This window comes from Hyperolius riggenbachi, chromosome 7, assembly GCF_040937935.1.
Source record: "Hyperolius riggenbachi isolate aHypRig1 chromosome 7, aHypRig1.pri, whole genome shotgun sequence".
NCBI classification, from domain to species: Eukaryota; Metazoa; Chordata; class Amphibia; order Anura; family Hyperoliidae; genus Hyperolius; species Hyperolius riggenbachi.
The window spans coordinates 304,023,135-304,095,223 of record NC_090652.1 but is presented as its reverse complement, the minus strand read 5'-3'; the positions used below and the strand labels follow the sequence as shown (position 1 = coordinate 304,095,223).

At 46.8% G+C, this 72,089-nt stretch overlaps 1 protein-coding gene across 3 annotated transcripts; it reads right to left on the bottom strand.

Annotated features, from left to right (window-relative positions):
• Positions 1-18,336: 18,336 nt before the first annotated feature.
• Positions 18,337-68,631, bottom strand: LOC137525898 (C-X-C chemokine receptor type 2-like). Of its 3 annotated transcripts, none has more exons than XM_068247115.1 (2): positions 68,535-68,631; positions 18,337-19,872 (listed from the first exon to the last, which is right to left on the bottom strand). In XM_068247115.1, the coding sequence occupies exon 2, from the start codon at positions 19,855-19,857 to the stop codon at positions 18,784-18,786; it is 1,074 nt and encodes a 357-aa protein (XP_068103216.1). In that variant the 5' UTR covers positions 19,858-19,872; positions 68,535-68,631; the 3' UTR covers positions 18,337-18,783. The 3 variants fall into 3 exon arrangements, 2 of the variants coding, with proteins under 2 accessions (XP_068103216.1, XP_068103217.1); XM_068247116.1 differs by lacking the exon at positions 68,535-68,631 and adding an exon at positions 54,898-54,917; XR_011023056.1 differs by lacking the exon at positions 18,337-19,872 and adding an exon at positions 45,212-45,308.
• Positions 68,632-72,089: the final 3,458 nt, after the last annotated feature.

Below are 72,089 nucleotides of genomic sequence, written 5' to 3'. Positions count from 1 at the left end.
GCAGTTTCTAGGCTAAAATGCACCCAGGGCGAGTGTGTAAAATTACGCCCCCCCCCCAAGCAAGGTATGGGTGCCCGCAGTATAGGTTAGCCAGGTCTACTTGCACTTAGTATAGGTCCCCACAGTATAGGTAGCCAAGAATAGGTACCCCAGTATAGGTAGCCAGGCATAGGTGAGCCAGTATAGTTGCCCCCGCTATAGGTTAGCCAGGTAGGTGCCTCCAGTATAGGTAGCCAGTATAGTTGCCCCCAGTATAGGTTAGATAGGCAGGCGCCCCCGGTATAAGTTAGATAGGTAGGTGCCCCAGTACAGGTTAGCTAGGTGGGTGCCTCTAATATAGGTAGCCAGAATAGTTGCCCCAGCATAGGTTAGATAGGTAGGTGCCCCCAGTATAGGTTATTTAGGTAGGTGCCTGCAATATAGGTAGCCAGTATAGTTGCCACCTGTATAGGCTAGCTAGGTAGGTGCCCCCAATACAGGTTAGATAAGTGCCCCTAGCGTAGGTTAGATAGGTAGCTGTCCCCCATAATTGAGGGGGGAGCCAGAGCCGCGGGGAGAGCAGCCCGACCTCTCCCTCCCTCTCCTGGTCCGCCCTCCGTGCTCCCCCCTCAGATGCAGAGCGCAGCAGCAGCCAGGGAGGAAGCGCTGTATACAACATACCTTCCTGCGTTCCAAGCGCTGCTCTCTCGCCGCCGGTCTCTTCCTCTCTGCCTATACGATGATACACACGCTGGTTCCAGCTAAACAGGAAGCAGCGTGTGTATCATCGTATAGGCAGAGAGGAAGAGACCGGCGGCGAGAGAGCAGCGCTTGGAACGCAGGAAGGTATGTTGTATACAGCGCTTCCTCCCTGGCTGCTGCTGCGCTCTGCATCTGAGGGGGGAGCACGGAGGGCGGACCAGGAGAGGGAGGGAGAGGTCGGGCTGCCCTCCCCGCGGCTCTGGCTCCCCCCTCCATTTCAGCGCCCACCTCCGCACAGCGCCCCGGGCGGCGGCACGGGCCGCACGGCCCTAAAAACGGGCCTGCTGCCGGCGCGACTCCCCTGGTCCCCGCTGCCTTCTTCTCTGCTCCGGGCTCCGGACCGTTCCTGCAGCTACTGAACTTCCTGTCCAGGGTAAGTTTAAACAGTAGAGGACGCTCTACTGTTTAAACTTCCTGCCGGGACAGGAAGTTCTGTGTAGCTGCAGCGGTCCGGAACCCAGCGCGGGACCGTTCCTGCAGCTACTGAACTTCCTGTCCAGGGTAAGTTTAAACAGTAGAGGGCGCTCTACTGTTTAAACTTCCTGCCGGGACAGGAAGTTCTGTGTAGCTGCAGCGATCCGGAACCCAGCCCGGAAAGAAGACAGCGGGGACCAGGGGAGTCGCGCCGGCGGAACAGGTAATGTATACCCGCTGTATTGCGTCGGTCGTCGGGCATTTGAACGCTGCTATCGACGCACTCCCGACTCGCCAGCGATCGAGAAAAATCTTCCGCACGGACGGATCGACGGGAATCGATCGTTCTGTCAGCGGTGAGCGCGGCGATTTCACAGCCGATTCGATCACTGTGATCGAATCGGCTGTATATCAGCGGGAAAATCATTAGGTGTATGGGCCCCTTTAACTGTTGCTCCCCAGGGACTCTGCAGAGTCTGTTAAGTTGGGAGGTGATTGGGGAGGGTCAGCAGCCAGCTCAGGGGCCCAAGAGGGAAATTTGGCTGCAACAAAGGGCCTCTAATTACGCTTTTTGGTCGGGATGTCTGTTGGGGGGCCCCCAGGTTAATTTTGCCCTAGGGCCCAATTGTTACTTGAACCGGCCCTGCCCTCACTCAATTCCCCTTTTCTCCAAGTTTTCGCCTAAGTGATATTTTCACATCAATAAAATGCCTTTAATGCGTACCAGCAGCGCCCTGAGCGAAACCTGATTTTTGTGCCCCCTCCCATTCATCCTCTTCGCGCACCCATATGAAATTCACCTTTTCTCCTGAGTTACCTCCTGGGACAGGGGTTCCCAACCTTTTTGAAGTCGTACATCACACCAAACGCTCATATCTCCGTGACACATCATATATGTACAATAGAAAAATGAAGGCTAGAACCTTTCAGGAATATTAATAAAAACAATCAGTGGGACAGTTCTCCCCCCCCCCCCCCCCAATTTGGAATCTTAGCACAGCACCGACAATTTTCACCACGTGTTATAGCCACTGTGTGCCCCCCCCCCCAAAAAAGCCCTCAGACTCAGTATAGGTAGGTAGCCAGGAATAGGTTCCCCCAGTACAGGAAGTGAGGTGTAGGTGCCCTCAGTGTAATTAGCCAGCTATAGGTGCCCCCTTGGAAGCCGGTGCCGGCTATGTGTACCAGAGACGGCATTTAAAAAATATTTTTTTTAATGGGGCTTCCTCCAGGCCCATAAGCACGTGTGAGTCCCTCGCCGTCCTCCTGCAGTCTGACGTTTAGCTGCGATCAGCCCAGGTAACGGACCTCCCGTGCATGCGCCTGCTGCCACAACTGACTACTCCCAGCATGCCTCATAGAAGAACCACAGCTCCCTGCATGCCTCCATAAAGGCACCACAGCACCCAGCATGGCACCACAGCACCCAGTATGCCTACATAGAGGCACCAAAGCTCTCAGCATACCCCCAATTGATGCACCACAGCTCCCAGCATGCGCGCCATTGAAGCACCACAGCTGACTCTGCCTGGGGTACAATAGGGGCACCCCAGAATAGATCTGGGGCACGTGCCACTGATCTTTGGCGCTAGCAATGCCCCTGACCCTGGGACGAAAAGACCAGGAGACGAAATGCCTTCAATGCGAAAATTGGTATCAGCGACCAGTGTAAGGCTCACGTCTTGTGCTGTTGCTTGGCTGGCGGAGTTCCTGCTGCAAAGGGTTAATGTTGGCAGAACCGCTACAAGCCAGAGACACAAACTGGCCCTGCAACTGTCCCAGTGCTTATTATCCATCACTAAACACTTCTCTTCCCAGGCAGGGTCTATTCCTTTATAAGGCATTGAGTCCCCCGTCAGGTCGGAGACCTCCATCGTTCCGCTGATAAGCTGGAGGACGGGGATGAGGGGGGAGGATGCTATTTTTACTGATAACAAATGTAGCTTTCATCTCAATGTAAATCACGTCCATATGACATATCACAGGGGACTCGCAGCACCAGGACCAGCATACCAATACCGTCCCTCTCCCACCAGCCTGGGCCGGAACAACAAGTCCCCCCCTGTCCGTTCACAGCTTTATTCTGTCTGCCAAACCGAGAGATCAAAAGGAACCTGATGATTTATATCCATATCTTCCCAAATTATCTGTGCAAAAACTGCCGGGTGGTCAAACTGCAGCCAGAGAGGAAGCAGATCTCTTTACTGGAATCTGTGTACTAAATGTCCCAAGACAAGGGCGCTTGTTAAGCTGAATTTGTATACTCTCCCCGTGTCTTTGCGGGTTTTCTCTGGGCACTGCGGTTTCCTCCCACATCCCCAAAACATACATATAAGCTAATTGGCTTCCCCCTAAAATTGGCCCTAGACTATGATACATGCACTACACGATACATACATAGACTATGGTAGGGATTAGATTGTAAGCTCCTCTAAGGGACAGTTAACCATTTCAGCCTGTGGGGATTTTTCACCTTATGCATCAGAGCAGTTTTCACCTCCCATTCATTCGCGAATAACTTTATCACTACTTATCACAATTTATTGATCTATATCTTGTTTTTTCCGCCACTAATTAGGCTTTCTTTGGGTGGTACATTTTGCTAAGAATTATTTTTTTATAAATGCATATTAACAGGATTAATAAGAAAAAAATGGAAAAAAAATCATTATTTCTCAGTTTTCGGCCTTTATAGCTTTAAAATAATTCACGCTACCATAATTAAAACCTATGTAATTTATTTGCCCGTTTGTCTCGGTTATTATACCATTTAAATTGTGTCCCTATCACAATGTATGGCGCCAATATTTTATTTGGAAATAAAGGTGCATTGTTTCCGTTTTGCGTCCATCACTATTTACAAGCTTATAATTTAAAAAATGTTCGTAGTATACCCCCTTCAAATGCACATTTAAAAAGTTCAGACCCTTAGGTAACTATTTATGTCTTCTTTTTTTTTTTAATTGTAATTTTTTTTTTCCATTAAAATTTTTATTTGGGTAATATTTTGGTGTGGGAAATAAACAGTTAATTTTTAACGTTGTTACCGTATATGTGTAAATTGTAATGTAAAAAATATGTAGAGGTAGTTTTACTATTTGGCCACCTTCAGTTTTTTTCCCCTCCTTGTGCTTCTCGCTAAGCGGAAGCACAAGGGGGATGCGGAAATTTTGACGCGCAGAGAGACTGAAGCCTCTTGTAAGAGCGCTTCGGTTTTTCTGCAGGAGTCACGGATCGGTGATCGGGAACCATGCCCGTTCACAGATCCCAGGGCTACCGGAGGACACCATGGGGGCACGGGGGCGCGCCCGCGATCGCACACCGGAGCGCGCTGAAGCGCGGCACTGAAGCAGAGCAGCCACCCGGACGTGAGCTTCACGTCCGGGCGGCAGAAATGGTTGAAAAAAATCTGTAATGAAAAACGTTCCCCTGGGGGGTACTCACTTCGGGTGGGGGTAGCCTCCGGATCCTATTGAGGCTTCCCCCGTCCTCCTCGGTCCCACGGCGGCGGAGAAAATCCTCCCGGAGTGGCGGCGATGTAAATATTTACCTTTTGGCTCCAGCGCAGGCGCAGTATCCGCTCTTCCCACGGATATAGGAGAAAATAGCCGATCTCCGTCGGGACGCTCTACTGCGCAGGCGCAAGTCTCCTGCACCTGCGCAGTAGAGCGGACCCGATGGAAATCGGCTATTTCCACCTATCACCGCAACAGCGCCCCCGCTGGAGCCCGAAAACGTAAATATTGCACAGGCTGTCGGATTTGTCACCTGTGCGTTCCGTGGGCTGCAGTGAGACCGCTGTGGGACACAGGAGGACGGGGGAAGCCTAGATGGGGTCCGGAGGCTTCCCCCTACTGAGGTGAGTACCACCCAGGGGAACTTTTTTTCAGTACAGGTTTTCTTTAAGTGACATGACTATGTGCTCTGTACAGCGCTGTGGAAGATGTCGTCGCTATATAAATACTAAATAATAGTAATAATTCACCTCCTGACCCAGGAAGATGGATCCCAGTGAAGTCCTGCGCCGATGAGCGATCCTCAATCCACGTACCTGGCGGCGGGTATGCGCGATTTCACACGACGGGCACATACAAGAGTTCAAGCAATCAGGATACTTTGTATGGGAGTCATCAGGGATCTAATGCTGGGAATACACCATACAATTTTGTGTTAGATAGATGGTTTGATAGATAATTTCCGACATGTCCGATGTTATTTTCAATCGTTTTTCTGATCGATTTCTCATAGAAATGAATGGAGATAGATAAGAAGATCACAGAATCGAATTGAAAATTGATCGGAAAATCGAATCTAAAATCCATCAGACGGAAAACCGACCGAAAAAACGCACCGTGTACCCAGCATTATGATAGGTACACACCATACAATTTTCTGTTAGATTTATCTGCCACATAGATGATTTCCAACATGTTGGAAATTATCTATCTAATTATCTATCTGCCGAGCAATTAGGCATTGTTCTACTTAGCTGGAGATAATCAGAAGACAATGCACCATTCTCTACAGAAAATAATCTAACTGAAAATTGTATGGTGTGTACTAGGCAGATCCAATCAGCCGGATCAATTCTCGCTTGTCCCCGCGGGCATTTCCTAATCTTCCGTCCCTTTCTTCTTTTGTTCTCCCCGCCGGTATCGAGCGCCAAATCGATCCGGCGGGGTATCGGACAGGTCGGAAATGATCAATTGAGCCATCAGCGGCTCGATTGATAATTTCAAACGAACCGTGTATTCCCAACATGAAGGTGGCCATACACTGGTCGATTTGCCATCAGATCGACCAACAGATAGATCCCTCTCTGATCGAATCTGACCAGAGAGGGATCGTATGGCTGCCTTTACTGCAAACAGATTGTGAATCGATTTCAGCATAAAACTGATCATGTGGCAGCTCCACAGATTGTGATCGGTTTCATGCTGAATTGGATTCACAATCTGTTTGCAGTAAAGGCAACCATACGATCCCTCTCTGATCAGATTCGATCAGAGAGGGATCTATCTGTTGGTCGATCTGATGGCAAATCGACCAGTGTATGGCCACCCTTAGGTGACCATACATTAGAAGACTATGAGCAGATTCGACCAAGAGACAAATTTATCTCTAATCGAATCTGATTAGAGATACATTTGTCTCTTGGTCGAATACATTTGTCTCTTGGTCGAATCTGCCCATACACTACAATCTGATTCCCGTCCGATTTCAGCATGAAATCATCAGGGAATCGTCTGAGCCCGCCGCGTCCTCCCGGCCGCTGCCCCCAAAATGTATAAATGTATGCAGTGTAAGTGCATTTATGCACTACCTGTCCTGTAGCAGCTTCCGCACGGCGTCCGTCCATCTCGCCGAGAAACAGCCGCATATACGCTAGCAACGCATAGCGGAACCCGGAGAGATGGATGGACACCACGCGGAGGCTGACACCGGACAGGTAATGTATAAATGCACACACACTACATACATTTATACATTGCGGCGGGGGGTTTGTTGTCTCGCCGCTTGTTCGCAAATCGGCCACCGTACCGCCGCGCACCTGACCAACCAACTTCTGCCCAACATCTTGCAGCATGCGAAATCGACCGTGCGGCCAATTTCTGTCCCGAAATTGGTTGCTTTGACGGTCGGGCATGAACTTGGCAGCACCAATTTTCATCCAATTCGATTACAATAATCGAATTGGATGGTCGATTGGTTGGTTGGTCAGCTGATGTATGGCCACCTTTATCAATGCGCATCAAAAAGTGTCGTTTGCGTAATCGCACGCCTGTACCCACATCACAAGATTGCAGGAATGATCTCTCATTGCACAAAAAGAGCGGTCATTGGAAAAATCACGTAGTGGGTACGAGCATTTAGAGGAAGCGGGGAGAGAGCGAAGTAGGGGTCTGGTGTCGCGGAGCAGATATGTAGGCGATATACAGGTGGAAAATCGCGCTGAGATCCGATCGCGCTACTATTTATTTCCACTACTCATGATTGCGCCATTGGGAACAAGCGTAAGCGCAACAAAAATCATGCAGGCCGGTGATTGCGATTCAGGGATGAACGAAACGCACTTCTGGAAAAAGAGCACTGCGATTTACTTGTTACTGTGGTGCTCTTGCGATTGGCAAAATGCAAGTGATCGGATTGCAGCTAGTGGAAAAGGACACTTAAAGAGAAACTCCGACCAAGATTTGAACTTAATCTCAATCAGTAGCTGATACCCCCTTTTACATGAGAAATCTATTCCTTTTCACAAACAGACCATCAGGGGGCACTGTATAGCTGATATTGTGGTGAAACCCCTCCCACAAGAAACAAGAATAGTACGTACTCTTGGCAGTTTCCTGTCTGTGAATCTTGCTGCATTGTGGGATCTGCTACACAAAAATGCTCCAGAAAACGCTAGGCATGTGTAGAAAACCTCTCTTAGGCCCCATTCACACTCACAAAATGCAAAACGCCGGCGATTTTTGCCGGCGTTTTGCAGGAGTGATTTTTCCGCAATTTCACTCAGAAAAATCACTGAACACTGCGTCGATTTTGCCGCGATCCCGTTTAGTGCTTCTATAGCACTGAAATTGCTGGGAAATCGCCTGAAAATGGTGTAGTCGACGCGTTTGCGTTTCGCATTTTTGCCCATTTTTGCGGTGATTTGCGGTGATTAATGCAAATCGCCCAAGTAAGAATGGGCCCATAGGGTTTCATTACGCTAGCGCTTTTAAAAAGCGTTTGAGCGTTTTGCCAAAATCGTGGCAAAACTCTCTAGTGTGAATGGGGCCTAAACAAGCCTAGAATCCAGGGCCGGCCCGCCCATGAGGCGGGGTGAAACTTTTGCCTCAGGCGGCACTTCTGGAGGGGCGACACCCGCCCGTCTGTGTGTGTGGGGGGCCGCCCGAGCTGGAGGGGATAGCGGGCAGGAAGGGGGTATTGGGCCTAGCGGCGGGGAGGGGGGTCGGACCCCCCCCCTCCCTCGCCTGGGTCCCCCGTCCTCCGCTCCCCTCCAGCTTTAAAAGTGAGGTCGCTGGCTGCAGCTATATTGTAAGAGGCAACGGGCGGGGATCACTCACCTCTTCCTCGTTCCAGCCCGAGCCTGCGCTCCACTGACGTCACTTCCTGCGGCGTAGCGGAGGACGGGGGACCCAGGCGAGGGAGGGGGGGTCCGACCCCCCTCCCCGCCGCTAGGCCCAATACCCCCTTCCTGCCCGCTATCCCCTCCAGCTCGGGCGGCGACCAACACACGGCTTGGGGGGGGGGGAGGGGCGGCGATTTTTTTGAATTTTGCCTCAGGCGGCAAAAAGTCTAGGGCCGGGCCTGCTAGAATCGCTTTGAAATCTGCATCAAAAACCTCTAGCGTTTTGCGGATCTGCTGGAGGTTTTTGGTGTGCACTGGGCCCAAGGCTAGGAACACACTAGGCAGAAATGCTAGCAATGTGGAAAGCGCATTGTTTTTGCAGCTCATGCAAGTCTATGGACCGCATGTAAAAATGTATATATGTGCATTTTACAGTATGTGTTTTTCAATATGTACAACTTGATGTATAATTTTGAAAAATGTACGTGAAACGCATATAATGTATCTCAAGGGAGACGCAGAGTAGTGCATTTTTACATGCGTTTTTGATGCAGTTTTTGTTTTAAAATCATACTGTATTTTACACCAATAATATAGGGAAAATAATGAAAAACGTGAAATGCAAACGCATATAAAAAAATTAAAATGGCATAGAGCAGAAAACACATGGTTAGTGTGCTGGCGGATCAACTGTATACACATCACTATGGCAACAGGGACGTGAGCCCTACTGTCCCAGTTTGAAACATATTGTATGGCTCTCACGGAATTACATTTTAAAATATGTGGTGTTTATGGCTCTCTCAGCCAAAAAGGTTCCTGACCCCTGTTCTAGCCTAATGGAAACGCAAACAAATGCAAAAAATAATTGCATCTTTGCATTTAACATAAAATGGAAAAAATGGATGGGATTTCAGCAAGTGTGCGTCCTGCATGCTCACTTTTATTTTGTTTAGAGTTGCCGTTCATTTCCATTCTGGACTTTCTGGTATCTTTTCCTACAACAGCCACAAGGGGGAGCTGAAGGACACTAAATAAACCTTCAAGCGTTTGCAGGTCCCTGAAGCAGATGTTATATCTGAAATGAGTAGTTTGCATTGTGTGCTCCATACGTTTATGGGGCTCCTTGTCAAGGCAAAAGAAAACTGCGTGTAAGGGCCCTTTTCCACTGGGAAGCGTGATCTCAACCACAATCGCACTGCGCTCCGTTCGTGCAACCCACAATTTCCACTACCCACGATTGTGTGATAAGCCGCCGGGAACAGACAGTGATCCTGGCGAGAATTGCGCAGCCCAACAATTGCGATTCAGGAAAAAACGACATGCACAAGTGGGAAATGAGGCCCGCGATTTACATGTTATTGCGGTGCTCATTGCGATCGGCAAAATGGCTGCGTTCTGTTTCCCGAAGCGTATCGCAGCTAGTGGAAAAGGGCCCTTAGGCTCAGTTCACAGAAACAGGCAAAACAGTCTGTTGGGTCGGATCGGAGCAAAACGCGAAAATAAACAGTGAACAGATCCTATGTTATTCATAGACACTGTGATGACATAGTGTTATTCTGACACTATGAATGTCCCCCTCCTGCTTAAACTCCTCTGACACTGCTGCTGTCTGCTCCCCTGCTTACACCTCTCTGACACGGCAGCTTTCCCCTCCCCTGCTTACACTTCTCTGACACTGCGGCTGTCCCCTCCCTGCTTACACCTCTCTGACACTGCAGCTGTCCCCTCCCTGCTTTCACCTCTCTGACACTGCAGCTGTCTCCTCCCTGCTTACACCTCTGTGACACTACAGCTGTCCCCTCCCCTGCTTACACCTCTCTGACACTGTAACTGTCCCCTCCCCTGCTTACACCTCTCTGACACTGCAGCTGTCCCCTCCCCTGCTTACACCTCTCTGACACTGTAACTGTCCCCTCCCCTGCTTACACCTCTCTGACACTGCAGCTGTCCCCTCCCTGCTTACACTTCTCTGACACTGCAGCTGTCCCCTCCCTGCTTACACCTCTCTGACACTGCAGCTGTCCCCTCCCCTGCTTACACCTCTCTGACACTGCTGCTGTCTGCTCCCCTGCTTACACCTCTCTGACACTGCAGCTGTCTGCTCCCCTGCTTACACCTCTCTGACACTGCAGCTGTCTGCTCCCCTGCTTACACCTCTCTGACACTGCAGCTGTCCCCTCCCTGCTTACACCTCTCTGACACTGCAGCTGTCCCCTCCCTGCTTACACCTCTCTGACACTGCAGCTGTCCCCTCCCCTGCTTACACCTCTCTGACACTGCAGCTGTCCCCTCCCCTGCTTACAACTCTCTGACACTGGGGCTGTCCCCTCCCCTGCTTACACCTCCCTAACACTGGGGCTGTCCCCTCCCCTGCTTACAGCTCCCTGACACTGGGGTTGTTCCCTCCCCTGCTTACACCTCTCTGACACTGCAGCTGTCCCCTTCCCTGCTTACATCTCTTTGTCATGGTTTGCATTGTGTACACCATACACTTATGGGGCTCCTAGTCAAGACATGAAAAGCTATGTAAGGCTCGGTTCACACTGACAGGTAAAACAGCCAGTTGTGTTGGATCACAGAAGTACGTGAAAATAAACAGTGAACAGATCCTATGTTATTCATAGGATCCATTCACACTGTTAATCAAACACAATCGGCCCGTAAAGTAAATTCTGAGTCTCGACCTGCACGATTTTTCCAGATTTTGGATCCTTTTCTTATAGATAACTGTGGTGGAGACGCATCTGCTCCAGGCGCTAACCGGATGCGAAAATCAACCCAAACATGCTTCATAACGGTGCAAGGTACTAACTGAAACGTACTAGAGTTCTACCTCACTATCAGTGCCGTTGCCATAGAGGAGGAAGGGGCTATGACCACACCAGGGCCCCTCCTAGATCAGATGGGCCACTGGGGCGCATTGCGTCTGACGTCAGACACTATGTGCCAGTAGCGTGTACGGAGAGCCGCCTGGAGGTTACGGACATGGTGCAGAGGCTGCTACAGGACAGGTAACGTATACATGCACACACCGGGCACATTATACAGTGCAGCAGTAGCGGTGGGGGTTTTGTCGTCTCATTGCTTGTTCCGGAAATCACCGCCGTACTGACACCCCCCCAGCCAACCAACCTCGGCCGACATCTTGCGGCATGCGCGATCGACCATGCGACCAATTTCTGTCCCGAAATTGGTCGCTTTGTCAGTCGGGCATGCACTTGGCGGCACCGATTTTTAGATTTTTATCCAATTCAATTATAATAATCGAATTGGATGGTCAATCGTCCGCCAAGTCGCCTGATGTATGGCCACGTTAGCTTTAGTTTTTGGTTAATACAAAGTTTTGCATCTGAGGAATACAAAGTTTTGCATCTGAGGAATCTCTCCCGCTCTGTGTCTGATCGAGGCGAGGATCAGCATCAAACTGTGTGAAGCATCAGGATACACTTGACAGACCATTTTAAAGAAACAACAAACGCTGCATGTCACAATTCATCCTTCCTGATTTCACGCGGTGACACAAGTCCTGGGACATTTCTGACATGTTTGTGCAAGATCCCCGGAAAGGTTTGAAAAACACGAATGTGAAGGAAACAGCATCACTCACTGGAACCAATGCCATTTTAGTAGTTTCCAAACATACACACTGAGGAATATTATAAATATGTTTCATTTGTTTTCTTAAAGAGACACTGAAGCGAAAAAAAAAACTATGATATTATGATTTGTATGTGTAGTACAGCTAAGAAATAAAACATTAAGATCAGATACATCAGTGTAATTGTTTCCTGTACAGGAAGAGTTAAGAAACTCCAGTTGTTATCTCTATGCAAAAAAGCCATTATCTCTGCGACTTTCAAAGTCGTGGAGAGGGCTGTCTTCTGACTTTTATTATCTCAACTGTAAGGGAACAGTTTTCTTTTTATCTGCCAGAGGAGAGGTCATTAGTTCACAGACTGCTCTGAAAGAATAATTTTGAATGCTGAGTGTTGTGTAATCTGCACATATTAGAGAATGATGCAATGTTAGAAAACACACTATATACCTGAAAATAAAAGTATGAGAATATTTTCTTTGCTGCTAATCTTCTAGTAATTATTCATAGTACACAACCAATTCACTATATCATATTTTTTTTTTCGCTTCAGTGTCTCTTTAAAGGAATACTATCGATTCACATATTTTTTTCAATTGACACAGGAATTGTTTGGGAAGTGCTGCTAAGTACTGGTGCATACATTTTAGTAGCAACTTCTTTGTTTACTGTTAGCAAAATACATTCAAAGTTTACTGACGCCAAAACTGACTGACTGAGCCATGAGGAGAGGGGAAATTCCCCTCACACTTGATCAGTTAACTCTATGTGTAGCTCTGTGTGTGACAGCGAGAGAGACAGGACACAGGAGCTGCAGCTGTTGGGAGCTCTGTTTCTGACTGACGTGTCTGAAGAGAGCAGAGGAAATGTAACTAATTGTCACAGCTTTTCATACTGTTTTTGCTTTCAGAGTTTGATATGTTTGATATTTGCTTTCTGCAGTCTGATATGCAACTCTGGCTGTGCATTGAAGCAGACACCCCTTCTGCAATTGATTTGTCCCAATATAGCTAAATCCTACCCTCAATAAATTACAGCTTTTGCCTCTGATATTCAACATGAAAAGTAGGAAAATGTTTACACAGCTACTTAGACATTATTTGCACATTGTCATTTTAGAACACTTAGGTATCGATAGAATTCCTTTAACCACTTGATGACCCACCCTTTACCCCCCCTTAAGGACCAGCGTGGTTTTTAGTGATCTGTGCTGGGTGGGCTCTGCAGCCCCCAGCACAGATCAGGGTGCAGGCAGAGAGATCAGATTGCCCCCCTTTTTTCCCCCCTATGGGGATGATGTGCAGGGGGGGTCTGATCTCTGCTGCCTGCGTGTGGCTGGCGGGGGGGGCACCTCAAAGCCCCCCTCTGCGGCGAAATTCCCCCTCCCTCTCCTACCTGTTCCCCCCCCCCCTCCCCCGGTGATCGAGGCTGCACAGGACGCTATCCGTCCTGTGCAGCCAGTGACAGGACGTCCCCTGTCACATGGCGGCGATCCCCGGCCGCTGATTGGCCGGGGATCGCCGATCTGCCTTACGGCGCTGCTGCGCAGCAGCGCCGTACAATGTAAACAAAGCGGATTATTTCCGCTTGTGTTTACATTTAGCCTGCGAGCCGCCATCGGCGGCCCGCAGGCTATTCACGGAGCCCCCCGCCGTGATTTGACAGGAAGCAGCCGCTCGCGCAAGCGGCTGCTTCCTGATTAATCAGCCTGCAGCTGGCGACGCAGTACTGCGTCGCTGGTCTTGCAGCTGCCACTTTGCCGACGCACGGTATAAGCGTGCGGTCGGCAAGTGGTTAAAGAGGATCCGAGATGAAAAACTAATTTTAACAAGTAACTTTCTCTATATATCTTATCTAAAGTTTAGATAGTTTACACAGCAAATCTAGCTGCAAACAGCGTCAACAGTTTATGATTATTTATTCATGTGATACAATGAGAGTAGCCATGTTCTGTTTGTCACATTACACACAGGCAAGCTGATCTGTATCTCCACCCCTCAGCCTGTGCAAACTTCACTCTCCTCTCCTCCTCCCTCCTCCCCTCGGCCTCTGAAATCTCTGGCTAGTAACCTCCTCCTCCTCCTGCCCAGACTGAGCTCCCGTAAGCCCTTACTACATGGATCTGAGAGTGCCAAGGCACTCTGAAAAGCTGTAGGCAAGGTTTTTTTAGTATAGGGAATTAGAGTATTAAAACAAAAAAAAAAAGTATTTGGCTCTCCCTGGATCGCTCCAGCTCCTCCCTAGGCCGTTCCAGCTCCAGTAGTGGCTGACTACGGCACAAAGGCGTAACTAGAAACCACTGGGGCTCCCCTGCGAAACTTTTGATGGGCACCCCCAGCTGTTGTTGCTAGAGGGCGGAGCGCTGATGGTAGTCCGAGGTGAGGGAGGAGGGGAGTCGGGCCCCCCTCCTGACTGCTGTTTGTGCCTGCTGCTCCCGCTTTCTGCATTGCATTCCCTCCTGCCCCTAAAAAAATTGCCCTTGAAGGTGCGAGAGCCAGGGGCCCTCCCTCAGGCTTCTCCCCCTAAGGGCCCCCCTGCAGCTGCATCCCTTGCAGGGGCTATTGTTACGCTACTGCGCATGTACGGCCCTGACCGCACACGCTTGGTTGCTCTCCCACAAATCAGAAGCATTCTGCATCTGTGCAGTTACTCTTAGCGAACTGCGCATGCGCAGAATGCTCCTGGCCATAGGAGCGCAATCAGAGAGACGCAAGCAGCCGAGACCATGCATGCGAACTGGAGGTCGACTGAGCCCAAATGGGGAATTTCCCAGAGCTGCTCGGGAGGACGCCAGAGGAGCCCACGGCCTACAGGGGACTGGAGGAAGCCCCAGGTAAATATAAATGCTTGTCTTTCTTTTTTTCTTTTCCTTCGAACCTGACTCGGGGTTACCGCCAAGGAGGTTAAAAAACTGCTTTGGGGGATACTTACTCGTAAGGGGGAAGCCTCAGGGTCCCAATGAGACTTCCCCCACGGATCCTGTAATATATTTACCTCTCCACGATCCTGCTCAGGCGCACTAGCGGCTATTCGTAAGGTAAGATTGAAATAGCCGAACCCGATCGTAACTGCTGTGCTGCGCAGGCGCAAAAGACTCACGCCTGCGCAGTAGAGCGAATCCAATCAGGTTCGACTATTTCCGCCTTAACTCGAACGGAGAGCCGCCAGTGCGTCTGCGTAGGATCGCAGTAGGTAAATATTTACCTCGCCGCGGTTCGGGGGGTTGCAGAGTATAGTGCAGCAGAAGCTGCGCTCTCACCTCTCTGCTAGAGTCCAGTGCTGTGCTTCCGCCTGTCTGCTCACCTCTCGCCCTAGTGCCCAGCATCTCCTACCACATGTAGCGTGATTACAAACTACTTGAGCAGAATGAGGTGCCAGCACTAGAGGGAGCAGGAGACAGACAGGATGGTCGCACAGGCACAGCACTGGACTCCAGAGGGGAGGTTAGAGCACAACTTCTGCTGCTCTATAGGCAACTTAGGCAGGTGCCTAGGGCATGGAGAGAGTCTAGGGGCCCGGTGTATGCTGACCCCCAATAAATCTTTCCAAAAAAGCTAGGTGGACATCAAGTGTGGGCCAAAAGTCTTTGCTTGCTTAGAGCACCATTTCACTTGAATCCATTTCTGGACGCACAGGAGGGCAGAGGTGGCACAGGGGGACTGAAGGTAGCACAAGGAGACAGAAGGAGGCACAAAGGGAGACAGAAGGATGCACAAGGACACAGAAGGAGGTACAAACACCGGTGCAGGCATGGCTTATTTCAGGAGGCATGGCTAAGTTCGGGGCATGGCTTAGTTTAGGGGGCAGGGCTTAATCAGGGGCATTGCGCCCCCAGGCTCATTTGCACTCCAGGCAGTGGCCTGTAATGCCTATGCCTAAAAACGCCCCCGGTATTACAGGCAGAGGCCGGGCTGGTTGTAGACTTTTTGCTGCCTGAAGAACTTGTGAGGATGTGCCCCTCTTTGGGAACCCAATGTCTCTCTTTCTTCCTCATTTGTCCCTCTTTCAAGCGTGATATACAGGTCTGTGTAGATCTATGCATTTTCCTACTAAAACATGGATTTAATTGACTCAAAACTTTATTCCCGTCTTTTAAATTGATATATTTCTTATTTTTAAGTGTTAATATGAAGGAAAATGCACCAGGATGGAAAGGACAAGTGTGGTTTGAATTATAAAACCACATATTTTTCTTATAAAATCTTTATGGCATATATGACTAGGGATGTGCCAGGTGGGGGGAGTGATTAGGGGTGTGGCTTAAGTGTCCCTCTTTCTTATCTCCAAAAGTTGGGAGGTGTGGTTTTGCACTATGCCTGGTTTGGTGTGTTTATCTTTGAGGTCACAAGGAAATAAAAGCGTAGCGGAGACCGTCAAGCACGTCGCGCAGCGGAGACCGTCACTCGATCCCTCAGGCTACATTGCAAGGAAGTTTTAGAATACTGATAAAAGATGTAATAGAAAGATTTTTAAGAAAGACTCCCGACTGATGGAAGACATCTGAAATGAGTGCCTGGTACACACCTTCAACTTTCATTGGCCAATCGCTGACCTGACCAGTTTTACCACCTCCAATCTGCTCATAGTATTCAAAATCTGTTGACCCTCATCGTACATGGAGGTGGCAAAACTGGCCAATCATCAAAATTGAAAATGTGTACAAGCCAGGCTTAAAGGGACTCCGAACAGTGCAGAAACTATGGAAAGATGCATATCATTTTAAAGCTCTCTTTCTCCTCTTTCGAATGATATGTAAACCGCCACCCTACGCCCTTTAGTTTTCGATATTTTCGCGATTGAAATTGCGAAAATAGAGAAAACTAAAAGGCGTAGGGCGACGATTTTGGTGTCGCCAGAAAGAGGAGAAAGAGAGCTTTAAAATGATATCCATCTTTCCATAGTTACTTGTATTACACAGGATGACACTTTCCCCAGTGTCAGCAGCTCCATTCAGCAGAATGGAGCTGCTGACTTTAGGAAAAAGTCGCCCTGTGTAATACAAGTAACTATGGAAAGATGGATATCATTTTAAAGCTCTCTTTCTCCTCTTTCTGGCGACACCAAAATCGTCGCCCTACGCCTTTTAGTTTTCTCTATTTTCGCGATTGAAATCGCGGCCGCGGCAATTTCAATCGCGAAAATATCGAAAACTAAAAGGCGTAGGGTGGCGGTTTATATATCATTCGAAAGAGGAGAAAGAGAGCTTTAAAATGATATGCATCTTTCCATAGTTTCTGCACTGCTCGGAGTCCCTGGGACTCAGAGCTGAAAACAGTAAAAACATTTATACATACCTGGGGCTTGCTCCAGCCCCATGCACACGGATCGCTCCCACGACGCTAGTCCTCTGCTGCCTGCGGTCCCGTTACTTACATCAGTCGGCTCTAGTCTACGGAGGAGAAGTGCGCCCTCTACGTATCTCTACAGCAGCCGCTGGAGAGTTATGCAAACAGCGCACTTCTCCTGCATAGACCGGAGCCGACTGACGTCAGTGACGGGATCCGGTTCGGTTCCCGGAGCTGCAGACAGCGGAGGACGGCCGCATGAGAGCGATCCAGGCGTATGGGGCTGGAGGAAGCCCCAGGTATGTATAAATCTTTTTACTGTTTTCAGCTCTGGTACACTTGAATGTTCCAAAAACATTTGTTATAACTGTCTGATTGTAAGGTATATAGTACCCCTGGCAGGGCAGGGCCTGAGGCAGGGCCCTGAGGCAAAAGTAACTTGGGGGGTGGGGGGCCCTGACACCGCCCATGCAACCAAAGGCCCCTGAGCCACTGCTAGACCTGATCCAAATCCCCCGCCCATCCCACAATATCATTAAGTATCCGTTCATATGTCCCCTAAAAAGCATTTTTGGGGTTCTCATTATTCATCTCCTCCTTTTTCTATACGGAGTGTACACACAGCATTCCCGCTCTCATGGGTCACCATAGCTGGAGGGGGGGTGGGCAACCTGGGGGCCCCCAACGGCTCTGGGGCACTTGGGCAATTACCCCCTTTCCATCAATGGAAGCGCTGGTCCTGAGCCCTGGAAGAGCAAACCAGCTGATAGGGAGTCTCCTATCTTCTTTATGGGTGTTCATTTAAAAATGGGGGGTTGTACGATTAGAGAGGAACTCTAACTCAGGATTGAACTCCATCCCAATCAGTAGCTGATATTCCCTTTGCCATGAGAATTGATAAATCTTTACTTTTTCTCAAATAGATCATCAGAGGGGTCTGTATGGCTGATACTGTGGTGAAACCCCTCCCAAAGTGTGATGTCATGACCGTAGTCCTGACAGTTTCCTGTCTGTGAACCTCGTTGCATTGTGGGAAATAATGGCTTTTTCCAGCTGCCAAGCAAGCAGTATCTCCCTCTGTGCATGGAACTCCCAGTAATGAACATTTCGTACAGCTCACCTGGCAGAACTAAAGATGTCACCACCAGTCATAAATTTCAGAATGTAAATCAGGGAGAGGAAAGATTTTACAATGGGCAAACACTGACTTAATAATTAATGAATATTGTGAAAAATAAGCAATTTTATTATTATTTTCGCTACAGTTCCTCTTTAAGCTTTTCATTATATTTACAATATATAGTTGCCGGGAGACGTGCTGAGAATAAAATGCGGGAAAGCACACTACACTATTAATTGTCCCATTACTGATACCGAAAACAACCACTGGCCTTGTTTATCATGTCCTCAATTTTTTTACTTTACAAAATATTTTTGGTTTGTGCGTCACAGTCCAGGGCTAGACTTCACAGAGCTCATCCACATAGATGTATTAATATGTAATGGGGCCCTGGGCAAGGCAGTAGATATGGGGCCCCTTGTGGTACTTTTGGTGAGCTGAAGTGGAGAGAAGTCAGAGGAGGTGTCAGATGGACCCCTTGACACTCACTAGGCCCCAAGCACCTGCCTAGGTTGCCTGGTGGACGATCCTGCTCTGCTCATCCATCACGTTAAATTGTGGTGGACGTATTTCCAGATGTAGACACAATCGAGGAGCTCCTGGCATAGCGGCTCACCAGATCCTTGTTGATGATGCCCCGGCTGGCCAGGATCCTTAAGAAGCTTTGCCTGAATTTCTGACCAATAAAAGCGTAGAGAATGGGGTTGACGCAGCTGTGGGAGTAGCCCAATATTTCGGTCACAGACAGAGCGATGTCCAGTCTATTCCGAAAGTCACAAGTCTCATTGATGTAGTGCGTTCTCATCAGTGAATCTACGACGACCGTGACGTTGTATGGAAGCCAACAGACCAGGAAGACCAGGACCACCACCAGGATGACTTTCATGGCTCGTTGTTTCTGGCTGTTCCTTGTCTGGAAAAGAGTTTTGATGGTGAAGCCATAGCAGAAGAGCATGATGAGAAACGGAAAGAGGAAACCCACCAAGTGACGTCCGATCCGTATGATGATCTTCCACTGTTCTGTGTTCTCTCCAATGTTCTCATGGCAAACTAAATTATTTTTAGGGCTCCGAAAAACTGTCTTGAACCAGATGGTAGGTAAGGCTATGACAAAAGAGAATGCCCAGATGGAGAGGGCCACGTACTTCACCCAGTGCCTCTTCTGGGTTACAGAGTCTGTGGCATGGACGATGGCTAGGTATCGATCCACGCTGATACAAGCCAGCAGCAGTATTCCGCTGTAGAAGTTGACCTCCTGTAGTATGGACAATAGTTTGCACATGAAGTTTCCAAACAACCATTCGTCAGACTTGTACACGGCCCAGAAAGGCAAAGTCACGGCAAACAGCAAATCGGCAATGGCCAGGTTCAGTAGGTAGACGTCGGTGGAAGACCTCTTTTGTCTGTCGTAGCTGAGAACCAAAATGACCAGGCTGTTCCCGACAACATTGAGAAGGAAAACCAGAGAGTACACCACAATAAACAGATATTTGCTCAGAGGCTCTGCATTTTTGCAAGGAGAAAAGTCTTCTGATGGGTAATACGGGGTGGGTGGATCGGTGTAATTGAAAAAGTCTTCATCATCATCAAAATCGTCAAAACTAAATTTAAAATTGGTGGACATGTCTGAGTTCAGAGCCTGTTAGGAGAGAAATAAATAATGTTAACGATAACATTACTGCTCAAGAAGCAAAAAAAGAAAGAAGGCTATTGAATATGGATAGATAAAAGCTACCCAAAAGTCAACCACATAAAGCTGCTCAACTTAGTCTTATGGGGATCTCACAATAATAATTTTTAATGTGATGCCTTTTAAAGGGGCACTGAAGAGAGGTATATGGAGGCTGCCATATTTATTTCCTTTTACTCAATACCAGTTGCCTGGCAGCCCTGCTGGTCTATTTCTCTGCAGTAGTATCTGAATAACACCAGAAACAAGCATGCAGCTAGTCTTGTCAGATCTGACTTTAAAGGGAACCTTAACTGAACGGGGGGGGGTAAAGAGTTTCACTTACCTGGGGCTATTACCAGCCCCCTGCAGCAGTCCTGTGCCTTCGGCGCCGCTCTGGAATCCTCTGGTCCCCCGCTGTCACTTAGTTTCGTTTTTGACGACTCACCAGTCGCCGGCCGACCATGCGTATTATTGGACGCATTCACCAATGCAATTAGCGCTATTGCGGACCGCAACACGTACAAAAATATGCGTTGTCGCATTCCGCACGCGTAGATATGCAGCAACGCGTATTTTTATAGCGCTAATTGCATTGGTGAATGCGTACAATAATACGCATGGCGGCCGGCGACTGGTGAGTCGTCAAAAACGAAACTAAGTGACAGCGGGGGACCAGAGGATTCCAGAGCGGCGCCGAGGGCACAGGACTGCTGCAGGGGGCTGGTAATAGCCCCAGGTAAGTGAAACTCTTTACCCCCCGTTCAGTTAAGGTTCCCTTTAAAGTCTGAAACACCTGATCTTCTGCATGCTTGTTCGGGGGCTATGGCTAATAGTACTAGAGGCAGAGGATCAGCAGGGCTGCCAAGCAACTGGTATTGATTAAAAGGAAATAAACATGGCAGCCTCCATATACCTCTCTCTTCAGTTCCCCTTTAAAGCAGCAGAGACAGCTAAACTATACCCAAGGAAAAAAAAACACATATAAGTAGATAAATACTCATTCTACTGTCCACGTTTTGATTTCAGTGAATTTTATATAGTAAATAAAGAGAAAACTTGTTTCAGGCATTTTCCATTTTTACTGCCTCTGACTGAAGCCAATCCTGATTTAATTTCCTCCCTGACTCTTTTTCTCTCCTAGGGCTTGATTCACAAAGCGGTGCAAACTGTTTAGCACGAGTGTGCTAAACAGTTAGCACGTGAAGTGCTTTTCGCGGACTTTTGCGTGCGCAAAGTGCCACGATTGCGGACTTTTGCACGGGCTATTCGCCGCAAATTGCGCGCGCAAACGTCCGCGAAAAGCACTTCACGTGCTGTTTAGCACACCCGTGCTAAACAGTTTGCACCGCTTTGTGAATCAAGCCCCTAGACACTGCACTGTCATATCTAGCTTGCTTTGTAAACACATGTGAGCACAGCATATATCGTATTTCAGCAGCTTCTGCTGAGGGGTCAGGTGTATTTTCCTTCTCAGCCTCGTGTCACAATGAACTGCCCTCAGCCAATCAGTGAGGAGCAGGAATGTGGGAGGAGAGATAACAAGCTTCCCTCTCCCCGGAAATGTAACAAATAGAGCCAGGCTGACTGAGATAGGATTTATTACAGCAGAAACATTTATGATTAGACTGAAATGCTTGCAATGCAGTGTCAGGTTGCAGGCTGCATAATTAACACAGACCAGTGGGTAAATTACATTTGATTTTATGGCTGACAATCCTGCTTTAAAGAGGAACTAAAACGACGAATGCAGTAAATTATTCAGTATATACCCACTTTAACGTTAAATATCCTGGGTTCGGCATCAAAAACACTTCCTATCTATATATATAAAAGGCTAAGTGCCTCAACCTTCCAGCAAGAAGAAGAAGTATCGCCCTGCCCCCAGGGCCGGTCCAAGCAAGAAGAAGGGGCTGGTCCAAGCAAGAAGAAGAAGTAGTGTCATATCAAACCAAGGGCAAAGAGGGATCATTTGCATATTTAGTAGCAGTGCATTGTGGGTAACCACAAATGTTCACTTATAGCTGAATTATTGCAGATTTGCTTCTGTTTTAAGAAGGAAAATTTACACCAAGCTTTGCTTTTTTTTTTTTAGTAGGAGGGCTTTTTGGTCTCTTTTATCCTCCTATACATTCTTAGTAGTTTGGGTCACCCTAAGCTGCTTGGTTACTCTGTTGTACTGGTCCAAGCCCTTTCTCATACAGCCTTATCAATTCCTGCTATATACTGATGAGGATCAAATGTCTGAAATAGGCTGGCACATGTGGGTCTGATGTGACTGTGTAAAACTTAAAGCTATAGGCTTGCTTGACTCTGTGCTGGTCATAATGGAAAAATCTACGCTTACGGTACATTACATGTAAATTTACACTATTATGCATTATGCAATTACGGTTACGGCGTTAGAAATTATCTACGGTTTATCACTGTAATTACGCGTTAACTTACGCGGTTACGCGTAAGGATACCGTAATGTAGGTGCTTACGCTACGATGTTACGCGTAGTGCTGTAATACCCATTAATGCGCTCCCCTTTCCCCAAGCATTCTGGGAGAACGGAGATCTTTTCTACTGGCTTGAGGGCTTGTTTCCACTGTTGCGACGCGATTTCGCCGGCATTCCGACGCTTGTAAAAACGCATGCGGATGCGTTTCCACATGCGTTTTTACCCGTGATTTCGCGTGCGATTTCGCATGGCAGGGTGCCATGCGAAATTAACCATGACACTGCCAGGGCAAAATAAAATTGAAAAAGGTGCGAAATCGCACGCTAAATCGCGGGTAAAAACGCATGTAACAAACGCATGCGTTTTTACTATTAAATACATTAGCGGCGATTCGCATGCATTCCACTCGCAGGCGAATTCGTTGGCTCTTTTGTGCGTTTTTTTACCGCTGAAAAAAACGCACCTCAACAACGCTACAGTGGAAACAGGCCCATCCACTTGCATTACATGTGCGAATCCGCATGCATTGGACGCATGCAGATTCGCGATAGTGGGAACGAGCCCTTAGAACTCTCAGTAAACAAACATTCCACAGAGACCACCAAGCAAGCACTAAAGATGTCACCACCAGTGGTAAATGTCAGAATGTAAATCAGGTAGAGAAAAGATTTTACAACGGGCAAACACTGACTAAGTCATTTATAAATGAATTTTGTAAAAATTGTTATTATGTTTTATTCATTACTAGTAGACCTAAGCCTGTTTAAAAACGTGCACTAGGACTGTTTCTCACCGCCGCCACCTGTCCGCCCGCTCACACGCCCGCCCAGCTAACTGGCCCCGACCTGCTGTCCCAAAGGCTTTCCGTGCTGCGCACATGCGCAATAGCAAAAAGCACAGCCCCAAGGACACAGGGACAGGAGTACGCAGGGATAGTTAGGTTTTATTAGGTAGGATGTTATTTTGACTACAGTTACTCTTTAAAGAGACTCTAACAAAAAAGTTCCCCTGGGGGGTACTTACCTCTGTAGGGGGAAAACGCTACCTTTCCCGTTATGTTATGTGTGCACCTAGCCTCAGAGAAACAAAAATTACCATGGCATGGGCAAACACAGACTAAATAATTTATAAATTAATATTGTTAAAAAATAAGCAATTTTATTCATTGTTATTTTCACTACAGGTCCTCTTTAATAGCAAGTGCAGCAATGCCCACGTGTCATTTATTCCATTTGCTGGATTTTCAGTCACTGTCTATATCCAGTTATCAGGGGCGTAACAATAGACCCTGCAAGGGATGCATCCTAAGGGGGGCCCAGAAGCCACAGGGGGCCGCATCCTAAGAGACAGACAACTAAGGGCACATAGAAAAAACGTTCTGCTCTCTGCACAATTGTTCTAATTACTGCATCTGCTCAGCCACTGATAAGGAATTATACAAAGTTTTGTAGACAAATATTTGTAGACAGTCCCTATTCAGTGTGAAGCAGGCTTTTGTGTACAGGGCCCCGCCCCCAGCCTCTCCACCCCTCCCCAAGTGCTGTGTACTGAAGTGATGCTGTAGAAGTCTGCAGACTGCAGAGCCAGTTCTGCTTCATCAGAGGTAGGCCCAGTGCACACCAAAAACCTCTAGCAGATCCGCAAAACACTAGAGGTTTTTGAAGCAGATTTCAGAGCGATTGTAGGCATGTTTAGGCCCCATTCACACTTACAAGCACAAAACCCCGGCGATTACCGCCGGCGTTTTGCAGGAGTGATTTTTCAGCGGAAAAATTACTAAACACTGCAGCAATTTTTCCGCGATCGCGTTTTAGGGGTCGTCAGAAAGAGAGCTTTAAAATGATATCCATCTTTCCATAGTTACTTGTATTACACAGGACGACACTTTCCCCAGTGTCAGCAGCTCCATTCAGCAGAAAAAAGTCGCCCTGTGTAATACAAAGTAACTATGGAAAGATGGATATCATTTTAAAGCTCTCTTTCTCCTCTTTCTGACGACTCCTAAATCGTCGCCCTACGCCTTTTAGTTTTTTCTATTTTCGCGATCGAATTCGCAGCCGCTGCAATTTCAATCGCGAAAATAGTGAAAACTAAAAGGTGTAGGGCGGCGATTTATATATCATTGGAAAGAGGAGAAAGAGAGCTTTAAAATGATATGCATCTTTCCATAGTTTCTGCACTGCTCGGAGTCCCTTTAAGGCTCATACACACATCAGATAAAAGTCTTTGGAAAATGAAAGATCACAGACCAATGTTTCCCCCTTCCATGTAGTATGAGGGCCATACCTACACAGTCTTTTCTATGGAGCTGATCTCCTCATCAGATAGAGATCTTTGCAAGATGCTGCACACACAGATGCTGTACACATGCAACAGATCAGTTTCCCCAAGCTTCCATGGCAGCACTACGGGTATTGGCCCCGCCCACATACCCCATTGGACAGAATAACTATAAAGGTTTAACCAGCCCCCCGACAGGTGTCTTTTTTCTTGTCCCTCACCTCATTGGACTGGCAGGTGTTTTTCTCCTGCATAAACTTTTTATTTTTTCCTCCCTTACCAGCCGCATCATGTGGCTATCGCACAGGTCCTCCCCTGTAGCAAGACTGTCATGTTCGCTCTAATAGAGTATATTGACAGTGACCCCGTTCTGCTGCGTCTTGGGGGTCCCACTTTATCCACTCTGACAGACAAGTGGCACTAAATGTGTTACATACAGAGTTGGACATTCCTTTTTTTTTTGCTTACCAGGCTAATAGCGTGGTTTTGGGCAGGCATCCTTCCTTCCTGTGGCTTCTAAGTGTGAATGGGCGCTTAGTAAGCTTTCCTTTCGGGTTCCGTTTGTATGGCAGAATGTTACAGGTTGTAATGGCGCTGCTATGGCTGCTGGCGTGCGTTTCACTCTGGCCCCAGTATCCTCCGCCTCCCCTGGCTGACAGGAAGTTCGGCTTTTGCGGGCGCTGATTGGACGGCAGAAGCCGTACCCGGAAGGAGGGGTGGAGCACATGGAGGAGGCGTTGTCCGACTGTGGAGTGCACTGTATCCGGAAGTTCGGCTAGAGGCTGCTCTGATTGGGGGAGCGGCATGCTGGGAGCAGGCGCAGTAAATCACACAGAGGGTCAAGATCAAGGTCAAGATCCCCGAGTCGTAGACCGCAAGACAAACTCTGCTGGGCTTGTAATAAGCCAGTAATGCCGGGCAAATTAGTCTGTGCCACTTGCTTTCAGCAATTAGGAAGTGAGCAACCCACGGAGCCAGTGGACGTCTCTGATATAATCCAGAAAGCAGTTCAGGACTCGATGCAGAATTATCTGGCGTCTCTTCCATCTCACCCGGCTTCAGGTCAAACGGCTCAGGACTTACCATCTACATCAGCCGCTGCGAGCATGCAAGAAGACTATCAAGTGGGGTTTGACTTTACGTTGGTTGAACCTTTCGTAGCAGCTGTTAGAGAAGCGATTGAGTGGGAAGATTCAGATAATGAATCAGAGGAAAGTAAGAAGAAGACAAAGAAGCAGTATTACAAGCACTTAAGTAAGGCCAGACTCACCTTCCCGGTTATGGATGAGATTCAGGCAGTGATAGAGAGTGAATGGAAGAAGATGGAAAAGAGGCCTCCTTTAACTAACAAGTTTTCTAAACTATATCCCATTCCAGATAAGAATGCGAAACCTCTGGAGAATTCACCGATCGTGGATGCATCAGTGATCCGCTTAGCGAAGCACGTCACACTCCCGCTGGAAGACACAATTTCATTCAAAGATTCCCTTGAAAGGAAACTAGACTTCGATCTAAAGAAAATATACACTACATCAGGAGGCGCCTGTAAACCGGCAATAGCCCTGACTTCGGTGGCAAAAGCAATTAAAGTATGGACGGAAAATATAGAGCGAGGAATCAAAGAGGACGCAAGCAAGGAGGATTTATTGACCTGCCTGGAAGATCTAAAGATTTCAGGAGAGTTTGTGGGCGAAGCCGCTATCGATATCTTACGGGCTTCAGCAAGATCTATGCTCTTTTCGGTGACAGGGAAAAGGGCCTTATGGCTTAAGTCATGGTCTGCTGACCCAGCTTCAAGACTAACATGGTGCAAGATCCCATTTGATGGGGCCTCCTTATTCGGAGAAAAAATGGATGCGGCAATAAGTAGGGTAACTGGAGGCAAATCAGGCCTTATACCGCAGGACAGACGTCCGGCCAGACAGTTCTCATCCAATCAAACGCAATCTGCAAGATATAGAAATGCTAGGTCCTACAAACCCGGAAAAAATTTCAAAAGACCTTGGCAGCAACAGCAACAGGCCACGACTTCCAGAGTACCTAAACAAAGAGGCAATACTTCCTTTCAGCCCAATAAGAAGTCCTTTTGACAGTTACATTGTCCAACAGTGCCCGGTGGGCGCAAGGCTAAAAGAGTACTCTCACATTTGGAGACAGAACATCAAATCGCCTTGGGTCACAAGAACGGTGTCAACCGGTCACTTTTGGACTTTTGCAGACCCTCCTCCTTCGAACCACTTCATAAGAACCAGAGTCCCATCATGTCCACAGAAGAAGCATATACTAGAGACCTATGTGCAGGAATTGCTAACAAAGCAGGCAATAGTTCCAGTTCCTGCACGAGAGAAGAAAAGAGGTTTCTATTCGACTCTCTTCTTTGTTCAGAAGAAGTCAGGAGACTGGAGACCAGTTTTAGATCTAAAGCACCTGAACTCATTCATTCATCTCGACAGATTCAAGATGGAGTCTCTCAGCACAATCATCTCCATAGTGGGAAGGGAAGATTACTTACTCTCTATCGATCTGGAGGACGCATATTTACACGTCCCCATTCAAGCATCCTTCCAAAGATTCCTCCGCTTTTGTATTCAGGATCGACACTTCCAGTTTGTATGTCTGCCATTCGGCATATGCACGGCCCCAAGGACATTTTCGAAAATACTATTAGCAGTAATAGCAATTCTGAGGCTTCAGGGGTTGCGAGTCCATCATTATCTGGACGACATCCTATTGTTGGGAAGAACAGAAGAGGAAATACTCATGCACAGAGACATACTATTAAGCATATTAACCAGATTCGGTTGGTTGATAAACTACCGAAAGAGTCAGTTGGGCCCGACCAAAGATATAATATATCTAGGAGCCAGATTTCTGACAAGTCAAAACGCAGTGTGCCTGCTGAAGGAGAAGATTCCAGTAATAAAGGAAAGAGTGCTGAGGATTCTTCTCGCCACGCAGATTCAGGCAAAGCACTGTCTTCAGGTTCTGGGGACAATGTCCGCAGTAATACCCATGGTGCCGTGGTCACAATGGAAAATGAGATGCCTTCAACAAGGATTTTTGAGGCAGTGGGATGGTCAGAATCTCCAGCAGATCATCCTTGTGACCAACAGAATGAAGCTGGACTTGAAATGGTGGCTCACAGACTACAATCTCCAACAACGTATTCAACTGATTCCAGAGGATCCAGTGGTCATCGCCACAGATGCGAGTACGACAGGCTGGGGAGCGACCTGTGGAACTCTCTCAGCCCAGGGTCAATGGACACGGATTATGAGGAACTGGTCGGCAAACAGACTGGAGCTGAGGGCGGCCTTCTGCGCCCTGAAACATTTCTCTCAGCAGATAGAGGGCAGACGAGTACTGCTACGCATGGACAATGTCACGGCGGTGGCATACGTAAGGAATCAAGGAGGGACTCGCAGCCAGACACTTTTGCAGGAAACGGCGCAGATCTTCAACTTTGCGATGTTTCATCTGATCTCTCTATCAGCAGTCCACATTCCGGGAGTGTCGAATATTGTTCCGGATTTTCTAAGCCGAGTTCAAGTGTCGAACAACGAGTGGACGTTGGACGACAGAGTGTTCGAATTGATTTGCAATCACTGGGAGACACCAGAAGTCGACTTGATGGCGACGGCCTGCAACAGAAAATGCCACAGATATTACAGCAGATACAGAGAACAGCAAGCAGAGCAAGTGGATGCATTAACGGCCCCTTGGTCGTTTCGAGTGGCATATGTGTTCCCTCCAGTACCGCTAATCCTCAAGCTACTGTTGAGACTCAGGAGAGAGCCAGTAACACTGCTTGCAGTGATTCCGTTTTGGCCAAGCAGGCCTTGGTTCCCTATTCTTCAACTGATGACGACGGATCCACCTTTGAGTATTCCCTGCACCAAGGATCTTCTCTCTCAGGGACCAGTATTACATCCCGACCCGTCGAGACTGCAATTGATGGCTTGGAGGTTGAGAGGAGGAAATTAAAGGAAGTAGGTTGTTCCGACCCAGTAATAGAAACACTTATGAAAGCTAGAAAGAACTCAACGAATAGCACTTACCAGAGAATATGGAAGTTATTTATACAGCATGCGGCACAAAGGAACTTCAATCCGGTACAGCCGCCGGTTCACGAAGTCTTATCTTTCTTACAATCAGGCCTGGAAAAGGGTCTTAGTTTCCACTCTCTAAAGGTTCAAGTTTCGGCAATCTCGGCATTGTCGAGCTATAGGTGGGCGTTACACCCCCTGATAAAACAATTTATTACTGGGGTAATGAAGATCCGGCCGCCGATAAAACCAATTTTTGCAAAGTGGGAGTTACCAATGGTCCTGGAATATCTCACCAAACGACCGTTTGAACCGATTGAAGAGTGCTCTCTACCTAACTTAACTTTGAAAACTCTATTCTTAGTAGCGATATCTTCAGCCCGAAGGGTTTCGGAGCTTCAGGCAATGAGCCATACAGAACCCTATTTAGTCTTCCTGCCAGATAGAGTTCAAGTTCGGCCAGTGCAAGGGTTTCTGCCGAAGGTCTCTACCTCCTATCATCTTAACCAGGAGTGGTCATTGCCTAACCTCTCACAGGAGGAATCTGAGGGTCTCCGTGCATTGGATGTGTCTAGAATCCTCAAAGCCTATGTTCAAGCTACTAAAGATATACGCAAGTCAGACAGACTATTTGTAATCTTCTCAGGTTACAGGAAAGGACAAGCTGTGTCTACAAGGACAATTTCTACTTGGCTGGTGCGAGTTATTCAGGACGCTTATAAATCAGTGGGACTCACACCACCAAAAGAGATTAGCGCCCACTCCACCCGGGGCGTAGCTGCCTCGTGGGCGGCACATGCCAGAGTGGCACCAGACAAAATATGCCAAGCGGCGAACTGGACTAACATTAACACGTTTATTTCTCATTATAGAGTAGATACTAACAGTAGTACTTCTTTAGAATTTGGAAAGGCAGTTTTGATTTCTGGATCTGCTTCAGTTTTGTGTTAAAATAAAGAGTTTGATTATTCTTTTTGCACCTGCATCAGTCTCCCGCCCGTCTATTCTAATGCTAGTTAGTTCCCGTAGTGCTGCCATGGAAGCTTGGGGAAAGCGGAAAATTGTATACTTACCTGCCGGTAATTTTCCTTTCCCCGAGCATACATGGCAGCACCGGGTACCCACCCATTCGGTGAGGTGCTAGTTACAAGACACCTGTCGGGGGGCTGGTTAAACCTTTATAGTTATTCTGTCCAATGGGGTATGTGGGCGGGGCCAATACCCGTAGTGCTGCCATGTATGCTCGGGGAAAGGAAAATTACCGGCAGGTAAGTATACAATTTTCCGCTATCTGCAAAAGATCTGTTCCTGCAAAAGATCCGTTCCTGCAAAATTCATTCATAGTCTATGATATCTGTAGATCCTCATACACACCTTGTTTAACAGACATTCATTTGCAGATCAGATCCACCAGGATGGATTTTCAGATCTGCAGATGAATGTCTGATCTATTGCACGTGTACAGCATGTTTGTGTGCAGCATCTTGCAAAGATTTCTGTCTGATGGGGAGTGCAGCTCCATAGAATAGACTGTGTAGGTGTGGCTCTCATACTACATGGAAGGGGGTAAGATTTCTGTCTGATGGGGAGTGCAGCTCCATAGAATAGACTGTGTAGGTGTGGCTCTCATACTACATGGAAGGGGGTAAGATTTCTGTCTGATGGGGAGTTCAGCTCCATAGAATAGACTGTGTAGGTATGCAGGGGAGAAAACACAAACTAGAGGCCCGTTTTCACGGCAGCCCAGCCCAAATGACATCACACACGTGTCCCACGAGCTATATGCCGGTAGTCACGTGGGAAATACAGCAAGGACACTCGAGGGACAGTGTGACAGCTAAAGTATAAATGCACTGGCATCGGGGGGCACATAATACATTTTGAGTTACAATGGTTGAGGTTTCTATCTCTTACACAAGTCCTGCAAGCAGCCCTTCTGGAGTCTAGGGACTGTCTGCAAGCAGCCCTTCTGGAGTCTAGGGACTGTCAAACTTTTCAACCTAGACAATATCTTATGTAGCTGTGCACATGCAGTTATCAATGGTGAGAGACCAGACAGATTTTTTCCCACGGACCCTGCAGGCAAGCCTCTGCTCTGTATTATGCTGTGTATATTTACTAGCTTGCCCGCCCTGCAATTGCTCTGTAATTGGGCGTTTATTTCCCTCATTCAGCCTAGTGTTTCACATTGCCTTGTACAAAAACCTGAATTCACCAGGCACAGTGCCAGCCCTAAATCATTAAATGAGAGGCAGCCTGGGGGGAAATCTCCCTCCTTCCCCCCTGGCCAGTCCTCCCCTGTAGGTATGGCTCTCATACTACATGGAAGGGGGTAACATTGGTCTGTGATCTTGCCTTTTCCAAAGACTATGGTCTGATGTGTGTATGTGGCCTTACTGTCAGCGGTTCAAATCTCAAGCATGAGTTGTAAAGTTGAGTTTCCAGACTTGCTGTTCTCATTCTATTGCAAAGGGCCGATTCCTGTTTTTGTTTTCTCGGTTCCTCTTGTTTCCTTTTCCTTTTCTTTCTCTCCTCTTGTCTTCTATTTCTTCTCCTTTTCGATACGACAGCTAAAAATCTCGAATTACTGGTACCTATTTACAGTTTTTTTTAAAACATACCGAATGGCATTGACCAATCGCTCTCTCTTTAATAAGGACATTACTGAAGCTGAACTTACCTGTTCTAATTCACCTTGTTCCTCGTAACACTGCTCTGTACAATGTTATTTCGTGTATCTATATTTGGCTGCTGTATCACTGTGTGTTACCTTGTATTTGTTAGTTTTGCATCTTAATAAAAAGTTTTAATACAAAAAAAAAAAGAACGTGCTAATAGTGTATTATAGCACCAGCGCTTTAAAAAGCGCTAGCGTTTGAGCGTTTTGCCGAAATCGCTGGTAGAATGCTCTAGTGTGAATGGGCCTAAGGGCTGGTGCACATCAGAGCGGTTCTGAAGCGGTTTTTAAAACGCTTGCAGGGGGAAAACCGTTTGGCTAATGAAAGTGAATGGGCTGGTGCTCACCAGAGAGGTTCTTTTTTCCCTCAAACGCAAACTCGGGAGCTGCAGCATTTTTTAGATTTCTGAGGCGTTTCTGCCTCAATGTAAAGTATAAAAAAGTGGAAAACTTCTCTGAAAAACGCCAGATCAGAGCGGTTTTCCAAGCGTTTTTGTTACAGAAGCTGTTCAGTAACGGCTTTACTGTAACAATATATGAAATCTGCTACACCAAAACCCTCCAGAAACGCTAGGCATGTTTAGAAAACCTCTCTAAACATGCCTAGAATCGCTCTGAGGGCCCCATTCACACTTGAGTGTTTTGCCGGTAATTCCGGTAAAGCGCTCAAATGCTAGCGCTTTTCAAAGCGCTAGGGTAATAAAAGTCTATGGGCCCGTTCTCATTTGGGCGATTTGCGCAAATCGCCACAAATCGCCCAAAAACGCTAAACGCAAACGCCTAGCCTACACCATTTTCAGGCTTTCCCAGCGATCACGTTTTAGTGCTATAGAAGTGAAAAACGTGATCGATAAAAAAAAATTGCCAGGTGTGAATGGTGCTTCTTTGGCGTTCATTGCCACAAAACGCCAGAGCAAAACGCTAGCAAAGTCTCTAGCGTTTTGCGATCAGCAAGTGTTAATGGGCCCTGAAATCTGCTTCAAAAACCTCTAGCATTTTGCAGATCTGCTAGACGTTTTTGGTGTGCACTGGGCCTACGAGAGGTCTTCTAAACATGCCTAGCTTTTTTTGGAGGGTCGTTGTGTAGCAGATTACAAATATTGTTACAGTAAAGCTGTTAGGGCTCTTTCACATCAGAGCTTGCGTTGGAGAACGCTCAAAGCATACGTTTTGTTGTATGCGTATGCGTTTTAATGCGTTTTGCACTGCAGTGAGTGTGCGTTTTTAATCCGTTTTCAATGCGTTACAGGACATAGGAAAACGCAGGTAATTTTTTTTTCTTTTAGTTTTCAACTTTCTACATTGTTCCTCTGTTGCATTCTGGGACTGATTGCCTGCGTTAACGGATTAAAAACGCGCATAGTGTGCGTTTTACATTGACTAGCATTGTAACGCATAAAGCTAGCGTTGGCCGAAAAACTGCGCCTGGGTGCAGTGTAACGCAACGCACAAAAAGACTGCGTTATATGTGAAAGCTAAAATGAAAGTCTATGGACTTTCATTTCACCTTGGGTAACGCAAACTTTATCCTTTGCGTTGAAACGCAGAAAATCTGCCCTAATGTGAAAGAGCCCTTACTGAACAACTTCTGTAACAAAAACGCCTGGAAAACCGCTCTGATCTAGAGTTTTTCAGAGTTGTTTTCCACTTTCCTATACTTTCACATTGAGGCAGAAACGCCTCAGAAATCTAATATATGTAGGTAGAAAAAAACAAAGTCTTGTAAAAGTAATACCTTTTAATGGCTAACTGATAAAGTTAAATAATGCAATCTTTCTGGGATCTAGTCCCCTTCTTCAGGCATATTTCTAGATGTTAGCTGTAGTAAAACACTGATGCAGGGAAATGGCAAACATGAAGATGACAGTTGTACTGGTTGCTGTTTAGCAGTTAGATGTCAGGTGATCAGCAGGCTTAAAAGGTATTACTTTTACAAGACTTTGGTTTTTTTTACCTACATATATTGTTTGGCTAACACGGTACAGAAACATTTTTACTACTATCATCTCAGAAATCTAAAAAATGCTGCAGCCCCCGAGTTTGCGTTTGTGGAAACAATGACCCGCTCTGTGGGAAAAACTAACCTCCCATGTGCACCAGCGCATTCACGTTCATTAGCCAAGCGGGTTTCCCCCTGCAAGCGTTTTAAAAAACGCTCCAGAATCGCTCTGGTGTGCGCCAGCCCTAGACAGAGTGAGTGTAATAAGCTGAGGCTGGGAGACACTCGTCTGTCGGTTTTCTGTATGCGGTTTCTGCACACCATGTGTGTCTGTATGTGTGAAGACATGCACGTTTTATCACAGAAGCTAATGTAATTGATAGAGAAAATGCGTGCAGTGCTTCACTGCTGTCTGTTTGTATCTGCATGGGTGGGGGGTGTTTGGCGGAAGGGGGCCACATCCAAAGTTTTGCAGGGGGGGCCCAGTGATTGGTCTGTTTTTGCTTTGCTTAGTGTCTCACTTTCAAGTTACTTTTAGACTAGGTTTACACTGGGGAACAGAGGGGAAAAGTTGAATTGCATGTTATGCAAAAATTGCGTCACATACAGTCAATGAAAAGTATGCTTCACTTACACAGGACAAAAGGAAAACAGAGCAAGGCACCCTGTATGCATTTAGAGAGTTTATCCTGTCTAATTCCCCCTCATCTGTGACTAATCACAAGTGTGATTTGATCTTTCAGCTGCGTCAGCTCAGGAATCTCAGCAGTCCTTTGCAGAGCAGCTCATTTGTAAACACAGAATGTTAACCCTATGTCTGCTCCCATGAAAGCAGGAAGTAAACACTTCAGATTTATTGCAGAATTTGTATCAGCTATAAAAACATTTTTTTTTTATTTTATGAGCCCACCTCAGGCTCTCTTTAAATAGCTGCCGTTCTTAACTAGTTGGCGGACATAAAAAAAGTGCGGCGGTAGGTTCCAAGATTACAAACCACCATCCGCCACCACCCGTGCGCGCACGCTCCCGCACGTGCACGTCCTCGTGCACACATGCGCTTGCACCCTAGCGCATGTGTACGCCCCTCTGTGAAACTGAATGATTGCTGCCATACTAAAATGCCTAGCCTATTAACCCCTTGTCAACCTCTGTAATACCTATACCTGTTTAATCACCTTTAACCTTCCTGGCGGTAAGCCCGAGCTGAGCTCGGGCTATGCCGCGCAGGAGGATTTCTCAGGCCCTGCTGGGCCGATTTGCATAATTATTTTTTTTTTGCAACACGCAGCTAGCACTGTGCTAGCTGCGTGTGCACTCCGATCGCCGCCTCTCCGCGCTGATTCGCCGCCGATCGCCGCGCCGACCCCCCGCAGACCCCGTGCGCTGCCTGGCCAATCAGTGCCAGGCAGCGCTGAGGGGTGAATCGGGACTCCCTTTGATGTCACGACGTCGATGACGCCTGTCGCCATGGCGACGGGGGAAGCCCTCCAGGAAATCCCGTTCTTTGAACGGGATTTCCTGATCAAAGATCGCCGGAGGTGATCAAAGCGGGTGGGGGGATGCCGCTGCACAGTGGCTATCATGTAGCGAGCCCTAGGCTCGCTACATGATTTAACAAAAAAAAAAATTTTAAAAAACACTGCTGCGCTGCCCCCTGGCGGTTTCTAATAGACCGCCAGGAGGGTTAATGATTGCTGCCTGTAGTGATTGCTAAGGCAATAATACGAGGCCCGAAAGTTCTGCGGATGCATCTGTCCAGCACTGGGGCCCCTGAACTGCTGCCATAGTAAATGCATCCAATAACTACTGTATGCAGCACGGGGGCGTAGTGGTTAGCGATTCCACCTTGCAGCGCTGGGTCCCCGGTTCGAATCCCAGCCAGTTCAACATCTGCAAGGAGTTTGTATGTTCTCCCCGTGTCTGTGTGGGTTTCCTCCTGGGCACTCCAGTTTCCTCTCCCACCCCAAAAACGTACAGATAAGTTAATTGGCTTCCGCCTAATTTGGTTCTAGACTATGATACATGCACTACATGATACAGACATACATCAATGGTAGGGACTAGATCACAGGTGTGGAACTCCAGGCCTGGAGGGCCAGATCCATGCCAGTGTTTAGGATGGACTGAGATAGAGAGGAATGTGTTCCTGATTCAGACCCATCCATTAGTTTGAGCTGTGCCAAAAATGTGTGAGGACCTCGGCCCTTGTAGGACCGGTTTGACATCCTGGACTAGATAGTGTGCCCCTCTGACGGATAGTTAAGTGACGACAAGACAATATAAAGGCCATGTGGAGAATCCCCCATGAAGAGATGAAATAGTCCAAAATCTGTCGGTAATGCCAGATTTCTACTGCTTACTGTAAGTGACAGCAACACAGAAGAAAAGTAATTTATGACTCACTTTACTCTGCAAGAAACATACTTCCTATTTGTATGTGTTTACATGTATTTTAAATTTTACAATTTTCACGATGGTGGTTCCCTTAAAGAGACTCCGTAACAAAAATTGCATCCTGTTTTTTATCATCCTAAAAGTTCCAAAAGCTATTCTAATGTGTTCTGGCTTACTGCAGCACTTTCTACTATCACAGTCTCTGTAATAAATCAATGTATCATTCCCCTGTCAGACTTGTCGGCCTGTGTCTGGAAGGCTGCCACGTTCTTCAGTGTTGTGGTTCTGCTATGAACGCCCCCTTCCAGGCCCCTCTATGCACACTGCCTGTGTGTTAATTAGATTAGGGCAGCTTCTCTCTTATCTTTTACAAGCTGGATAAATCGTCCTCTGAGCTGGCTGGGCTTTCACATAGTGAGGAATTACAGACAAGGGCAAAGCTGAAAAGAGCAGCCTGAAACTTCAGTGCATGAGAACTGCAGGGGGAAAGAAACACACAAATGTTTACGCTATATAAATATTATTATTTATTTTTTAGTATTTTGATAGAGCCGACATCTTCTGCAGCGCTGTGCATAGTATATATAGTCTTGTCATTAACTGTCCCTTGAAGAAGCTCACAATCTAGTCCCTACCATAGTCATATCTCAATGTATGTATCATGTAGTGTATGTATTGTAGTCTATGGCCAATTTAGGGGGAAGCCAATTAACTTATCTGTATGTTTTTTTTTTGGGGGGGGGGGGGGGAAACCGGAGTGCCCGGAGGAAACCCACACAGACACGGGGAGAACATACAAACTCCTTGCAGATGCTGACCTGGCTGGGATTTGAACCAGGGACCCAGCCATGCAAGGCAAGAGCGCTAACCACTATGCCACCGTGCTGCTTAAATAATTAAATAAAATGCAATATTGTACTACTACAATTACTACTAGTAAGGCAACGGCAAAGCAAGACAATGGAGAAAAGCACACTTACCATACCTCCCAACCAGAGCCGGGACAAGGTCCTTCAGCACCCAAGGCTGAGACAGCAAAGTGCGCCCCTCCATCCCTCCCCCCCCCCCCAGCCGCCACACACTGATTGCTATTAGACTAATAGGTGCCCCAGGGGCCCCAACCTCCCCAACACCTTAATCTCTAGTTATTTGGCTTGCAGTCACTGTCATGTATCCCCTTTTCTTATTTCTTTCTGCTTCAAACACAATTGGGAATGACAGCTGAATGAATTGTGCGCCCCCTCCTACACTGCGCCCTGGGCTCAGCCTCTGCCTCGGCCCGGCCCTGCTCCCAACTTTCTGAGATGGGAAAGAGGGACACTTAAGCCACGCCCTTGCCACCCCCATTACACCCCTAGTCACGCATACGATAAAGATTTCATAAGAAAAATATGTTGTTTTATAATGCAAACCACACTAGTCCTTTCTATCCTGGTTCATTTTCCTTCATTTTAACATTTTAAAATTAGTAATATATCAATTAAGGATGGGAATAAAGTTTAGTGTCAATCAAACACATTTTTTAGTAGAGAAATATATATATTTACATAGAAAGAGGGACAAAGTCCTGAAAGAGGGACAAATAAGGGTGAAAGAGGGACAGGGGGACAGAGCTCCCAAAGAGGGACTGTCCCTCCGAAAAAGGGACAGTTGGGAGCTATGCACTTACCACGCCGGAAGTGCCCGATCGGCTGCAGACCCACCGCAAAGTCAACAGCATGTTACCATCGGACTTCCGCGGCAACGCAGCTGTGGTGGAGATCATGTAAATCAATGGGCGATGCAGGGATTTAAAAGGGATACTGTAGGGGGGTCGGGGGAAAATGAGTTGAAGTTACCCGGGGCTTCTAATGGTCCCCTGCAGACATCCTGCGCCCGCGCAGCCACTCACCGATGCTCTGGCCCCACCTCCGGTTCACTTCTGGAATTTCAGACTTTAAAGTCTGACACTACTGTGCCTGCATTGCCGTGTCCTCGCTCCCGCTGATGTCACCAGGAGTGTATAGCACAAGCCCAGTATGGTCTGTGTCTGCGCAGTATGCTCCTGGTGCCATCAGCGGGAGCGAGGACACGGCAACGCAGGCGCAGTGGTTTTCAGACTTTAAAGTCTGAAATTCCAGAAGTGAACCGGAGGCGGGGACGGAGCATCGGTGAGTGGCTGCGCCAACACAGGATGTCTGCGGGGGACCATTAGAAGCCCCGGGTAAGTTCAGCTCATTTTCCCCCGACCTCCCCCTACAGTATCCGTTTAAATATGTTGTTGACGACGTTGTGGTGCACATGCGCAGAACAGCGGAAATATGATGGGAATCCCAGTGACGTACTTCCTGTCCAGCAGAGAGTAGTGCGAGGGGCGGCGACAGGCGTATGGGGGGCGGCGCTATGCAGATGACCATGTTGGAGCACTCTGACGCATGATTATATGAGTGAAGTTTTCCGCATTGCGATGCGATTGAGGTGGAGCATCTGCAACGCAATGGCCAGGTGTAACACCAGCCTCAGGCATGGCAACACAGTAGGCAGAAACGCTAGCGTTCTGGAAAACGCACATAATGCAAGTCAATGGGCCACATGAAAAAACACCTATGCTTGCATTCTGCAATGTGCGTTTTTAAAAATGTTGCATATTTCTCAAAAACGCACATAATGAAAGTCAATGGTGGCGCAGAGGTATTGCATTTTAGTGCGTTTGTATGCATTTTGCATGCGTTTTTTATATGTGATTTATTTATTGTTTAAAAACAAGTTTGTTGAGGTATTTCGGCTTCCTGTTGACTTCCTAGCGATTCCTTTGCAGAAAATGCATTAAAAAAATGCAAAAAGCATACAAAACACAGATGGGATTTATATATGCAAACCGCAAGTAAGATAGATATGGAGGCTGCCATATTTATTTCTTTTTAAGCAATATCAGTTGCCTGGCTGTCCAGCTGATCCCTTTGGCTGCAGTAGTGTCTGAATCACACCTGAAACAAGCATGCAGCTAATCCAGTCAGACTTCAGTCAGAAACACCTGGTCTGCTGCATGCTTGTTCAGGGTCTTTGGCTAAAAGTAAGGCCTCTTTTCCACAAACTGTTTACAGGCAGTGAAATGCCTCTCAAATTTTCACAACTGCTTGCTGCTGCCTGGTAACTGCTTGCTGCTGCCTGGTAACTGCTCACTGCTGCCTGGCAACTGCTTGCTGAGCACACAGCTCAACAGTTCGTGGAAAACAGGCCTTCAGGCCTCCTTTTCACGGACTGTTGAGCTCTGTGCTCAGCAAACAGTTGCCAGGCAGCAGTGAGCAGTTGCCAAGCAGCAGTGAGCAGTTGCCAGGCAGCAGTGAGCAGTTACCAGGCAGCAGTGAGCAGTTACCAGGCAGCAGTGGCCAGTTGCCAGGCAGCAGTGAGCAGTTACCAGGCAGCAGTGGCCAGTTGCCAGGCAGCAGTGAGCAGTTACCAGGCAGCAGCGAGCAGTTATCAGGCAGCAGTGAGCAGTTACCAGGCAGCAGTGAGCAGTAACTAGGCAGCAGTGAGCAGTAACTAGTCAGCAGCGAGCAGTTACTAGGCAGCAGCGAGCAGTTACTAGGCAGCAGTGAGCAGTTACCAGTCAGCAGTGAGCAGTTAACAGGCAGCAGTGAGCAGTTATCAGGCAGCAGCGAGCAGTTACCAGACAGCAGCGAGCAGTTACTAGGCAGCAGCGAGCAGTTACCAGGCAGCAGTGAGCAGTTGTGAGAGTTTGAGAGGCATTTCACTGCCTAGAAACAGTTCGTGGAAGGAGGCCTAAAAGATCCAGAGGATCAGCAGGGCAGCCAGGCAATCTGCATTGTTTAAAAGGAAATAAATATGGCAGGCCCTCCACATCCCTCTCAGTTCAGGTTCCCTTTAAGGGGTAAAAAACTCAACTAGTTAATAAAGCATTACATTTTTCCCACACTCAGTAAATTAACAACTTTATCAGCATAAACTAACATATGAGGAAATTGTCCATCAAGAAATATTTCACTCAAAATTCCCCTTGTAACCAATATTGTTGACTTGAGCATGCAGTTCTGGAGAAGTCTTCCTCTTTTTCCCTCCGCAAGAAATAAGCAATCCATTTATCACTTTCGAGAGTCCTGTCACAAAATAAAGTGACCCTGTAGTGGCGGCGTGCATGAAATAGAGGCGCTGAGAAAAAATGGCGCAGTATAAAGCAAGGCCGGGCCGAGGCAGAGGCGAGAGAGGCTCCAGCCTCAGGGCGCAGTGTAGGAGGGGGCACAAGGCGGGGTCGTGGCAGAGGCGAGAGAGGCTCCAGCCTCAGGGCGCAGTGTAGAAGGAGGCACAGGGTGGAAAAGGGCAGAGGCCAGAGAGGCTCCAGCCTCAGGGCGCAGTGTAGGAGGGGGCACAGGGCGGGGTCGTGGCAGAGGCGGGAGAGGCTCCAGCCTCAGGGTGCAGTGTAGGAGGGGGGGGCACAGGGCGGGGCCGGGCAGAGGCGTGAGAGGCTCCAGCCTCAGGGCGCAGTGTAGGAGGGGGCACAGGGCGGGGTCGTGGCAGAGGCGAGAGAGGCTCCAACCTCAGGGCGCAGTGTAGGAGGGGGCACAAGGCGGGGTCGTGGCAGAGGCGAGAGAGGCTCCAGCCTCAGGGCGCAGTGTAGGAAGGGGGGGGCACAGGGCGGGGCCGGGCAGAGGCGTGAGAGGCTCCAGCCTCAGGGCACAGTGTAGGAGGGGGCACAGGGCGGGGTCGTGGCAGAGGCGAGAGAGGCTCCAGCCTCAGGGTGCAGTGTAGCAGGGCAGGGCCGAGGCAGAGGCGAGAGAGGCTCCAGCCTCAGGGCGCAGTGTAGGAAGGGACACACAACTCACGATATTATTCCCCAGCTGCGTTCGAAGCAGAGAGAAATAAGGAAAGGGGATACATGGCAGTGACTGCAAGCCAGATAACTAGAGATTAAAGTGTTTGGGGCCCCTGGGGCATCTCTTAGTCTAATAGCAATCAGTGTGTGACGGCTTGGGTGGGGGGGATGGGGGGGCGCACTTTGGTGTCTCAGCCTTGGGTGCTGGAGGACCTTGTCCCGGCTCTAATACAGTATAAAGCCAAAATCATTAGTATTTGGTAAGGAGTACTAAAGTATCGGTTTACAAAGAAATATGGCTTAAAATTAGCAAATGTAGCTAAAGTGATTTCTAATGAGTATTCTAGAGCCATATATTTTAGGTGTAACAGTGTGTACATCTTACATGTAGCCAAAAAATATTACCGATATTTTAATACTACTAAACCTAACCCTACTTTCACACAGAATCCTCCCTCCATCTAACCCTAAGGGCCCAGCCCGTTCTCAGTAGTGCGATTAGCAGGCGATTCCCGCAAATCGCCGAAGCGTTAACGCTTTCTAAAGCGCTAGCGCAATTATAACTATATGGCAGTGATCTCACTGCTAGAGATGTGGCGAACTGTTCGCCCAGAGAACATCTCTGGGGCTCTTACTACTTCCGGGTCGCACTGACCCGGAGTAGTACGCCTGCGTTGCCCGGCTGAGCGTGACCTAGATCGCGTTCCTGTTGCCGGGCACTCTCTGCGCATGAGCGTGACGTCGTTCATGACGTCACGCACACGCGCAGAAAGTGCCCGGCAACAGGAGCGCGATCTAGAACGTGCTCCGCCGGGCAGCGCAGGCGTACTACTCCGGGTCAGTGCGACCCAGAAGTAGTAAGAGCCCCAGGGATTTGAAGATGTTCGCCGGCAAACGGTTCGGGAACCGTTCGTCACATCTCTACTCACTGCTGCGATTACCGCCGATCGTGGTGGTTCCGCGAATAACAGCAATTGCGAAATGTGTTGCCTGCAGCATTTTGCCAAGATTCTTGAGCGATCGCGGTGCAGTGCTTAAACAAGTGCTGATCGAGATCGGCGGGAATCGTGGGAGTGTACAGTGATTTTACCGGGCTAATCGCAGTAAAATCACCTGGGCCCTAAAACCCCCCTGGTGATGCCTAAACCTTATTCTTTTAATCTGATTGTCCATCGTTTTCCCCTATATCGTTGGGCCCCAACAATCTAATTTTCTATGGATTGCAACCATCAGATTGGACGGTGGATTGTTCGGGAAATTGGACTGTTAATCTGCATCTTTAATGATGGCCACTAATGATCCAACCTTTTTCATCCACTCTTACCATTTCTATGTAATATAAGAGAACTGCCTAAATTATCCATTCAATATATTCACTAGATTTACAATTAAGGTGGCCACACACCATACAATTTTTTTAATATCGGTTTAATTCAAGAATAGCAATCAATTTTTCTGACTGATTGTAACAATTGAAAAATCTAACCAATGTACCACACACCTATGTTCAATTCTTCCCCAATCATGAATAAATTAATTGAAAGGTCAGAAAAAATTGATTGGAACTGCACATCAAGTAATTGGCAATCCATCACACACCATACAATTCTTTATAAAGTTGGTTTGAAATTTCAAACATGTCCAATCTCCAAAAATCGAAAAAAAAACGAAAATGTATTGATCGAAAACAAAGAAAAGCTCTCGATTTTTCAGGACAACCGATTGAAATTATCGAAATGGTGAAAAATTGGACTTTTAATTGTATGGTGTGTGGCCATACACACAGATTTGGTAAGATTGGATGAAAAAGATTGTATCATTAGTGGCCACCTTAAGACGGATCAGAAAGGACTGTAAGATTAGTGGGCACCTTTACAAGTATGTATTGTAAATTTTAAATTTTTTTGTGAGAGCGATCCTTTTAATGGTGCCCATACATGGCACAATTTTTTCATTTTTTCGATTAGCTGAGTTTGTTCAATTATTTCTTTAGATCGAATATAAAGATTTTTCCAACATGTCCAATCGAATTTTTATTGAAAAAACGGGATAATCGTTCTTATTTCTTGATCGAAAAAAACCCCATTAATTTTAAATTTCATTCGATTCGATCATTTTGGACGAATAAATGGGAAAATCAAACATTTTTATTGTACCGTGTATGGCCACCATTTGAAAGATTTATTTTTATATATTTTTGTATGTAATGCTTCCCTCTTGACATTGGCCACAATTCACTAGCATATCTCCTGTCTTTAATAATGTTTCTGTGCTGTTTTTACTGTTATCGCCATGGTAATAATGCAGGTAGTATTCACTAAACAATTTACCTCAGGCAAACCTTAAAAGGATTCTGGGCTCTATTCATAAAAAAGATGTGGCGAAAAAACTCCTGGAGGGAAAATACCGCAGCGGTATTTTACACTTCTGGGTGGTCATTCAAAAAAATCTTGAAAGCTGCGATGTAAGAGCGGAGATCTCCCGCTGAAAGCTGGCGGTAAGCTGTCGGAAGACATGCGGAAACACTTCAGCCGGCAGAGTCCCTCCGTGCACTGCTCTCTCTGGGAGGTCTGTCCCATTCACTTGTATGTAATCCGCAAAATCAGAGGAAGCGGTATTTCCTGTCCACATACCGCTTCCTCTAATCTTTATGAATGGCCATTTTGTTACTTTTTTCTAGATTAATCTAGAAAAACACTGGAGAAGGCGGAAATTTCTCGCTCTGCTGGGGGATTGTAGATTTTCATGCGGGAACAGCTTTTATGAATGCCCACTTTGCTAAATGGACGAGAAAACCCGCTGTTTTGAGCGGAAAACTTGCGGTAATGGTTTATGAATAGAGCCCTCTGTCTTTTTTAACCTCCCTGGCGTTATGGTTATTTCCAGTTTTAGCTGTACAATTTTTTCACAAGCTTTTAGGCTGCTTTCACAGTGGGACGTTACAGGCGCACGTTAGAGCAGCCTGTAACACAGCCCAACTCAATGAAAAATCAATGGGCTGTTCACAGTGCCCACGTTGCGTTACAGTGTAACGCTGCACGTTCTGGGAAAGTGCTGCATGCTGTACGTTATACTGGGCTAAGCCACGTTAGACTGCTTGCACATGCTCAGTAATGTTGGAGGAGGAGGTCTCCCCTCCGCCTCCGCGGCCAGCCACATGGCTAATTAATATTCACTGCACTGAGTGACATGCAGTGTTTACTTCCTGGAGCGGCCGCTCTGTGCGGCGATTGGCCGGCGGGACCACGTGATGCGGATTACGTGGTCTCCGCATCTCACAGCACAAAAAAGGCGCACCAAGAGCTGCATAACGCAGCTCTAGGTAGTGTCTGCCTCCAACACCACCAGGCGTTGCGTTAGGGGTACGTTATGCGACCTATAACGTCCCCTAAAACGCAACGTCCTGGTGGGAAAGAGGCCTTAGACCCTAAAAACAAGAAAAAAAAACATACCACAGAGAGATCTGCAGCAGCTCCTGCACATAATTCACTCAGAGGCCCGGTGCACATCAAAAACCGCTAGCAGATCCGCAAAATGCTAGCAGATTTTGAAACGCTTTTTCTTATTTTTCTGCAGCGTTTCAGCTAGCGTTTTGCGGTTTTGTGTAGCGGTTTTGATATAGTAGATTTCATGTATTGTTACAGTAAAGCTGTTACTGAACAGCTACTGTAACAAAAAACGCCTGGCAAACCGCTCTGAAGTGCCGTTTTTCAGAGCGGTTTGCGTTTTTCCTATACCTAACATTGAGGCAGAAACGCACCCGCAATCCAAAATCTGCAGCAGCCCGGGAGTATGCGTTTCTGCAAAACGCCTCCCGCTCTGGTGTGCACCAGCCCATTGAAATACATTACCCTAGCGGATCCGCACCCGCAAGCGGATCGCAAACTGCAGCCGAACCGCTCTGGTGTGCACTAGGCCAGACTCAGGATTACCGCTCTGAACTGCAGATTTCTGTTCCGAGCCTGGCTCGCGATTACTGCTAAGAAGGTTAAGGAATGATTGCTAAAGTTAAGGTTTTCAATCCTTAAAATAATGACAGAGGTCCAAAGTTTTGTCTGTAAAGGTGGCCACTAACAGTCCAATTTATAGCGAAAAATCGTTTGAGCGATCAGAAATTCTGATCGGGTTGGTTGTAAATAATTTCCATTGATGGGCACAATGGATTATGAACGATTATAAAAACATTGTCCGATTGGATTTTCATCGAACCAAAATTTGGATTTTCTTGTCGGTTGTGATAGATAGAAAGCAAAGATTGGTTCGTTGATGGTGCAGTGAACGATTTCACTTCCGATCAGTATTATCTGATCACTCAAACGATTTTTCACTAGAAATTGCATGGTTAGTGGCCACCTTTAGTATGTTTTTCCCTGGTTTTGTGTTGCATGCTCAGTGAGGCGTACATTGCATACATCACTGCAGCGTGTTGCACAAAACAGCTGATTTCCTGACAGCGGTGATGTAACTTCCTGCTATCCTCTGACTTCCTGTGTGTATGCTGACTGAACCCCTGCGGCTTGATGGAGTCATCCCCACACACAGTGGTGACATCAACTTCCCGAGACAAATCACACACGTTGTTATGAGAAGCGTCACATTGCACCACAGATCTGATGTTGCTGAATGTTCCTGATTTATTGAGGGGCAGAATATTTAACTACACACACGATTTAATTGCCTGGAAATACTACACTGTGTGGCGCACCTGGTGTTTCTCTTTCCTTTTTCCTTTCCCGTTTTTTCTGAGATTCGTCGAATTTCATCGTCCAGACACCCCTCATCAGCTCTGCAGAATGTGTGTTTACTGAGCCGTTCTAAAGCCAGTACAAAATATACTTGTTATCCCAGAATGCTGTAGAAGAAATCCATATAGCTATTCAGCCTAAGATAAACGTCACTGGGAGGGCGGAGCTACATACCAATATATGGCTATAAGAAGTGTTTCTGGTGCTGAAACCAGGAAAATCACCATAAGGGCCCTTTTCCACTAGAGCGTTTGCGATTGCTGAATCGCAAAATCGCAAATCGCTAGCGATTTTAAAATCGCTATGGTTTGCTAAATAACATAGGAATCGCGGTAGGTAATTTCCACTACCGCGATTAATTTTTTACTAAATCACGATCTCGCCGCGGAACGATTTTTTGCTGTGATTTTGCTATGCAGTGCATAGCATAGCAAAATCGCAAACATCGGGAAATCGCCGGGACATCTCTGACTTTTGCTGAATCGCAACCGTTAGCGTTTAGCGCGAACGCTAGCGATTGCAAGTGGAAAAGGGGCCTTAAAGTTAGTTTCCTGAATAATTTACTGCATTCTACTATATATCACTACAGGGCCTCTTTAAGAAAATTGGATTTATAAAATCAGATCTTAATATACACACATATTACATTTTTTGTCACTTGAGATGATTGTTTGTGAAAATTCAGTATCATTGACCTTAAGGTGCCTATTAACTATCCAATATCCCAATCGATCAACCGTCCGATCTGATCATTGTGATCGATTGGAAATAATGCTTTCGGGCCCAATTAAGGGAGGGGAAAATGTTAAGCAATCAGATCAGACTAAGGGCCCTTTTCCACCAGCGTGTTTGCGCTGGCTGAATCGCAAAAACGCAAACCGCTAGCGATTTTACAATCGCTACGGTTTGCTTTTTAACATAGGAATCGCGGTAGGTCATTTCCACTACCGCGATTCTTTTTTAATTGATCGCGATCGCGCCGCGGAGCGACTTTTGCCGCGATTTTGCTATGCAATGCATAGCATAGCAAAATCGCGGCCGCGAACGTCGGGGAATCGCCGCTAATTGCGATTCAGCAATCGCTAGCGTTCAGCGTGAACGCTAGCGATTGCTAGTAGAAAAGGGCCCTTAAAGATTTTTTTTCTCAGAAATTCAGATTGAACTATCGTTCATCATCGATCTGCACCACTAATGGTAACCAATCCATCATACATTCATCCGTTCGGGAGATTGTACCGTTAATGGGCACCTTCAGTGATCCGCTGAGTGTAGTCACACTCACTCACGACTATTGTAGTCCAAACAGTGGGATGGTTCCTACTTGTGCTCCCCTCTGCAGCAGAACTAGGTGCTCAGCTGATAGCCGAGCAGCGTGTCTGTGCAGCCGTTGCTACCAAACTGTCACCAGACGTGATTAAGAATGATTATTTCAGGCAACAGTGATTGCATCTCTACATGGCTGTAGTCAATGATTAGATGACATCTGACTGGTTGTTGTGAGCTATTTATTGAACAAATAAGGGGAAGTTTTATGTTATCACAAAGTGAAAGTAGCTAATTTTAGAGGCCTGTAGAGTTCCTCAATTCTTTATATTTCAATGATTCAGCTGTCAGGGGTCATCCAGCTGACTGTCACAGATAGCGAGATAAAGTGTTTCGTCTATACAAGGACAACATCCTTGTAACCTTAAAGAGACACTGAAGCGAAAAAAAAATTATGATATTATGATTTGTATGTGTAGTACAGCTAAGAAATAAAACATTAATATCAGATACATCAGTCTAATTGTTTCCAGTACAGAAAGAGTTAAGAAACTCCAGTTGTTATCTCTATGAAAAAAAGCAATTAAGCTCTACGACTTTTCAAAGTCGTGGAGAGGGCTGTCTTCTGACTTTTATTATCTCAACTGTTCCTGAACTATTTACTTTTTCTCTGCCAGAGGAGAGGTCATTAGTTCACCGACTGCTCTGAAAGAATCATTTTGAATGCTGAGTGTTGTGTAATCTGCCCATATTATAGAATGATGCAATGTTAGAAAAAACACTATATACCTGAAAATAAAAATATGAGAATATTTTCTTTGCTGCTAATCTTCTAGTAATTATTCATAGTACACAACCAATTCACTATATCATATTTTTTTTTTCGCTTTAGTGTCTCTTTAAAGGATACCCGAGGTGACGTGTGACATGATGAGATAGACATGTGTATGTACAGTGCCTACCACACAAATAACTATGCTGTGGCTGTGACTACAGTGTGACCCTCATTGATAAGTAATTACAGCCATAAAACACTTTCCTGTCAGTAAATGGCTTCTAAAAGAAAAAAAGAGATAAAAAGGGTCAATAATTCATAGATTTGAGCTCTGGCATACGTCAATGAAGGTGTCACTGAGCAGAGACAATGAAACTGTGAAAACTTAACAACTAGATTTAAATATAAAATCAAACTGTGGGATAGCTTTAAAAGTCATTTTAAGGAGAAGGAGAATAGATACAATTGTTTTTCTCATCAGTTTATTTTCACCTCAGATGTCCTTTAGGCTGCTTACACACCAAGACGTTACAGGCGCACGTTAGTGCGCCTGTAACACTCCCCCAACGCACAGCAATGTAACACAAGTGGGCTGTTCACACAGCCCACGTTGCGTTACATGTAACGCTGCACGTTCTCCGCAAAGTGCAGCATGCTACGGCGTTGTAGCGGCTATAGCCGCGTTAGACTGTTTGCACATGCGCAGTGGGGGGCGGAGAGGAGGCGGGGAGAGCCAGCTACAGTAGCCGCGCACATGGCTACTTAATATTTACTGCACTGGCGGGCGCTGATTGGCCGGCGGGACCACGTGATGCGGAGTGTCTCGCTCCGCATCACGTGGACCCGCTGGCCAATCAGCGCCACTCTGGGAGACATTATAGGAATCGAGCCGCCTAACGCGGCTCACTCTACCGTCGGCTCTTGCAGCACCATACGTTGTGTTAGGTGCACGTTATGCGACCTTAACGTAGCACCTAACGCAACGTCTTGGTGTGCAAAAGTTCAGTAAGGTACCTAAATTTCACTGTAATATATGTACCGTATTTTTCAGACTATAACACACACCCAGGTGTAGAGGACAAAAACCAGGGGAAAAAATATATACTAAACCTGCTGCATCCATGGTGAAGGGGCATCGTGTGGATTATCCCCCTTTGTACCTCTTTTGTCTCCCTGTGTCCTCTTATGTCTCCCTGTGTCCATCTCTGTCCCCCTTGTGTCCTCTATGCCCCTTTGTGTCCCCCTTGTGTCCTCCTCTATGCCCCTTTGTGTGTCCCCCTTGTGTCCTCCTCTATGCCCCTTTGTGTGTCCCCCTGTGTCCTCTATGCGCCTTTGTGTGTCCCCCTGTGTCCTCTATGCCCCTTTGTGTCCCCCTTGTGTCCTCCTCTATGCCCCTTTGTGTGTCCCCCTTGTGTCCTCCTCTATGCCCCTTTGTGTGTCCCCCTGTGTCCTCTATGCCCCTTTGTGTGTCCCCCTTGTGTCCTCCTCTATGCCCCTTTGTGTGTCCCCCTGTGTCCTCTATGCCCCTTTGTGTCCCCCTTGTGTCCTCCTCTATGCCCCTTTGTGTGTCCCCCTGTGTCCTCTATGCCCCTTTGTGTCCCCCTTGTGTTCTCCTCTATGCCCCTGTGTGTCCCCCTTGTGTCCTCCTCTATGCCCCTTTGTGCCCCCCGTGTGTCCTCCTCTATGCCCCTTTGTGTCCCCCTTGTGTTCTCCTCTATGCCCCTTTGTGTCTCTCTGTGTCCTCCGTTTGTCCCCCTATGTCCTCCTCTGCATGGGCACAGTACAGGGTGTCCCCAACACTGGGGTTGGAGGTTAGTATTGGCAGACTTTGACAAGTCAGGAACTTCCTGCATTTGGACTATAAGACGCAGTGACTTTTTTTCCCCACTTTTACGGGAAAAAATTAGTCTTATAGTCCAAAAAATACAGTATCTCTTTCTTTTTGTATACATTGTATCATTCGGTGTGTGTTATTTTCTGCTCTGATTTTTGGTTAATACTTGGACTATTAGGAGTTGGTGAAGCAAAGTCAGGGACAGGGTCATCTACACGAAACAGAACAAAATGGAGCAGGAAATGTGGGTGCACCAGGCGCTGCCATAGGCTGTAAAGTGAATTATGGCTATAGCGGCACAGCAATTAAGGCACCGTCACAAAACGGAGCCCAAAACAGCATAATTCGTCCGCCAGCAATAGCTGGCAGCCGAATTACGTCTTTCCCCTGAGTCCAGGGCGGCCTGGAGGGGAGGGAGGGGGAATAGTAATTAGATTGTAAGCGTGTAAGGGCAGGGCTCTCAGTACAATAATACAATAACATTTGTAAAGTGCTTTTCTCCCATAGGACTTATAGCGCATAGTTATGTCTCAGAACAATACAGGATTGCAGACTGGACTGTGTTACAGAGGAGGTATTCAGGTTTTCATAAATGCCACACTAAACAGCTGGCTTTACAGTTTGGACTCAAAGGGATACTGTAGGGGGGGTCGGGGGAAAATGAGTTGAACTTACCCGTGGCATCTAATGGTCCCCTGCAGACATCCTGTGCCCGCGCAGCCACTCACCGATGCTCTGGTCCCCCGCAGACATCCTGTGCCCGCGCAGCCACTTACCGATGCTCTGGCCCCGCCTCCGGTTCACTTCTGGAATTTTAGACTTTAAAGTCTGAAGACCACTGCGCCTGTGTTGCCGTGTGCTCACTCCAGCTGATGTAACTAGGTGCATATTGCACAGACACAGACCATACTGGGCCTGCGCAGTACGCTCCTGGTGACATCAGCGGGAGCAAGGACACGGCAACGCAGGCGCAGTGGTCATCAGACTTTAAAGTCTGAAATTCCAGAAGTGAACCGGAGGCGGGGCCAGAGCATCGGTGAGTAGCTGCACGGGCACAGGATGTCTGCGGGGGACCATTAGAAGCCCCAGGTAAGTTCAACTTATTTTTCCCCAACCCCCCTACAGTATTCCTTTAAAGAGACTCCGTAACAAAAATTGCATCCTGTTTTTTATCATCCTACAAGTTCCAAAAGCTATTCTAATGTGTTCTGGCTTACTGCAGCACTTTGTACTATGACAGTCTCTGTAATAAATCAATGTATCTTTCCCCTGTCAGACTTGTCGGCCTGTGTCTGGAAGGCTGCCAAGTTCTTCAGTGTTGTGGTTCTGCTATGAACTCCCCCTTCCAGGCCCCTCTATGCACACTGCCTGTGTGTTATTTAGATTAGAGCAGCTTCTCTCTTATCTTTTACAAGCTGGATAAATCGTCCTCTGAGCTGGCTGGGCTGTCACATACTTAGGAATTACAGACAAGGGCAAAGCTGTTTGCAGGAAGAAACGAGCAGCCTGAAACTTCAGTGCATGAGAACAGGGGGAAAGAAACACACAAATTATCTCTTGAGATTCAAAAGGAAGGGTGTATACAGCCTGCTTGTGTATGGATGTATTTTCTATGTATGGACATACTGTACATCAACCTACTTCCTGTTTTGGTGGCCATTTTGTTTGTTTATAAACAAACTTTTAAAAACTGTTTTTAACCACTTTTAATGCGGCGGGGAGAGGCGAAATTGTGACAGAGGGTAATAGGAGATGTCCCCTAACGCACTGGTATGTTTACTTTTGTGCGATTTTAACAATACAGATTCTCTTTAAATACTTCCAGGGATGGAGCTGTCCTGATTGGGTGTGTCAGGGAGTTCCAAAGTGTAGGGGTAGCATGACAGAAGTTGCAAGTTATCGCAAACGCTTGATTGCAGTTATTGCTGCTAAGGGTGGCCCAACCAGTTATTAGGTTCAGGGGGCAATTTCTTTTTCACACAGGGCCATGTAGGTTTTGAGTTTTTTTTCTCCCTAAATAATAAAAACCATCATTTAAAACTGCATTTTGTGTTCAGTTATGTTATCTTTGACTAATAGTTAATGGTTTTTGATGAGCAGAAACATTTAAGTGTGACAAACATGCAAAAGAATAAGAAATCAGGAAGGGGGCAAATAGTTTTTCACACCACTGTATGTTACATCTGTCATTGTAATGACCAGTTCAGTATTTTGTACCAGTGTCCATATTTGATGTATATAATGGTCTGTATCATTATGTACCCCTTGTTTGTTTTCCTACTTTGTACAGCGCCACGGAATATGTTGCCGCTTTATAAATCTATAATAACACTGCCGGGAGTTTTGAAGGAGCGGGGTGAGATGTTTTTCGGTATTTTATGCATAGTTCACAATAGACAATGGCCTATTAAATGCATATAAAAACTGGGGGTTTAATCATCATTACAAAAGGGGGTGCTCCTAGTTTCAGAAGGAGCTGTACATTTCATTGGTTGCTAAGGCAACACCTGCGCTGCATTGCTGCACAATCCTCAGGACCGTTTGATTGGCTGGTGACGCACAGGCGCGCCATAAACTTTGTTACAGATGTTCGTGTGTAATATGCATCAGCCAGAAAGGGAAGGCAGTAAATAATATATACCTGACTTATCAGGACAGAGAAAAATGCAAAGTCCAGGCTCAAAACTGAAATAACATTAAAGGGGTTCTTTTGCGAAAAAAGTAGGCAGTTAAAAAATGTGACAGATGACAGGTTTTGGGCCAGTCCATCCTTTTTAAGGGGGATTCTCAGGGCTTTCTTTGTTTTCAACAGCATTTCCTGAACAACAGTTTAACTGCCAAAATAGCAAGATAGCAGCCGGCCTCCATAATCACTTGCACACTATTATGTCAGTTAGATTTTGCAACTGTTGTTCAGGAAATGCTGTTGAAAACAAAGAAAGCCCTGAGAATCCCCCTTAAAAAGGATGGACTGGCCCAAAACCTGTCATCTGTCACATTTTTTAACTGCATACTTTTTTCGCGAAAGAACCCCTTTAAAGAGAGTCTGAAGCAAGAATAAATCTCGCTTCAGACCTCATAGATAGCAGGGGCATGTGTGCCCCTGCTAAAACGCCGCTATCCCGCGGCTTAACGGGGGTCCCTTCACCCCCAAATCCCCTCCGTACAGCGGGGGAGCGCTTCCTGGTTGGGGCAGGGCTAACCGCCGCAGCCCTGCCCCACGCGCGTCTGTCAGACGCGTATCTCCGCCTCTCCCCCGCCCCTCTCAGTCTTCCTTCACTGAGAGGGGCGGGGGAGAGGCGGCGATGCGCATCTGATAGACGCGACTAGAGGCAGGGCTGCAGCCGTTAGCCCTGCCTCCAGGAAACGAAAATTTCATGACCAAGTTTGCGACCAAGGTTTGCGGGGGTGGGTTCGGGAGTGAAGGGACCCCCGTTTAGCCGCGGGATAGCGGCGTTTTAGCAGGGGCACACATGCCCCTACTAACTATGAGCTCTGAAGCGAGATTTATTCTCGCTTCAGAGTTTCTTTAAAGCCTCTTTCACATCAGACAGTGCTTGCAGGAGCCGTTCTCCTGCACGCGTTGAATAGCCTGTGGTGTGTCGTCAGGAATCTGTGGTGCGACGCAATCATCGGTGGTAGCTATTAATTGAACCCGACGGGAAAACGCTGACTCCCGGCGTTTCAACGCTCCCTGATGCGTCGAACCGCAACGCACCAAAACACAGCGTCGGGTGTGAAAGGTAAAATGAAAGTCTATAGACTTTCATATTACCTTGGTTAACGCAAAGAATTGTCTTTGCATTGAAACGCAGGAAAAGGGCTCTGGTGTGAAAGATCTTAACTTGAACGCTGCCATATGTATTTCCTATTAAACAATGCAGATTGCCTGGCTGCACTGCTGAGCCTCTACCTCTAATACTTTTAGCCATAGACCCCGAACAAGCATGCAGCAGATCAGATGTTTCTGACATTATTATCAGAACTGACAGGGTTAGCTGCATGCTTGTTTCTAGTGTGATTCAGACACTACTGCAGCCAAATAGATCAGCAGGGCTGCCAGGCAACTGGTATTGTTTAAAAGGAAATAAATATGGCAGCCAGGCCTTTTTATACCTCTCAGTTCAGTTGTCCTTTAAGTCTGACTGGATTTGCTGCATGCCTGCTTCAGGCATGTGATTTAGACACTACTGATGATTGAAAGGCAGGACTGCCAGACAACTGGTATTGTTTAAAAGGACATTAATATGGCAGCCACTATAACCATCTCACTTCAGGAACCCTTTAAATATAATTTAAAAGGGGTGTAGTAGTCAGAGAAGTACCGTAAGTAACCCTTTGCATACCCAGTCAGTATGCACAGGGCTAATTTCTTCTGCAATTCCAAGAAAGACGCAAAGAAAATTGGGCCAAATAATAATCGAACATTTCCAAGGGCAATCAGTTGTCAGTTGTTAAAATAGTGAGTAAACTTTTCTCCTATAGGCAGGGCCGGGCAGAGGCAAGAGAGGCTCCAGCCTCAGGGCGCAGTGTAGGACGGGCGCACAATTCATGCTATCATTCCCCTATTGTGTTTGAAGCAGAGAGGAATAAGAAAAGGGGATACATGGCAGTGACTGCAAGCCAGATAACTAGAGATGAAGGTGTTGGGGGCCCTGGGGCGCCTCTAAGGCCACATACACACATCAGACCATAGTCTTTTGAAAATGAAAGATCACAGACCAATTTTACCCCCTTCCATGTAGTATGAGAGCCATACCTTCCCAGTCTATTCTATGGAGCTGAACTCCCCATCAGAAAAAAATCTCTGCAAGATGCTGCACACAAAGATGCTGTACAGACACAAAAGATCAGTATCTGCAAAAGATCTGTTCCTGCCAAAAATCCATTCCTGCAAATTGCATTCATAGTCTATGAGATCTGCAGATCATCATACACACCTTGTTTAACTGACATTCATCTGAAGATCAGACAATCATCTGCAGATCTGAAAATCCATCCTGGTGGATCTGATCTGCAGATGAATGTCTGTTAAACAAGGTGTGTATGATGATCTGCAGATATCATAGATTATGAATGCATTTTGCAGGAATGGATCTTTTGCAGATACTGATCTGTTGCATGTGTACAGCATCTGTGTGTGCAGCATCTTGCAAAGATTTATGTCTGATGGGGAGGTCAGCTCCATAGAAGAGGCTGTGTAGGTATGGCTCTCATACTACATGGAAGGGGGTAAGATTGGTCTGTGATCTTTCATTTTCCAAAGACTTTTATCTGATGTGTGTATGTGGCCTTTAGTCTAATAGCAATCAGTGTGTGACGGCTGGGGTGGGAGGGATGGAGGGGCGGACTTTGGGGTCTCAGCCTTGGGTGCTGGAGGACCTTGTCCCGGATCTGGTGCTTACTTAGGCCCCATACACACATCAGACTATAGTCTTTGGAAAATGAAAGATCACAGACCAATCTTACCCCCTTCCATGTAGTATGAGAGCCATCCTCTACACAGTCTATTCTATGGAGCTGAACTCCCCATCAGACAGAAATCTTACCCCCTTCCATGTAGTATGAGAGCCACACCTACACAGTCTATTCTATGGAGCTGAACTCCCCATCAGACAGAAATCTTACCCCCTTCCATGTAGTATGAGAGCCACACCTACACAGTCTATTCTATGGAGCTGCACTCCCCATCAGATAGAAATCTTACCCCCTTCCATGTAGTATGAGAGCCACACCTACACAGTCTGTTCTATGGAGCTGCACTCCCCATCAGATAGAAATCTTACCTTCTTCCATGTAGTATGAGAGCCACACCTACACAGTCTATTCTATGGAGCTGCACTCCCCATCAGACAGAAATCTTACCACCTTCCATGTAGTATGAGAGCCACACCTACACAGTCTATTCTATGGAGCTGCACTCCCCATCAGACAGAAATCTTACCCCCTTCCATGTAGTATGAGAGCCACACCTACACAGTCTATTCTATGGAGCTGCACTCCCCATCAGACAGAAATCTTACCTCCTTCCATGTAGTATGAGAGCCACACCTACACAGTCTATTCTATGGAGCTGCACTCCCCATCAGACAGAAATCTTACCCCCTTCCATGTAGTATGAGAGCCATACCTACACAGTCTATTCTATGGAGCTGCACTCCCCATCAGACAGAAATCTTACCCCCTTCCATGTAGTATGAGAGCCACACCTACACAGTCTGTTCTATGGAGCTGCACTCCCCATCAGACAGAAATCTTACCCCCTTCCATGTAGTATGAGAGCCACACCTACACAGTCTATTCTATGGAGCTGCACTCCCCATCAGACAGAAATCTTACCTTCTTCCATGTAGTATGAGAGCCACACCTACACAGTCTATTCTATGGAGCTGCACTCCCCATCAGATAGAAATCTTACCCCCTTCCATGTAGTATGAGAGCCACACCTACACAGTCTGTTCTATGGAGCTGCACTCCCCATCAGACAGAAATCTTACCTTCTTCCATGTAGTATGAGAGCCACACCTACACAGTCTAGTCTATGGAGCTGCACTCCCCATCAGACAGAGATCTTACCCCCTTCCATGTAGTATGAGAGCCACACCTACACAGTCTATTCTATGGAGCTGATCTCCCCATCAGACAGAAATCTTACACCCTTCATGTAGTATGAGAGCCATACTCTACACAGTCTATTCTATGGAGCTGAACTCCCCATCAGAAAAAAAATCTTTGCAAGATGCTGCACACACAGATGCTGTACAGACACAAAAAGATCAGTAGCTGCAAAAGATCTGTTCCTGCCAAAAATCCATTCCTGCAAATTGCAATGATAGTCTATGAGATCTGCAGATCATCATACACACATGATTTAACTGACATTCATCTGCAGATCAGATCCACCAGGATGGATTTTCAGATCTGCGGATGATTGGTTGATCTGCAGATGAATGTCAGTTAAATCATGTGTGTATGATGATCTGCAGATCTCATAGACTTTCATTGCAATTTGCAGGAATGGATTTTTGGCAGGAACAGATCTTTTGCAGATACTGATCTTTTGTGTCTGTACAGCATCTGTGTGTGCAGCATCTTGCCAAGATTTTTTTCTGATGGGGAGTTCGGCTCCATAGAATAGACTGTGTAGGTATGGCTCTCATACTACATGGAAGGGGGTAAAATTGGTCCGTGATCTTTCATTTTCAAAAGACTATGGTCTGATGTGTGTATGTGGCCTAAAGGTGGCCACACACTATACAATAAAATTAACCGATTTTACGGTAATTCGATAAAAACGATCAGAGCTCCCGAAAAAATTGAAAGCTTTTTTTTCATTCGACTGAAAAATCCGATCGGATTTCCCGTTTTCTTCGATTTTTATCGATCCGGAATGCCAGATATTTTTCTTCAATCTTTCTAAAGATTGTATGGTGTGTGTTAGATTGTCAATTTATTAATATACACACCCTAGCAATTTTCTCAGAGTTTCCAATCATTTTTATCATAATTGGAGAAAAATTTAACACAGGTGTGTGGTACATTGGTCAGATTTGTAAAATGTTACAATCAGTCAGAAAAATTTATTGCAATTCTTAAATTGATCAGATTTTTAAAAAAATTGTATGGTGTGTGGCCACCTTAAGACTGCAGAGGAGCTTGGAAGGTTTGCAGCATGTAAAATCTTTTCCATACAACAAGTAGAAGCCAGGCCCGGCCCTAGACCATTTGCCGCCTGAGGCAAACTTTAAAGAAATCGCCGCTGCGTCCCCCCGCCCCCCCCCCCCCCCCCTGGGGGTGGGTGGGCCGCCCGAGCTGGAGGGGATAGCGGGCAGGAAGGGGGTATTGGGGCTAGCGGCGGGGAGGGTGGTCGGACCCCTCCCTCGCCTGGGTCCCCCGTCCTCCGTTCCCCTCTAGCTTGTTATGCGCGCTGGCTGGCTGGCTGGACTTCCTCGTTCAGCCTGCGCTCCACTGACGTCACTTCCTGCTACGCCACAGGAAGTGACGTCAGTGGAGCACACGTTGGAACGAGGAAGAGGTGAGTGATCCCCGCCCGTTGCCTCTTACAGCTGCAGCCAGCGCGCATAACAAGCTGGAGGGGAGCGGAGGACGGAGGACCCAGGCGAGGGAGGGGGGGGTCCGACCCCCCTCCCCGCCGCTAGCCCCAATACCCCCTTCCTGCCCGCTATCCCCTCCAGCTCGGGCGGCCCCCCCACACCCACGGACGGGCGGGTGCCGCCCCCTCAGAAGCGCCGCCTGAGGCAAACGTTTCACCCCGCCTCATGGGCGGGCCGGCCCTGGTAGAAGCAGCAGCTAAGCAGGGGCGTCATTACAGTTCAATCATGGGGCCACTTTGATAGCTCTCCCTCTAATGCTCACACCTCTTCCTATGCCTTTCCTTGGTGCCCTTCACGGCCTGGGAGCCCATCTCACAAGGGTCATAAAACAAGTGTAGCCACTCTAAGGCCGGTTTCAGACTATGGATTAGTGGCAGCGTTGCGGTGCCGCCAAAAACAGGCCTTCGGGGATTACCGCTGTTAGTATGCGTTAATCCCCTTCTGGCCAACATCCAAACAGGAAGTGATGCTTGGTGGTGGTCACTTCCTGTTTCAGAAATATGGATGTGCGCGGAAGTGCATTGTAAAAATATGCTTCCACGCATGCGAGCCGCAACGCTGCCGCCGACTTTAAAAAAAAAAAAAACCTGCGTCGCCATAGACTTACATGATTTCCGGTCGGCCGCAGGAGTCACACGGCAATGTAAGTATGCGCTTGCATTAGATAGGGCACATCTGACGCAGCGTACCGCAACGTTGGGAGTGTGAACTACCCCACAGACTTTCATTAGGCTGCGGTGGGGTGCGGTAAAATGACCGCACCGCCTCAGTGTGAAAGGGCCCTTGGGTGGGTTTTTTTGGACTCCCTGTATTGGAAGAAGGGAAGGCCGGTATCTGGGGCCCCCTACAGCTCTGGGCCCCTCTGCGTTCACAGGTAGTCAGGGACAGCTCCCCTAATGCCCCCGCAGATAACATATATACCCAACACATACCTCCCAACTTTTTGAGATGAGAAAGAGGGACACTTAAGCCACACCCCTGCCACAACCCTGATCACACCCCTGCCACACCCCTAACCACGCCCCTGATCACGCCCCCGTCACACCTCTAGTCACGCTTATCATAAAGATTTCATAATAAAAATGTTGTTTTTACAGTTCAAACCACACTGTTCCTTTCTATCCTGGTTCATTTTCCTTCATATTAACATTTTAAAATAGTAATATATCAATTTACTGTAGGATGGGAATAAAGTTTTGAGTCAAGCAAACACATTTTAGTAGAGAAATAAATATAATTTACATAGAAAGAGGGACAAAGTCCTGAAATAGGGACAAATGAGGAGGAAAGAAGGACATAGAGGGACAGGGCTCCAAAAGAGGGACAGTCCCTCAAAAAGAGGGACAGTTGGGAGCTATGCCAACAGGCTGCCTTCTCTCAAAACAAAGCTCCAACATGCCGACTGAGTTGTTTGGCTGTTTGCGAAATACACCTCAGTGGTTGGATAGATGGAGAAAGGTCCTCTTTTCTCTGAGAGTTTTGTTTACGAATAATAATTTCCCCTTACAGGAAATTCCCCATCCCCCCTCCTCCTCCCGTAACTTGACCTAAGACCAGGTATATATTTTGTATGGAATAGTGGCGAGGGAAATTGGATTTAAAGGGAAGTAATAAATAAAGTAATATTTTTGAAAATAAACATACCATTCAACTACAATAGAAGTATACCAGTACATACTCACCTCCTCCTCAGCATCATTCTGAATTTTTTTTTTGTGTCAGCTACCCCTTTTATTGCCAACCATCTCTTGTCGTAGCTATGCCCCTAGAGGTAGTTCAGGTACAGCAGAGTCTCATTTATCTGGGGAGTGCCTGATGCCAGATATGTGTTCTTGCCGGTTGCTTGAGAAGTCAAGCAACCCACACTAAATATAACACTAGAGGCATGTTCCCTGCCTAATAACATGACTCTGTGTCCCCCAACTACCACTTTCTGACCCCCCGTGCTATAGCCCCCCGAGTTTAGCAACAAGATTTGTTGCTAACTCAGAGGCAAACACGGGAGAGGAATTCCCTGTTCAAAACGCCCGCCAGGGGCGTTCCTGCAGGGTTTCCTGAGCTGCCATTGAGCAGCTCTCTCTCCCTGGCCACTCCCCCTGCCGCTCCCCCACTTACCTGCATGCTGTGAGAGACACACAGTATCTCTCAGTGTTGCATCGCGACCCAGAGGTCCCAAAAGTGAAAGTGGGCCATTGCGGCCCACGGGAGCGGCGTTTTTTGCGGTTATGTGATCCGCTCAGCCGCACGGATCAGGTAGCCTACTTCTTATTTTTTTTCAATTTTTTTGAGCCCACCTAGGGCTCTTTTAATCAGCAATAATTGTATCTCTACTCATGATGCCTAAATGAAATATATACAGTATATTTTTTTCCAAGACTAACTAGGCTTTCATTGTTTGACATTTTTTCCTTTGAGGCCACATTCACAGTGGGACATCTCTAAGTCTTATAATGCAGCTTACTGCACTGCAATGCTAACCCTATGGGACGTTCACAGTGCGACATTAGCGTTGCATTGTACCGTGTAGCGTCATGGTAACGCACTGCTTCAGTGCATTACCTCTAAACGCGCACATTACCAGGTATAGGGAAGCATACTTTTCATTTTTTACTGTACCTACTGTATGCAACAGTATGCTAATATAGGCTTGTGACTTTAATGTCGCATTACAAGGCAACGTCCTACTGTGATATAAGCCCAAAACAACTTTGTTTTCCATGCACTTCCATGGGAAAAAGAGGAAAAAACACACATTATTTCTCAGTTTTACCAATTCCAGTTTAAAAATAAAAAGTGCTAATATGATAGAACAACACAAATTTTGTTTGGCTTTTTCTACTGTTCATCACAAAACTTAAATTATGTTCCTATCACAATTTATAGAGAGGATATCTAATTCTGAAGTAATGCTACAGTGTGTATTTTAAACTATGAACTGAGAAAATCAAAGTATTTTAATGATAAAAATCTGTCTTATGGGCTCAGGGACCATGTATTCCCTTTCACCAATTAGTGCTGCAGCAGATAGTGCGGGAGTGCCGAAGGTGTGCACAGGAGCATTGCCCAACCCTGCACAGCTGTGCTTCACTTACACGACTTATATCTATGTCCTCGTGGCTTAGATGAAGTCACAAAGGACATAGATATACTGTAGTGGTGGAAAAAGTGGTTAAAAATCCTCAGGGACGCGAGTGCTTCCGAAGACTGCCGAGGAGCTCTAAAGGCGCCTAACTTCAATCGTGGACAGTGGTGGTCATTTTTATGAACTTTCTAGAAACATTTGCAGTATGTAATAACTTTTCCATACAATATGTAGCTATTACAGCTAAAATGTATACCCAACAGACTGCCTTCTGTCAAAACAAAACTCCAACATGCCTACTGACACTGTTGTTTGGCTGTTTGCGAAATACACCTCAGTGGTTGGATAGATGGAGAAAGGTCCTCTTTTCTCTGAAAGTTTTGTTTACGAATAATCATTTCCCCTTAAAGGAGAACTGAAGTAAGAGGTATACGGAGGCTGCCATATTTATTTCTTTTTACTCAATACCAGTTGCCTGGCTGTCCTGCTGGTCTATTTCTCTGCAGTAATATCTGAATAACACCAGAAACAAGCATGCAGCTAGTCTTGTCAGATCTGACTTTAAAGTCTGAAACACCTGATCTGCTGCATGCTTGTTCAGGGGCTATGGCTAATAGTATTAGAGGCAGAGGATCAGCAGGACAGCCAGGCAACTGGCATTGCTTAGATGGAAATAAATATGGCAGCCTCCATATTCCTCTCACTTCAGTTGTCCTTTAAAGCAAATTCCCCATCCCCTCCTCCTCCCGTAACGTGACCTAAGACCAGATATATATTTTCTATGGCATAGGGGTGCGTGGATTTAAAGGGACACTTAAGTCAAACAAAAAAAATGAGTTTTACTCACCTGGGGCTTCCAATAGCCCGCTGCAGCTGTCCGGTGCCCTCGCCGTCTCCCTCCGATCCTCCTGGCCCCGCCGGCAGCCACTTCCTGTTTCGGTGACAGGAGCTGACAGGCTAGGGACGCGAGTGATTCTTCGCGTTCCTGGCCACAATAGCGCCATCTATGCTGCTATATCATATATCATATACCATATAGCAGCATAGAGGGTGCTAATGTGGCCAGGAACGCGAAGAATCACTCGCGTCCCCAGTCTGTCAGCTCCTGTCACCTAAACAGGAAGTGGCTGCCGGCGGGGCCAGGAGGATCGGAGGGAGACGGCGAGGGCACCGGACAGCTGCAGGGGGCTATTGGAGGCCCTAGGTGAGTAAAACTCATTTTTTTTGTTTGACTTAAGTGGCCCTTTAAAGGGAACCAACACTGAGTAATATTTTTGAAAATAAAAATCCTATTTAACCATAATAAAAGCATACATACTGTACTTACTTCAGTCCAGGGGCACATATAGAAATCATGGCAAAATTTTGATTGGACCCTCGCAACATTTTTAAGGTACCCCCGGCAGCCCCCTAGTATAGGGAGCTAGAGATACCCCCCCCCCCCCAGTATTAGGTAGCAACCAGTATAGGTACCCAGAGTATAAATAGCTAGAGGTAACCTCAGTATGGGTAGCCACGATTAGTCTCCCAAGCAAAGGGAGCAGGATGACGGCATGAGATTGAGTGAGGACGCGCACAGAGAGGGCACTGCAGATGCAGTGGCCCACCAAAACTGTCTGGTTGCTGGGGACCAGAGGATCTGTTTGTCCCACAGGCACAGGATGTCTTCAGGGGGCCGGTAGAAGCCCCAGGTAAGTTAAACTCTTCAGCCTCCCTCAGTTAAGGTTCCCTTTAAGTCAGAACACTGTTTGATTTCTATCCCCTGTGCCTCCTATGTGCCTCCATTTGCCTCCAATGTCCGCCTCTGCGCCTCCCTGCCCCCATCCCCCCGCGCCCCGTGCCTCTCTGTCCCAATCTATGCCTATTTGTCTCCTTCAGCGCCTCTCTGTCCCCTCTGTGCATTTTTGTCCCCTATATGTCTCTGTCCCCCCTCTTTGGCTCTGTGTCCTCCCTGTGACTTTCTGTCCCCTGCGGCTCTGTCCCACCTCTGTAGCTGTGGGTCCTCCCTGTGACTCTCTGTGTCCCTTCTGTGGCTCTGTGTCCTCCCCGTGACTCTCTGCCCCTATACCCCCATGCCTCTTTGTCCCCAGTGTGACTCTTTGTGCCCTCTGTGGCTCTTTGTCCCTCCTGTACCTCTCTGTCCCTCAATCCCCCTTTGCTCCCCAGTCTTTTGGAGCTCCCCCTGCAGCAGTGCTGGATTCACCTTCCAGCCTGAGTCCAGCACTGTTAGTCTATCCTCATGTAGCCTCTAGTGCATGGCACCGCTTCCTGTCTGTCACATAACATACAGGAAGTGATGTCGTGTACAAGAGCAAGCAGATGCCGGAGAGAGGCGGACAGTAGTGGCCTTGGTTCGCAGGTGAGTCCAGCACCGCTGCTGCTGCGGGAGTCACGCGCCGGGACGCAGGGGAAATTTGAAGCTGCTTTTTCGAACTTCCCTCAAGCAAAAACACAACATCGCAATGTTCGTAAGTCGGGCACTACCTGTAGTAGAATACTTTTAATAATTTTTACTAATATTTTACTATCGCTAAACCTATCCCTATTCTCATTTGAACTCTCCCTCTATTGATGCCTAACCCTAACCAACCCCCCTGCTGTGATCTCCACTGATATCTGTGCCACCTTCATCGCTAAACTCACCCTCTACCAAGATTTGAAGATTTGTGCCACCTAATTACAATATTAATTGGGTGCCACCAATGCCCAAATAACCCACTGGGTTCCGCAGTGCAGTGTATGCAGTGCCCATTGTGCCGCCGGCACTCAAACTACAGGCTGTATACACAATGTTTTCACTGGTTCGCTTCACATCATGGGATTTGGGCTCCAAAGGCAGTACGTAGTTAAGGAGCTTTAGGTCCCAGTATAAGTTTTAAATGCTTCCCTCCTCCCCAAGCACTCTAGACATAACAATTGATATCAGGGGCATAACAAGAAATCACTGGACCCCCCTGCAAAACTTGGATGGTGCCCCCTCCTCCTGCACAATGAATAGGGACTGTCTACAAATCTTTGTCTACAAAACTTTGTATGATTCATTATCAGTGGCTGAGCAGATGCAGTCATTAGAACAATTGTGCAGAGAGCATAAAGTTTTTTCTCTCCTTGCCCTTAGTTGTCATTCTCTCGGGACAGGGCCCCCTGTGGCTTCTGGGCCCCCTGTGGCTGCATCCCTTGCAGGGTCTATTGTTACGCCCCTCAGATTCAGGCACTCAGATTCACTGCTGTAACACAAGAAGGTATTCCAAGGATTGTGCTGCTAATGAACAAACCTCAGCAGGTGGCTACGTGCTCAGGACCAACAACGTTCAGAACTGTACTTGAATAACAAGAGATGAAGCAAGTCTGGTACTGTAGCTTTAATAAAAAATTGCATGTGTACAACCGTCATAGATAAAATGCAGTATCAGTGCTATTGCATGCTTGGCATATAAAAAACAGATGTACTTATCATAGCAATCCTGCTGGGGTGGAGAGGGTGGCTGTGGGTGCCAGAGGGTGTACCCTCCTCCACCCCAGCAGGATTGCTTTGATAAGTACATCTGTTTTTTATATGCCAAGCATGCAATAGCACTGATACTGCATTTTATCTATGACGGTTAGTGATGCTCGGATACCACCAATCACGAATTCGAGTAAATCCGGCCACGGCAGAATCGAAATCCGGATACGCCGTGATTGTGTTACAGATTTGATTTGGAGGTCCGGATTTGACACGGATTTTAGCTGTGATTACATGTAGAATCCGTGATCACAGATTTGACTTTAAAGTTAAAAGCAAAGCCCCTATACATGCTACAATCACCAAAATTGCATGAATTATAAAGGTGATCATTGGCTACAATTAAAAAAAAATTCGATTTTATAAATCGATTTTAAAGTTTCAAATGAAAAAAGTATTTGTGATTAAAAAGCGCCAAAACCCACTGATTTTGGCGGTTAATAGCTAAGCCCCCTTACATGCTAGAAACACCAAATTTGCCAGATATGTTAAGAAGAATAGTGGGAACAAGAGGAAAATATTTTTTGCAAGAAGACTTTATAGTTTTTGAGAAAATCAATTTTAACCACTTAATGACCACCTAACGCCGATAGGCGTCGGCAGGTCGAAGTGGTGTTACCATGGAAACGGCCGTTCGAGCGGCCGTTCCATGTCAGTTCACGGAGGGTGTCTCCGTCAACAGCCTGCGAGCCTCCGATCGCGGCTCGACGGCTAAATATAGAAATCCCCGCTGTTTACATCATATGGCGCTGCTGCGCAGCAGCGCCGTAAAGGAGATCGGCGATCCACAGCCTCTGATTGGCCGGGGATCGCCGGCATCTGATAGGCTGAAGCCTATCCTAGTGTAAGGGAGAGGGAGGGAAGGAGAGGGAGGGCGGAAATCGCTGCGAAGGGGGGCTTTGAGGAGCCCCCCCCCGCAAAACACTGATAGCCAGCGGCGATCAGAACCCCCCCCCCCCCCCCCTCAGCAGGACATCCCCCTAGTGGGGGGAAAAGGGGGTAGTCTGATCGCCATGCTGCAAACCTGATCTGTGCTGTGGGGTGGAGAGCCCACGCAGCACAGATCAAGGAAAAAGAGCCTGGTCCTTAAGTGGTTAAAATTTCAAAGGAAGTTTCGAAGGAATACAGTATACATGTAAATGCGGTAAACATATTAACTGTCATTTACCGCTATTACCACCGCATTTAAATGTATACTATTTTTCTTCGAAACTTTAAAATCGATTTTCTCAAAAACTATAAGGTCTTTAAGGAAAAAAAAATCCTCTTCTTCCCACTAGTCTTCTTAACATATCTGGCAAACTTGGTGTTTCTACCATGCTATTAATCGCTAAATTTGGCGGGTTTTCAGGTGATAATCACGGATATTTTTCCCATGGTCACGGCTGTGATCACAGGCGAATACTTGGAATAACGGCTGAATTTGTGATTGATTTCCGTTATCGATTCCCGATCACGTATTCAGATAACGATGTCGGATAGTGAAAAAATGCTCCTGAATCGTGGCTATTCCGTGATCACGGATTGTATCCGAGCAACACTGATGACGGTTATACACAGGCAAGTTTTTTATTAAAGCTAAAGAGTCAGACTTCCTTCCTCTCTTGTTATTCAATTTAGAGGGTTTTCCTCTCACTTGTTCCATTCAGAAGGTGATTAATACACGAGTCAGATAGCCGAGGCTTGGAATCGATTTGTGAACCACACTTACAGCATATAGTGAATATATTTTCTAATAAAATACTGCACTTCAGCATGGGAATATTACCATCACATTTCTGTGACTAGCTGAGGAGCTGCAAGGAGTTTGTATGTTCTCCCCGTGTCTGTGTGGGTTTCCTCCAAGCACTAGTTTCCTCCCACATGCCAAAAACATACAGATAAGTGAATTGCCTCTCCCCCCCCCCCCCCCCCCCAAAAAAAAAAGTTGGCCCTAGACTACGATACATACACTACATGATATAGTCGCAGGACTATGGTAGGAATTAAATTGTGAGCCCCTCTGTGGGACAGTCAGTGACAAGACTATGTATTCTGTACACCGCTGCGTTAGATGTCGGCGCTATATAAATACTAAATAATAATAATAATGACTAGCGTTACACTTTGAAGCCCTTTTTTAAAACTCTCCCACACAGGACAAGGTGCCGCTCAACTTTGGGGTGGGTAACATGATCTCCCCTTAACTTGCTTTCCAAGTGGACTGCCCCGCTCCTCCCTGCACCAGCCTGACTTCTGCTTGTCAAGACGTCACCTCCATCCAGCACCTGCCATCACTGATAAACACAGGAAGAGTTGCCCACAATCCCCTGCACCACGTCCTAGGCTCCTCCATGTTGGGACGAGTGGCTTCTGTGGCTTTTGTGATGTGGTAGTTGATAGCATGTATCACACCAGGAGGTGCTGCATGGTGGTGCAGGATTCTACAATGACACAGCTGCCTACCTCCAGAAGATCCCAGAGACCAGGGGCCATATTGCAATTCACTTTTCCTCCTAAGTTTTCTCCAAAGTGATATTTTAAAACTTGTCAGTAAAATGCCTTCGAAATCACCAGCAAGCAACACAATTCTTAAAGGGGAACTTCAGCCTAAACAAACATACTGTCATCAAGTTACATTAGTTATTTTAATTAGAATAGATAGGTAATATAATTTCTTACCCACCCTGTTTTAAAAGAACAGGCAAATATTTGTGATTCATGGGGGCTGCCATCTTTGTCATGGGGGCAGCCATCTTTTTGGTTGAAAGGCGGTGACAGGGAGCAGGAGACACAGTTCCAACTATTCTGTGTCCTGATAACCCCTCCCAGCTGCACACCCTAGGCTTCAAATGTCAAATTCAAAAAGTAAAAAAAAAAAAAAAAAAATTGCACCAAAACAGCAGAACGAGAACAACAAAATCAGAAATCCCATCATGCTTTGCACAGCATCAGGGGAAAAAAGCCCGGGCAGTTTTCTTTTGTGCAGCTAAAAATGAGGCTTGTATAAGAGAAACAAAGTTCTGATGCTGTGAAACTGTTAAAGAAACACCAAGTCTTTTCAGTGCTGCTCAGTCGATTTTTAGTCCGGAGGTTCACTTTAAAATATTTTTGATAGTACTTTCCCCCCTACTTTTTAATACTTTTTTTCAATTGCAAAGTGCTGAAAGTTATTCTAAATAGAGGATGAAACATTATCACCTGGGGAAAACTCAGGAGAAAAAAGTCAATTGCATAAATGGGCCCAGGTCAGAAGATGCTGGTTGATGTCAGCATCATTGAGTATTTCAGGAGGCTGAGGGTACGTTGTGTTTGTGGCAGAAGTTCTTGATTAGTTGGTAACTCTGCCACTGTGGCTCATATGCAATTCATCATTTTTTTCTCCTGAGTTATCTCTTAGGAGATAATTTTAAAATGATCTTTAAAATAACTTTAAGGCTGGTTTCACACCAGACGTTGCGTTTTAGGGGACGTTATGGTCGCATACCGTGCCCCTAACGCAAGACCTGGTGCTCTCTGATGCGGACGTCAGAGTGAGCCGCGTTGTGCAGCTCACTCTGGCGTCCGTGACGCCGTGATGCGTACTCTTGGACGCCTGCGGCATCACGTGGTCCCGCCCGGCCAATCGCCGCACAGAGCGGCCGCTCCAGGAAGTAAACACTGCACGTCACTGAGTGCAGTGAATATTAATTAGCCATGTGCCTGCCCGCTCTCCGCTCCTCCCCAACATTACTGAGCATGTGCAAGCAGTCTAACACAGCTCTGCCGCGTGTAAAGTACTGCATGCAGTATGTTGTCTTATGGCGCAGCGTTACAATGTAACGCAACGTGGGCACTGTGAACAACCCATTGATTTTTCATTACTGTGAGTTGGGCTGCGTTACAGGCTGCTCTAACGTGCGCCTGTAACGTCCAACTGTGAAACCAGCCTAAAGCATTTTACAACTGAAAAGTAACCAAAAGTTGGTGAAAAAGTACTATCAACATTATTTTGAGTATTTTCTTGCATAGAATGCAATTGAAACCACCAACAAGGTGGTTTTAAATGCATTTTATAACAAGTTACTGTGAAAATATCACCTTGGAATAAAATTCTCAAAATAATGACCTATGTGATACCAACCAGCAATAATACTAATATTTTGTCAGTAATGTGCTTCAGTTACGAAACCTGTTATTATGCTAGAAGAAGAATATTAGCCCTAAACCTATAGAATGTTCGATTGTGAATATACCCTGTGCTGATTTTATATGCTATGCAAATTTATTCCAATAAAATTTGTGTTAAATAAAAAAAAAAAATTCTCAAAATAATTTTGCTAGTACTTTTTTAACTACTTTTGGTACTTCAATTGCAAAAGTGCTGAATATGTATTTTAAAGAGAAAATTATCTCCTAGGAGAAATCTCAAGAGAAAACGTGAACTGCGTATGGTCCTGTGGCTCTAATTCAATTCACTTTCTATCCCAAGTTTTCTCACAAGTGAAGTTTTTACACCTTATCAATAAGATGCTTTTTAAGTCCCCAGCAAGCAATACAATACTCAGAATAATCCTGACAGTACTTTTTCACTTACTTTTTATGCTTTTTTTTAATTGCAGAGTGCCAAAAGGTATTGTAAACAGAAGATGAAAAAACTATACAGTGTATTCTTCCCTATGCCAGACAACCCTCATGTGCACAAAGTACGACAACACTTCATTCTGCACATACAACAGGACAATATAAGGGGTTCTCGCTTACCGATGCTCCTGCGTCCAGCGCCTGCAGATGTTCCTTGCTACTGGCAGGACCTTCCGCTCTACAGCAAGACCTGTAAAGAGGAACTCACACTTCACAATCTTCTCACTTTAGGGGAGTGGAGGATGAGAACACAAAACTTGAGCAGGCATCCTGTTACTTCCAAGATTTACCCAACACCAGAGACTGCAGAGTCTGCCGCTATGAGGAAACCCAAGGAAATCTGTTTAATAGGATTCTTATCTAGTCCCTGAAAGATGACAATGTTCCAATGGCTGATCATATTAAGGGTGGTGATGCAATGTTCATCTTTCAAAACTTTGTTGCTCTCTATTGAGACCTTAAAGGATCACTATCGCGAAAAAAAGTAGGCATTTAAAATCTGACAGAACCGACAGGTTTTGGGACAATCCATCTCCTCATGGGGTATTTCAAGGATTTGCTTTGTTTTCAACAGCATTTCCTGAACAGCAGTTTAACTGCCAAAATAGCAAGATACTAGCCGACCTCCCTAATCACTTGCACACTATTATGTCAGTTAGGTTTTGCAACTGTTGTTCAGGAAATGCTGTTGAAAACAAAGAAAGCCCTGAGAATCCCCCTTAAAAAGATGGACTGGCCCAAAACCTGTCATCTGTCAAATTTTTTAACTGCCTACTTTTTTCGTGATAGTGGTCCTTTAAAGGATATCAGGGCTGGAGAGGAGGGGGGGTTAGAGATGAGTTATACTGTACCTGGGGCTTCTTCCAGCCACTAGCAGTCTATCAGGTATACATCTCTTGATGTAGTTCCCCTGCCTTCCAGAATGTCGCTGTCCTCTTCACAAAGGGAAACCGCTAGTGTGCCTGTGTGCACCACCGAATGCTGCAGGGGAGCCAGCGCTGGAACAAGCGGGCTGAGCAGGACGGGGGAAACCTCATTACGATCCAGAGGCTTCCCGCTCCCCAGGTAAGTATCCCACAGGGGAACTTTTTTCTCTACAGGTTTACTTCAAAGCAAAATAATAATAAGAATTAGACACTTACCTTTGAATAGGGAACTCTGTTGATGATGCAGAGGCTCCTCCGATCCGCCTCCACCCCACCACTGTCTGCAGTCTCATTTTGCGGGTTCAAGTATGGCCCACGCCTGCGTGCAAGAGTGGCTTTGTGTTAGGCCCGGGTCACACTTGCGTTTGCAGCCCAAACTGTCCGTTCCGTTCAGTTTCCGTTCTGTTTGTATTTGGTTTTTCATACGTTCTGCATACGTTTTAGATCAGTTTCCGTTTTTTAAAGAGATAGCATACTGTATATATACCTGGGGTCTGGAAGGTTTGGAAATGCACTGTGGTCATTGTTGGAGAGAGCCTGCTGTGTAGACGTCATAATTGCAGACAGAGACTGCTGTGTGGACCATGGATCCAGTGTATTTATACAGCTTCTGGCTTGGAATAGCATCGTTCCTGATATTTACCTACTACTATGTGGGACGTAAGCGTGCTACTCGCAGGAGATGGTGGGTGCGCCCTCTACTCGCAGGAGATGGTGGGTGCGCCCTGGGCCAACTAAACATATGCTGAAATGCCCTGACCTGCTTGGTCCAGCATTTCACAAAATAGTAAATTGCTCTCTGCAAGCAGGGAGGTTTCCTACCTCTCTAAAAGAAGGAATCATCAAGCCCCTTCTCAAAAAAACCTTCCATGGATCCAGATGCTATGAGCAGCTACAGACCTGTCTCCAACCTCCCCTTCTTAGGTAAAGTTATTGAAAAGGCTGTCTATCTGCAACTTGAAACCAGGCTGTCAGTAAACAACATCCTGGACCCTCTACAATCTGGCTTTAAGAAACACCACAGCTGTGAAACAGCCCTCATCCAAGTCTGCAACGATCTGCTCATGGCAAGGGACAGAGGGGAATGCTCCATCCTAATCCTGTTGGATCTCTCAGCTGCTTTTGATACAGTTGACCATGAAATCCTGCTTAACAGACTGCAGGAGTACTGTGGCATCAGTGGATCAGTCCTTCAGTGGTTCAGATCATTCCTGACTGACAGAACACAGAGAGTATCCCTAGGACCTATAATGTCCAAACCTGCACCTCTACAATTCGGAGTGCCACAAGGATCAATCCTATCCCCTCTGCTGTTTGCAATCTACATGTTGCCACTCGGTACACTTATCCAACGACATGGCCTGACGTACCACTGCTACGCCGATGACACACAGCTATACCTGTCCTTCAAACCTGGTGGAACAGACCCTACCCCAAAAATAAACTCTTGCTTAGCTGAGCTTCAGGCATGGATGAATGATAACTGGTTAAAACTGAATGCTGACAAAACTGAGGTCCTGTTTGTCCAAAGCCAGTGCTCGCCATCAAAACAGCTCTATCCTAAAGCAACACCAATCAGGATTGGGAATTCAGACATAAACAGCTCCAACCTTGTGCGCAGCCTTGGCGTACTAATCGATGGGGAATTGAGTTTCAGAAACCAAATTTCATCTGTAGTTAAATCTTCCTTCTTTCATCTGAAGAACATTGCAAAGATTAAACATCTGATTCCCCCAGAGGATCTTCAAACCCTAGTCCACGCCTTCATCACATCACGGCTGGACTACTGCAATGCCCTTTATGCTGGCCTCCCCAAAAAAGACCTGCGTCGCCTGCAATTAGTGCAGAATGCTGCTGCCAGATTGCTAACAAACCAGCCTCGCCACTGTCACATTACACCGATCCTTCGCTCACTGCACTGGCTACCAGTAGAATGGAGAATACTCTTCAAGATTGGACTGCTGACATTCAAATCCCTGCACAATCTGGGCCCTGGATACATGAAGGACTTGCTGAAGCTGCACCACACCTCTCACAACCTCAGATCAGCAAGTTCTATAAACTTGGTCACTCCCAGAGTGCACCTCAAAAAATCTGGAGACAGAGCCTTCTGTCATGCTGCCCCTACTCTTTGGAACTCCCTACCACACCCAGTAAAGACAGCACCATCCCTGGAGCTATTCAAATCCAGACTGAAAAGCCACCTGTTTAGCCTGGCATTTCCAGATTTATAAAATTCTTCCCCTGTACCACGATGGTCGGAGCCATGCTTATGCGCTTTGAGTCCCACGGGAGAAAAGCGCTTTACAAATGTTATTTGTTGTTGTTGTTGTTGTTCTACTAATGAAAAGACAGAGGAAGGGAAGGTTCCAGACGCTGTACCGGGACCTGAGACGACACCCAGAAAAGTTCTACAGCTACTGCCGGGTGTCCATATCCCTGCACGTATCCATACCTAAACAACCCACCCCCACAACCCCTTTAGCCATACCTAAACACCCCACCCCCACAACCCCTTTATCCATACCTAAACACCCCACCCTCCCCACAACACCCATACCCCTGTATACATAGCTAAACGCCCCACCGCCACCCTCCCCACAGCAAACTCTATACATTTCTTCCTTTCCATCTCATGTCATAGGTTTGATACCCTCCTGAACATGGTGAAGGATGACCTCAGTAAGAAGGATACCAGGATGCGGAGAGCTGTCACACCATAAGAACAACTATTGATTACTCTGAGGTT

Coding starts and splice junctions, on each gene's coding strand:
- LOC137525898 (XM_068247115.1), bottom strand. CDS start 19,857: ATGTCCACCAATTTTAAATTTAGTTTTGACGATTTTGATGATGATGAA.